Here is a 72089-nt window from a genome sequence, read left to right as displayed (position 1 = left end):
CATTGAAAATCCAGCTCTGGCAGTCCGTTCTGCATCTGGAAAGTGGGGATTTGAATTTTGGCCAGGCCGACCTCTCAGACTTGAGGCGAACTGGGACAGTGCTGGCTAAACTGCAAGCTCTGCCCATGTGGTGGTCACTGAGGCAGTGAATAGGGAGGGACCCTGGAGGGGACAGAACTGGACTTGTGCTCTGGTTTGCACCAGGACCACAGTGCCCCCAAGGCAGGGACCAGGGGTGCTGGCTTACGTTAGGGTCACATGCTCTGCACCCCAAAACACTGACACTTTCACCAAACTGGAGGTTGGCTTTTCTTCCAAAGACAACTTGCCGCAAGTGGCCAGCGATGGCCCGAGGACAGGCCACTCTGGTCAACAGGGACGTTCATTTCTGGAAAGTGCATAATGGCCCAGCCCAGCCCCTCTGCGGAGGCAGTGACAGGACGCCCATGAGCCGCACAGTCAGGGATCGAGGCCAGAAGACACACAGAGAGAATAACAGAAACAATAAAATCAGAAGAGAGAGGAAAAGTGGAGGAGGAGGAGGAGGAAGCATTTACAGAGCTTTTGCTGTGTTCAAGGCTGGTCCCAAATGATCTACTTGTTGTCATCTTTAATCCTTGTAACGCTCTGTTGTTTTTCTCATTTTATGGGAAACGTAACTGAAGCTCAGAGGAGGTCAGTTGGTTGTCCGGGGCCACCCAGCTAGGAAACAGGAGCGCCAAGGCTTGAACCCGGGAGGACTGATTCCAGATCTCATATTATAAAAAGAAAACACAGTAAGGAGAGGCCACCAGGTAGCAGAATCCTCAGGCCAGCAGAGGCCACCAAACAGTGGAGGCCCCGGAGCAGCAGAGGTCACAGAACAGCAGAGGCCATGGGACAGCAGAGGCCATGGGGCAGCAGAGGCCACGGGACAGCAATGGCTACAGGGCAGCGGAGGCCATGGGACAGCAGAGGCCACTGAAGAGCAGAAGCCATGGAACAGCAGAGGCCATGGGGCAGCCGAGGCCATGGGACAGCAGAGGCCACGGGGCAGCAGAGGCCACGGGGCAGCAGAGGCCATCCAGGTTGAGAGCCAGTGGCCAGGCCAGCGGGACAGCAGGAACAGAGTGAGATGCAGTGGCTGCCCTGCCAAAGCACAAGACCCTCTGCTGTTGGCAGAACTGCTGCCTGTCCTGAGCCATAGCCCGAGCCTGCGGCTCTCCCTGGCACTACTGCAGCCCTTCTCTGCCTCCTTGTCCTTCACCAGAGTGGGAAACTGAGCACTCTCTACCTCACACTTTGAAGATCACACCAAGGCTACCTAGAACCCTTCTCCAATAGTTCTCCCTGTCCCCAGCCCTCCACTCGCAGCAGCAAAAATCATTCCTTCCAGTTTTGCCCCAGCACCCCCACATCCCAGCCACGTGCTGCTTCAAGGCAGCACTTAGGGGATGACTCCCTGGGTCCTTGCAGAGAACAGCCCTTGCTGCACATCTTTGTCTCCCCATTTTGATGTGGTCCCCTGATGTTGGGTGCCTGCCTGCTCCCCCCTTGCCCCCACCACACACACACACACACACACACACACACATGCAAAGGCCAGGCACCCCCTCCTGCCCCGGTTACCAGGCCTCCCTGCAGGGGGCCATTCCCGGGGCCGGTGGCCTGGGCACTCACCTTGCAGAGTTACTGCTCATTGGAAGCCACACAGCCTGTAATGATCCTAAGCATTTCCCAGAATTAATGGCCAGCGGGATTAATAGTGCTCGGCGACACCCCGGCCCATTAGGCACCAGGAAGCCGCACACCTCGGTGGCTGCTGCTTAAGTGGAAGACATTAGCACGCTCACAACAACGTCTCGCCATGAGGGGCTTCTCAGAAGAGATCCTGGTCCACGATCATCACTGGGCAAGCCCAGCAAGGGCTGTGGCCACAGGCAGGGGTACAAGTCTCAGAATCCCTGCTCCAGCTTCCAGAGGCTTCTGTTTGGCCTGGGATCACTTTTCCTCTGGAACTCTCATGTGTATGTATGTGTCTATGTGTGTGTGTCTGTGTCTCTGTGCATGTCTGTGTGTATCTTTGTGTGTCTGTGTATCCACGTGTGTGTCTGTGTGTGTCTGTCTGTGTCTGTATGTGTGGGTGTGTGCCTGTTTGTATCTGTGTGTCTGTGTGTCTGTGTCTGTGTGTATGAAGGACCATCCTTCCGATTTGTGACCACCTGGTCCGGGCCACCATACCCTTCCCACTCAAGGCCTTTTGCACATCACCTAAGTATGTACGAGTGCCAGGCCCTGGGCAGGCACAGGGCTTCCACGGTGCACAGGAATGAGGAGCCCTGCCCTGGGTGGGGCTTGCAGGCTTGTAGTCCAGAGCGGGGATGTGACAGAATGATCCTTAGTGCCAGAATATTAGGCAAGAGGTGTCCCAAAATTGTCCTTTAGAAGACGGGGTGCTGCTGTGTGCAAAGTCTCTGTCCTGCCGCAGGGCTCTGCTCCCAATTCCGTTCAGCCTGAACTTAAAGGAAGACCTCATTAGTGCTAATGTTGGATGCTTATAGAGGTCACCTGATGGAATAGGTAAAAAAAAAAAAAAAAAATGGGGAAGAAAATAAACAGAACAAAAATACTTATTCCTGGGGAGGAGGTGTGGTCTCAAAACTGCAGCTGCTGGGTGTCACAGGAAAGCAGTCTTTTAAGGGTCACATAGGAAAATAAATCAAGTGGTTATTTTATGGAGAATATGGATCCCAAATGGAGCTCACAGCTTTGGATACATTTCTGTAGGCTGGAGTGCAGTGGTGTGATCTCAGCTCACTGCAACCTCTGTCTCCCGGGTTCAAGTGATTCTCCTGCCTTAGCCTCCCGAGTAGCCGGGATTACAGGTGCACATCACCACGCCCAGCTAATTTTTGTATTTTCAGTAGAGACAGGGTTTCACCATGTTAGCCAGGCTGATCTTGAACTCCTGGCCTCAGGCGATTTGCCCGCCTCAGCCTCCCAAAGTGCTCGGATTATAGGCTTGAGCCAAAGCATCTTTAGGGATTCGAATGAATCCATACCACTGAAGGCAGGAGCCTGAGAAAACAGCTCCCCCGAGAGCCAAGGCAGTGAAAGTGGAGGGGGCACTGTGAAAATTTTAGTGCAATTTATTCCTGGCATGGGAGAATAAAAAAGCATTCCCAGTGAGTGTACTTCCTTGCATAAAAAGTGATTTCAAATGGTAGTTCTACTTTTAGTTCTTTAAGGAATCTCCACACTGTTTTCCATAGTGATTGTACTAGTTTACATTCCCACCAGCACTGCAGAAGTGTTCCCTGATCACCACATCCACGCAGAGATCTATTTTTTTTTTTATTTTTAGACTATGGCCATTCTTGCAGGAGTAAGGTGGTATTGCGTTGTGGTTTTGATCTGCATTTCCCAGATCATTAGTGAGGCTGAACATTTTTTCATGTGTTTTGCTGGCCATCTGTACATCTTCTTTTGAGAGTTGTCTATTCATGTCATTAGCCCACTTTTTGATTGAATTGTTTTTTTTTCTTGCTAATTTGTTTGAGTTCATTGTAGATTGCGGATATTTGATCCAGCAATCCTACCACTGGGTATCTACTCAGAGGAAAAGAAGTCATTATACAAAAAAGATACTTGCACGCACATGTTTATAGCAGCGCAATTCGCAATTGCAAAAATGTGGAACCAGCCCAAATGCCCATCAATCCATGAGTAGATAAAGAAACTGTAGTATACATATATGATGGAATACTACACAGCCATAAAAAGGAATGAATTAATGGCATTCACAGCGACCTGGATGAGATTGGAGACTATTACTCTAAGTGAAGTAACTCAGGAACAGAAAACCAAACATCCTATGTTCTCACTCATAAGTGGAAACTAAGCTATGAGGATGCAAAGGCATAAGAATGATACAATGGACTTCGGGGACTCAGGGGAAAAGGATGGGAAGGGGGTGAGGGATAAAAGACTACAAATTGTGTGCAGTGTACACTGCGCTGGACACGGGTGCACCAAAATCTCACAAATCACCACTAAACAACTTACTCATGTAACCAAACACCACCTGCTCCCCAATAATCTATAGAAATAAAAATTTTTTTAAAAAAAGTGATTTCAGGGCAGGGCACGGTGGCTCATGCCTGTAATCCCAGGGCTTTGGGAGGCCAAGGCAGGAGGTTCACTTGAGCCCAGGCGTTCAAGGCTGCAGTCAGCTACCATTGCACCACTGCACTCCAGCCTGGGTGACAGAATGAAGCCCTAGCTCGAAAAAAGTGATTTCAAGTATGCATTGCAACATAGCTAATAACTATTATAAAGAAGCATTGGACTATTTTGACTTCATCCTTATGAGTTTCTTTATACAAACAAGACCCTCACCAAAAAAGTTCTCATCTTTTCATTGGGAAAATAGTTGATCTCCTTGTGTTCAGACATGAAGGCACAAACAATAATTACATCATAAACCACTTAATTAAAACAGTGGTATGAGCAGCAAGGGAGGAGTGGAAGGTGCTATGAGACCAGAGGAACAAATCCTTAAAGAAGCGCTGCCTGCATTGGTATTGAAAGAAGAAAAGAGATTGGCTGGGCTGACCCGGCTGGTGATCAAGGGGCTTCCAGGCAGAGAGCACAGCAGGGGCAAAGGCCCTGTGGTGGGGAGGAGCAGGGAAGGTCCCTCCTGTGGAAGCCCAGGGGGCAAGGGCCTCTCAGGGACTCTGGCCTCTCTTTCCGGGGCAAGTGGGAGCCACTAAAGGGTTTTATATAGCAGAGAAGTGTGATCTGTGTCCATTTTGTTGCTGTTGTTTTAAGAGATGGGCTGTTGATTTCTTTCTCTTTTTTTTTCAGAGATAGAGCCTTATTTATTTATTTATTTATTTATTTATTTATTTGAGACAAGATCTCATGTTTTCTTTTCTTTTCTTTTTTTTTTTTTTTTTTTGACAGAATCTCACTTTGTCATCCAGACTGGAGTGCAGAGGTGCCATCTTGGCTCACTGCAGCCTCAACCTCCTGGGCTCAAACAATCCTCCTGCCTCAGCCTCCCAAGTAGCTGGGACCACAGGTGCATGCCACCATGCCTGGATAATTTTTCTCTATTTTTTGTAGAGTTGGGGTTTCACCATGTTGCCTAGGCTGGTCTCAAACTCCTGAGCTCAAGTAATCTGCCTGCCTTCGGCCTCCCAAAGTGCTGGGATGACAGGCGTGAGCTGCCGTGCCCAGCCTTCAGGTTCTTATTTGTAAGAGGTCCCTCTTAATGCATCCCACAATTCTCATGCTCATTATCTGAGCTCTGAGGACCCAGCAACTTGCATTTCCCATTATCACATCCTTCACTGTTTCCGGTAAGTTTTTCCTGAAAACTGGACTCAACTCCCTGTGCTCAGGGCTCTCCCTTCCCTCTGCAACAGAGCTCAGCATGCAGGAGATGCTGAGAAGAGACTACATATGTTAGCATTTGGAGCAAAGGTGAATGCCATCAGTCTGCATCAGGCATTTATTTGTGCATAACCTCCTGATGGACAAAGATAAAGAACGAAGTATGAAGGCAGTTCCACAGGGAGCCCCGCGTTCCCCCAGCCTTAAAAGCTGACCAGAAGGGGTGGCATCTTCTCCTGGCAGGAAGGCCTAAGGTCGGCAGGGCAGACCTGGCCGCTGCAGCTCTCCACCCCCGAGCAGACCCAGGAGATGCACTCCCAGCAGCACGCTGGACATCCCCGCCTTGAGTCCCCAGTCACACAGGGCCACACAGCACAGGAGGGTACAGTGTGTACACGTTGGCACAAAGTCAGAAGTTCCCTTGAAAGTCTCTCAGGAAGGCATCACCCAGGAGGCTGACCTCCCTCCCCTCAGTGGATTCAACACAAGCCAGCATTTGGGGCAGACCGTGTTCCTTCCATTAAGCACTTGATGAAATTGATGGCTTGCATTTAGGGGCAAGTTGTATGAAAAATACATCCTTAAGCCCAGGCATGTCTCTGCACTGTGAGTTGATCAGCACGGAGATCTCAGAGGTACATAGAAAGTGGGACCCATCAGGCGAATATCAGATCCTTGACTACCAGCCCGCTCACCCAGGGGCGTGTGCCCAAGTGGAGTGGCCAGAGGAAGACGCACATGATCTAAACTGTGACCTCTAACCCCCCTGTCACTCAGAGGTGAATCCTAAAGTGACCTGCCTGAAGAGTTGCCTCCACCAATCCACCAACCCCTGAGCTGATGGGAGCTGCACCTGGGCACATGCCAGGATCCAGCGGGACCAAGGCTGGGATCTGCTGAGGCCCAGGGCCCCCAGCCTCAGTGCGAAAGAGGAAGGGGACCCAAGGTGCAGGGGTTGGAGCTGTCAGGGCTGAACCCCGGCCGTGGTCAGTCTTGCCGCAGGCCAGGCTGGCCTCGACACAGTGCACCCGCGGGGACGGTGAGCAGCAGGGGACCGTCCTGGGCGTGAGGACTTTCACGCTCAGGGTCAGATGCGCAGTGATAAAGGGAAGCTCCGCTCCGCCTCATTTCGGCGTGGTTCTGGGTAGACCCCGCTGAACAAGAGCTCTCCCTCCCCCGAGCCAGCCACCTAAGCCCATGAAGTTTCTGTGTTTTGTGTGCCTGTGTTCAAACCGGAAATATTACCTTGGCTTTTATTTACATTTTCTGATGATGAAACCGGCTTTAAAATGCCTCATGCTCTGGTGGAGGGGGCTCTGGTACAACTCGCGCGCAGTTGGGGTGGATGAAGGGCCCCACTTCACCTCATCTCTCCTTTCTGCTTAAATATTATGCCATATCCTGATTAATACCAGACCAATAAAATCATCTCCGCAATCTGGTTAGAGGCTTTTGTCTTCCCAGATGGCCTGCAATGTTAATGTGTGACAATTTCAACAATGAACTAGGACTGTTTTATGGAACCAACATTTGTTCCACTGCTTTTTTTTTTAGACTCAGAATTTTGACACAGATGGTACAAATTACTCAAAAAACAGAAATGTTCATTTAGAAGGCTTAAATATGTGGTTTTACTCAGGCCATCAGAATATTTTACATTTGCAATTCAGTAAATTTACTAACAACCCTGCTATAATTAAGGTCTGTAAAAAAAAAAAAATCCCCTTTCTCCAGCTTTTTATATCTATAGAGTTTCATTAAAGCCAGGGAAAAAAATATTATTATTTATTCTAGTGGTGCAGTGTTCTTATTTCCTCGTGACATATATTGTTCGCCTCTGCTTTCTGTTTCCTGGATCGTTTCTCACTGCTGTGGAGGACGGAGGAGGAAGTGGGTAGGTGAGTTAGGCTGCCCTGAGATCTCCCCTAGCGCCCCACAAGCCAGGTTTCAGCTCCAAGTCACTGATGCCAATTGTTGCAGCCACAACATCTGCCAGAACCTTCTCCTGCAAAAAAGGATGCTAGTGTCTCCTTGGGTCTCCCATCTACCATCTCTGCAAGGACAGACCCCGAAGCACAAACCCTTTCACAGCCAGGGTTAGTTCTTTGTTTCCGAACAGACCCAGTCCTGCCTGTCAATATCAGAAGATGTCATTATTCTTGTTACTGCCACCTAACATCTGAGTGTTTGTTCTGTATCGGGCACAGTGCAGGCCACTGTCCACAACTCATCTCGGTCTAATAACCCCAGTAGCCCTCTGAAGAATAAAATGCAGTGTTTTCTCGATTTTACAGTGAGGAAGTTGAGTCTCAGAGAGATTATGCAGTAGTCAAGTTCTCACAGAAGCCTAGAGCACTAACAATGAATAAGAAGCATACAAACAAAAACTGGTATTTTCTGAGCACTTACTCTGTGCTTAGGTACTGTCTAGTCCTTTCCACATATTGTCTCCTTTATCCTCTAACCTTCCTTTTTTAATTTTTAAAGACAGGATCTGGCTCTGTCCCCCAAGCTGGAGTGTAGTGGCACAATCACAGCTCACTGCAGCCTCAAACTCCTGGGCTCAAGTGAGGCCCCCACCTCAACCTCCCGAGTAGCTGAGACTACAGGCATGCACCATCAGGCCCAGCTAATTGTTTTATGTTTTGTAGAGATGGGGTCTCGTTATATTACCCAGGCTTGTCTTGAACTCCTGGGCTCATGTGACCCTCCCACCTTGACCTCCCAAAGCTCTGGGATTACAGGCGTGAACCTCCACACCGGGCCCTCCTTTAAACTTCCTTTGAAAAACGTGAGGACTGAGGTTTGGAGAAGTTAAGAGTAATGGTGATGAAGGCCACCCCGGGTAGAGGCAGCCAGTTAGACTGAGAATCCATCAGTTCAGCCAGAGGCCGAGGGGACTGGTGGGGAAATTATAGGGGGAGCTTAAGAACCAGGGGAAGCCCAGGCTGTCTGCAGTTCTGGTCTCTCAGCTCTGAGAGGATGCCCCTATAAAGGGGAAGTTGTTGGGCCCTGAGAACCACCACACGCTCAAGGTCATCCTCCTCTTCCCATCTGAACCTCTCAAAGCTGTTTTCTGAGCCTATACTGCCCCATACACAAATATGGACTCCTGGAAGCCCTCGTCATCAGCACACTAGAGGGCAGGAGCTTGGTCTCCCCATCTCTGCCCTCACTCCACCCACCCCTGGTGGGGATCCAGGCACCCAGTGGGCACCAAGGGCTAATAAGAACTACTGCAAAATGGAAGATACAAGTCATGGCTTCCTCCAAGTGCTTAGAGCCCCAGTGCAGGTCCAAGTAAGTGCCCTCTGAACCTGCAGGTTGCTTTTCAGGGGTCAAGGTCAGGGATGCCTGAGGAGAGGCATGAAAAGCTCTTACATGGGGTTTGGAACATGAGATGCTTAGTAAATATCTGCTGTTTATTTTACTTTCATGATTATGATTCTTTTGAAAATCTAATCAAATCTGTAACTTTCCTGTTCTGGGGCTGGGGGGCAGTTTCCAAGCCTTGTTTTGGGGGCTTCTGAGTGTGCTCCAGGCAATCCCTCAAGACCCTGCAGTTGAGCTCACCCCTCCTGGCTGCATTTGTCATTGTATTGATGTCAACTCAAGGAAAAATGTGCCCGCCACACAGAACTGCAACAGGACAGGGAGTCCTCACCATTTCCCTCTGCCCAACTACCTGAAGGATGATCTGTTTAAATATTGTTTCTGATATTATTTTTCCAATAATAATGGCAATGACAGAAAACAACACCAGGGTCCTGCTCGTGGCTTCACTTGACCAGAGTTGTGTTGGTGTGTGCTTTGTGTATCAGGTGATATCCAGTTCTGCTTCTGCCTTGGTTCCTGTGGTCCCATTATGTAAACAAGTAATTTATTTCAACTTTAGAGTTAAAAAAAAATTAATGCATCAACCATTGTTGTCCTTTGCTAATTGTTGCAGTAAGTACCATGCATTTATGTGTGAAGCTTCAATTCATTAGAGGATTCTATTAGCACTGCCAACAGAAAGTGCATTCTGAGTTTTTAAATGTTGTTTCCATTAAAATCAATCACTCCTCACAATTAAGCCAATAGTCTCACCATTTTTGCTGCTATGAGCTAAAGCATCCTAAATATATTGACAGCTGTCTTCAATAGGATGACACAAACGGGGGGAGGGGGGCAGACCTAAGACTAAATGTCACCAAAGGGAGCAAGTGAGCTCCTCTTGCTGAAATGCACCTCATTTTCATACCCCAGAAGGCATTTAGTACACTTTTTTTTTTGCAATGGCAACATACAGTAATCAATGTTTTGCATATTACAATCAATAACACACTTAAATGTTTAAGTTTTGCATTCTTTTGCAATAAATATTGATATATTACAAACTCTGGAAAAACTGTTCATTGGACTTTTTGTTTGCACTGTGTACTGTATCATTCAGCAAATAAGTGAGCTAAATATTGTTTGTTACAAAACAGATGTCAAATAAAATTATGCCATATGTGCTATTAAACACTTTTCTTATTTTTTTTTTTCAGCAAAACCCAAGACTTAGTTTCAGAAGTGAATGTATTTGGCTTTTCAAGGATTTGAAGCATAAAAGCAACATCTTTGAAATATTTTTAAACCTGCTGGCTTTGTGTAATCCAGTTTTGTGAGCTAATTCTGAATATTATTACAGATTTAAAATAAAATATAGATAGATAAATAGAGACATAGACACATACTCAAAAATCTAGGGGTTCAGATTAATCTGTAATTGCAAAGAAAGAAAATCAAGGAAAACCCTGTGCAAAAATAATTTTAAATGTAAATCAATATAAATATAGAAGGAGAGAAAGGAAATTTGGAGAGTTTTTCTCTAAGTGGTTGACTAGAGGCTTTGAGAAGGTTGAAGAGAATTTTTTTTAAAAAATTGCCCCTGTGGTGTAAAAGTCTGAGGGCTGTTTGGAGATGTGTGGTGATTCAGGTGATGTGTGAGGTAATTCAGATGGTGTCTGGGCTGTGAGGGAGAAGGTGCAAGGTCTGTATCTCCCCAGGTGATCAGAGACTAGAATGAAAAGAGGAGGAAGGTGTGTTCAGAGCAATTGCCAGCTCCGAGAGGGCGCTGCAAGACAGGGAAGGAGGCGGGGGGCGGGGGGGTGCAGGGACATCGACCCCAGGCTGTCCTGACCAGCGTGCGCCACCCACACGCACCCAGCAAGCCCCCTTCCTTCTCCTTGCTGGGGCCAGCAGGGTGTCCTCCACCCCAGCCCTGTCAGAAGCATTTGCACTAGATGGATGGATCGCTCAGCCTGGGGAAGTGTGAAATGTGAAACAGAATGAGCAGAATGCAAGAAACATGTTGCTAAGAGCCACTGAGTGAAACAAAATCTGGAAGCCCCAGCATCCTGGCGTTGGCACCCACGGCCCTGATAACTTCCACCCACGAATGGAGGCAAATGGAGGCAGGGACGCAGCAAGGTGAAAAGGCCAGCCCTGCTGCAGGGGGGACACTGAGCGGAGGCCACTCAGCCCCTGGCTGCGCCCTCCATGCTACAGATCTTCAAAGGTTGCCCCGGCTCCCAGGTGTCCGCCTCCACCTGGGACCTTGGAATGGGGCTGATCTCAGAGACGCTGACACAGCCACGACGTGTGGGCGTGACCTCTCTGCCTGGAATGTCTCATCTCCTCCAAAATCACCTGAGCCCCTGAGCAGGCAGAAGCAGCACTGCTTCTCACCCTCCATGGACTGTCACCCCACATCCCCCTGCAGTGGATACCCCTCGTGGACCAGGAGCAGCAAGAGACCCTCTCACCCACTCACCCAGCCCACACCCAGGTCTCTCACAGAGCACATGTGGGCAACCTGAGTATGGAGAGGAATCCATGCCCTCGGGGTCACCTCGACCTAGGGGGACAGCACCAATGAGTAAATTAGTCTCCGCTTTGTTTCTCCAGGTGGACACTTGAGAGCTGCATTTTTATATGACTCCTTAGACAATTCTGCCCACCTCCCTCGGCCCCCACCAACTGGGATGATGTGCCCAGTAAGCTATATGCCCTCAGGCCCGGCCTCAGGCTCTGCATTCCAAGGGAAACCCAGCTTGAGGCAATCTCCATGTCCAGTCTCCTTAACACTGTGCCTCTAGTGTTCCTGTAGGTCCCCGACATCGTGTTGACATTTGGCGAGGGTCCAGGCCCCAGGCAGGTGCTTTTGGCAGCTGACTGCTTAGCAGGGATTTTCTGGGACTGATCAATCTGTTGCAACCAAGAGGTGCATGTCTTTAACCGATGGCTACTGTGCTCTTTTTTTTTTTTTTTTTTTTTAGACAGAGTTTCACTCTTGTTGCCCAGACTGGAGTGCAGTGGTGCAACCCTGGCTCACTACAACCTCCACGTCCTGGGTTCAAGTGATTCTCCTGCCTCAGCCTCCCGAGTAGCTGGGATTACAGGCAAGCACCACCACACCCAGTTAATTTTGTATTTTTAGTAGAGGCGAGGTTTCTTCATGTTGGTCAGGCTGGTCTCAAACTCTCAACCTCATGTGATCTGCCCACCTCGGCCTCCCAAAGTGCTGGGATTACAGGCATGAGCCACCGCGCCCAGCCAGCTACTGTTCTCTTTAAGCATTCTTAATTCATTCAAGGAGATGTTCTTCAATGATATATCATTGACACACTGTGACAGCAGACCCAGGAACAATGATTCCTGAGCCTGCACATTCCACAGAGACCCAGACCGGCCCTGGAAGGGCCCCAGGAACAGTGCCTCTCAGCACGGGCCCTCTGGCTGGACTCTGGCCGTGGTGAAATGTTAACACGTCTGTGTACTTGTCAGTCACCTCATCAGTTTCAGCCTCAGTCATCCTGCGTGATGTCCTTCATGTTTCAAGCACAGGATCCCTTCTGAGCCCGCATTGTGTGCCCAGCCCAACTCTGGAAGATGGCAGGCAAGAAAACAGATCCTAAGTCACAGTGGGCCTGAGGAGGCAACAGAGCTCTGTCCACCAAACCTTACTCCAGAGTCAGAGTTTCAAGGAGGACCTGGAAGAACGAGGAACTGTGCATCACCCAGGGCAGTGGCAAAGCTGAAAATGTCCCCAGGTTCAAGAAAAGTGTGGCCAGGCACATGGCGGACAGGTCAGCCCTGAGGGGAGGGAGAACTGGGGCCTACCAGGGACCATGTCTGTGCATCCCAGTCCACCAGGCGTGGTGGGAGTGAGAGTTCTGCCCCCGTCTGCACTCCACATGCTTCTGTGGGTGAGTGTACTGCTTCCAGGGCCTGGGGTCTGCTCACCTGGGCATTGGGCTTGCTGTCCCACAGGACTGGAGATCCAGAGTCCACAAGACGCAGTGGCCACTGAGTCTCCCGGTACCACAGAGTGACCAGGACCCATGGCCATGGCCACAACACAGAGCTCCATGGACACAGGAGTGTCACGAGGACCCATCCCCACCACGCAGAGCTCCATGAACACAGGGGTGTCCCCAGGCCCCTTCCCCACCATACAGAGCTCCATGGACACAGGGGTGTCCCCAGGACCCGTCCCCACCATGCAGAGCTCCATGAACACAGGGGTGTCCACAGGACCCATCCCCATCACACAGAGCTCAATGAACACAGGGGTGTCCCCAGGACCCATCCCCACCATACAGAGCTCCATGGACACAGGGGTATCACCAGGACCCGTCCCCACCACACATAGCTGCATGAACACAGGGATGTCACCAGGACCCATTCCCACCATGCAGAGCTCCATGGACACAGGGGTGTCCCCAGGACCCATGCAGAGCTCTGTGGGGACGGGTCCTGGTGTCACCAGGATATGTCCCTGCCACACAGAGCTCTGTGGGGACCAGGATGTCACCAGGACCCATTCCCACCACACAGAGCTCAGTGGGCACAGAGGAGATGGAGGGAATCACTTACAGGCCCTGGGGTAGGGAGGGAAGGCTCCTCAGGAGAGGTGAAGAACTCGGTCAGGAAGGATGAGGGGGACCTGGGAGAAACAGAAGGTGAGAGGGATTCACCAGAACGAAGGCCGGGGGAGCCCAACACAGAGGCCGCCACCCTGCATGGCTTCCAGCCTTCGCTTCCGACACACGGACGCCTTATCCTGAGAATCACTCCCCCATTCATGAACTACCTCGGGTGGACTTCTCAACACTGCCTCCAGCACACCTACACTGTAAAGCAGTAAGGAGAATGGACCTGGTCCTGTGGAAGCGGGCTCATTGACTATTTTAAACTGGGGCCGGGGGTACCTCCTCAGATTCACAATTTAGAACCTCCTTCTTCAGCTGTGCTGTAAATGTTTTTTAAAGAAGTTAAGAGTCTGGAAAAAGCAGTGCAGCTGGGGCTGTGGAGAGGGTGTGTGGAGGGGATACAGGGTGGGACAGAGCTGGAATCTACAGGACTGAGGAAGGGGAGGCAGGGGGGCTGGGTGAGTTGGGGGTTGTCAGGTGAGGGAAAAGGAGGGAACTGCCAGAATGACCCCCATCTTTTGGTAGCGGACAGGTCATACCAAGAAAGAGGGCATTTTGGAGCCTGGGACACTGCTCTGGGAGCCTGGGAGAGGGGAGGGAAGGGGAGGGGCTGGCGTGGAGATGTCTGGCTCTCCAGAGGCAGCAGGAACACAAGGGAAGGTGGGAGGCTATTCAGGCTGGAGGTGGGTGGGATGGCAGCAACAAGCAGTTGGCAGCAGTTGGAAGGGAGCTGGCCTGGGGGTGACCTTGACCCTCTAACCATTACCCGTCTCATACTCAGTGTTCCCTCCTGTAAAATGTGCTGGGATTCTGGGCCTTTGTAAACTTTATCTTACATGCTTAGAGCATCAAATTCTTTTTCTCTTTTTTTTTTTTTTTGAGACGAGGTCTTGCTCTTTCTCCCAGGCTGGAGTGCAGTGGTGCAATCTGGGCTCACTGCAACCTCTGCCTCCTGGGTTTAAGTGATTCTCCCACCTCAGACTCCTAAGTAGCTAGAATTACAGATGTGTGCCACCACGCCCAGCTGATTTTTGTAGTTTTAGTAGAGACGAGGTTTCACCATGTTGGCCTGGCTGGTCTCAAACTCCTGACCTCAGGTGATCCACCAGCCTTGGCCTCCCAAAGTGCTGGGATTACAGGTGTGAGCCACCGAGTTGGGGGTCGGGGGGGGTCATCAAATTGTAACCACTAAATCAGGGATTGCAAAAGAGACCGGGGCCAAGGCCAGAAGAAGCGCATGTGGCCCTCTGAGACAATTGTTGGTGGCCTCAGCCACAGCAAGACACTGTGAGGAGTGGTGGGGACTGCAGCCACCTGGACCATACACCCTCCATTGAGACAGGGCAGCTGCTGCACAGAATGAGATGGGGGATCTGAGGGACTGTAAATCCAGCGTGGGATTTTTTTTTCCTCAAAAAAACCTGGACATCTAAACTTAAAGACAAAGCAAACAACATCCCCCAAAAACATAAAAATCAAACAAATGCCAACAGGCCAAACAAAAGACTGTGGAGGGTGTGCAGAGCCCACAAGCCTTGGGTTTGTCACCTGTGCTTTCAATCAAAAATTCCTATAAATCCTCTCTCTCCAGTGGAACCTGCAGATCCAGACCCTTGGAAGCCGGAGCCCAGTGGATTCGCCGTCTGTGAGGATGGGGAGAAGCTGGAGCCTGGGTGGAGCGTCTCTGGGAGCTAACAAAGAAAGATTTCTGAGGCCAGATCTCAAAATGTTAATCAGATTCAGAGACATAAAACATGACAATTTAATGGTGTTTGGTGGAAACTGAAAATTCTTTAAAGTTCTAACTATCCTACATTGAATTCTAATACTTTTTTAATTATTAGATATAAAATGCTTATAATTTTAGGGGGAAATTAGACTTGGTAATTTATATTTCTTGTTTATACAGTACAATTTGCTGATGAAAAAATGTGCTAAACTTATTGATTCATGACCATAATTGTTTAATTATTTATCATTGCAGAATGGTATTAGCATTGCTAATAATGCAGATGTGCACAAAGGCTGAGGAGTCAGAGGCAGCTTTTGTTTGGGGTGCGCAGGGCTCCAGGAAGGCTGTTTCAGGACAGAAGGTGGCCTGCCTGGGACACAATGTCCCCAGGCCACACCTGCCTCTACAAGAATGACTGCAGAAGAATTGATCACCTTGGTAGCAGTGGAACTGCAGGGCCACACATTGCCCAAAGTGTGTCCCCACAGATCCTACTTTCTGAGCTTAGAGCCTCCAAGTTCAGTCCTGTCTCTCTGAACTCAGAGCCTGAGCTAGGAGACAGATTCGTGGCCATCGTGAAGGTCCCTCATTCCATGAACAGCCTGAATGGTAAAGTCATCTGATACTGTTTCGGTGTTTGTCCCCGCCAAATCTCATGTTGAAATTTGATCCCAGTGTTGGAGATGGGGCCTGTTGGAAGGCTTTTGGGTCATGGGGTCAGATCCTTCATGAATAGCTTGGTGCTCTCCATCCTGGAGTAATGAGTGAGTTCTCACTCTGTGTTCTTCTGCAATCTGATTGTTTAAAAGAGCATGGCCCCTGTCTGCCTTCTCTCTCTTGCTCCATCTCTCATCATGTGACATGCCAGCTCCCCATTTGCCTTCTGCTATGAGTAAAAGCTCCCTGAGGTCTCACCAGAAGCCAAGCAGATGCTGGTGCCATGCTTGTACGGCCTGCAGAACCATGAGCCAAATCAGCCTCTTTTCTTTATAAATTACCCAGTCTCAGGTATTCCTTTATAGCAACACAAGTGAACTAGGACACCATCCTCATCCACTCACTCAGCATGGCCCAGCTAACCTTCTGCACAAGGAACCAGAGAGCTTGTGGAAAGCCAGGCTCAAAGACCTGGGAGGGGTCAACAGAAGCTTCTTCCATCTCCCCAAATGGGTCATTGGTTAAATGCTTATGTTCTTAACCATCAGGTAAATCCCAAGGGGGCATAAAGCCAAAAGAAAGTCTAGAGTGACGCAGGCGATGCAGAACCCTAAGTCCCATACTTGCCCTCAGAACTAGTAGCTCATCTAATCAACCTGCTCACTTGACAAACAGGGAAACTGAGTCTTCAAGGGGAGACCAGATGCACTGAGTAATCGTCCCCTGTAGCCTTCAGGAGAGTCAAGTGTAGAAGTCAAGGGAGGTGTGGAGTGAGTCTGAAGCTCACAGCCTGGCCTAGAAACACATTTGGGAGTCGCTGGCACAAATGTGCTGGGGAGACCGAATTATTTATCTCAGCCCCTCACTCTCCTGTAATGGAATCGTCCATCCACATCCTTGTCCCAGCTCTCAGTGGGCCAAGCGAACTTCCTCTCCCCTGACTCTGGGGTCAGCCCAAAGCAGACCAGTGAGGCAGTAGCAGACACAGCAGAAGCAGAAGCTTGGATCATCTTGTTCTTTTGAGCTCCAGCATTTTCTTTGTGATGGTTAATTTTATGTGTCACCTTGCCTGAGCTAAGGGATGCCCACGTAGCTGGTGGAACCTTCTTTCTGGGTGTGTCTGTGGATGCTTCTTGGAGAGTTGAGCATTTGAATCAGCAGACCCAGTGAAGATGACCACCATCTCCAAAGTGGATGGGCCTCATCTGATGCAAATTTGCTCTCCCTCTCTTCGAACTAGGACTCCATATTTTCCTGCGCTTGGACGCGAACATTCCTGGTTCTCAAGGTTTTCAGACTCAGACTGGGGGCTTCTCTGGTTCTCAGTCCTTCAGGCTTGGACTGGGACCACACCACCAGCTTTTGGGTCTCCAGCACAGAGAGCAGATCATAGGACCTCTCAGCCTCCAGAATCATGTGAGCCAATTCCTCATAACGAATTTCTTTCTGTGTCTCTATACAGTCATGTGCACTTAACAATGGGGATACAGCCTAAGAAATGCATCATCAGGCAATTTTGCCACTGTGCAACTGACACAGGGCAGGCGAGCTCCAAATTTGGGCCTCAGGGGGGTTCTTGGCTTTGCCCAAGAAAGAATTCAAGGGCAAGTCAGTGATAACAGTAAAAGAAAACAGCTTTATTGAAGAGGCAGTGTTGCAGCTCTGTGACCGCTTCTGCAGAGCAGGGTTACCCCACAGGCAGTGTGCTAAGGGCAGCAGTTCAAGGCAGGTCTGCAGTCAGATTTATATCTACTTTCAATCACGTGCAAATTTAGAGACAGTGTATGCAGAAATCCCTAGAAAAGGGGTGGTAACTTCCAGGTGTTGCCATGGCAATGGTAAACCAATATGGCACACGAATGGGCATGTCTTATGGAAAGGTGCTTCCGCTCCGTCCCTGTTTTAACTAGTTCTCAATTAGGTCCAATTTCCAAGCCCCACCTCCAGAGTTGAGTCCTACCTCCTATCTCACAACTATCAGAGTGAACTTACACAAACCTAGATGGTACAGCCTACTACACATCTAGGCTGTATGGTGTAGACTATTGCTCTGAGGCTACAAACCTGCACAACATGTTACTGTACTGAATACTGTAGGCAATTGTAGCACAATGGGAAGTACTTGTGTATCAAAACCATATCTAAACATACATGTGATACAGTAAAAATACAGTATGTAAGATAAAAAATGGCACATACCATGAATGGAGCCTGCAGGACTGGAAGCTGCTCTGAGTGAGTCAGTGAGTGAGTGGTGAGTGAATGTGAAGGCCTAGGGCATGACTGTAAACTTTATAAACACTGCACATTTTGGCTTCACTACATTACTTTAAAATATTTTTCTTTCTTCAGTAATAAGTTAACCTTAGCATGCTGGAACTTTTTTACTTTATGAACTTTTTTATTTTTTTAACTTTTTGACTCTTTTGTAATAACACTTTGCTTAAAACGCAAACACTAGTAGAGCTGTACAAAAATATTTCCTTTATATCCTTTTTATAAGCTTTCTTTCTTTTAACTTCTTAAACTTTTTTTAAAAAAACTGGAGACACAAACACATACATGAGGCTAGGCCTGCACACGGGCAGGGTCATCAATGTCCTCCACCTCCACATCTCATCCCACTGGAAGGTCTTCAGGGGCAGTGATACGCATGGAGCTGTCACCTCCTGTGATAACAATGCTGTCTTCTGGAATCCCTCCTGAAGAACCTGCCTGAGGCTGTTTTACAGCTCAGGTGTAAATAATGGTATACCTGTATAGGACACTTACTGTTTTTATATAAGTAGCCCCACCTCCAGAGTTGAGTCCCAAGTTTACTCCGTGATAGTTGTGAGGTAGGAGGTCAGACTCAACTCTGGAGATAAGGCTCTAAAATAATGATTAGAAGTATGTTAACACACAAACGAGTAACATAGTCATTTATTATCAGTATCAAGTATCATGTACTGTATGTAATTGTATGTGCTAGATTTTTGTATGCCTACAACACTAGGCAATTGGAATTCTCCAGCTCCATTATAATCTTATGGAATCACTATCGTATATGCAGAGCGTCATTAACCGAAACGTCATTATGTGGCACATGACTGTGTATGTACTATTGCTTCTGTTTCCCTGGAGAACCCTGACTAATACATGCTATGAGAAGATCAAGCCCCTGTAACTGGCCCCAGAAGGAAGTGCATGGAGCAGAGCTACTGCAGCCGACCCACAGAGGCACAGACGAGAGATGCATGCTCACTGCTGTCTGACAACGAGTGGCAGGGAAGTTTGTCTCACAGTAATATTGCAGCAATTGCCAACTGATAAGGTGTGTTTTAAAGCTGTAGGATTAGGTAGCATCATGCAGGGAGAAGGAGGGGCAGGAAAGAAGCCCAAGGAATATAAGTGATAAACTCTAGCATTTAGAGTAAGGAGGAAGAGCTACCCAAGAATGACTTCGCAGAAAGACAGAAGAAAGGACGTGGAGTGCGGAGGCCAAGAAAAGCACGTATTTCAAATAAGAAACATTCATGCTGCATGTGGCTAAGAAGTCAACTAAGATGAAGGCAGAAAAGCCTATTAGGTCCATGGATGTGAAGGTCATCAGTGCTCAGAGCATGAGGCGGGGTGAAATCCAGGGACAAAAGTGGAATCCTGGGCTACAGGAGTCAATGAGCCACTAGTGACAAGACAATAGATCCCGGGACCTCAGATACCCAAGAGCAGAGGATGGACAAGAAATTGGAAACACAAAGATGCCCATATCATGGGGTCCAGCAGTCAGTGGACGGGGGAGACATGATCATCTCCTTGCTACACATGGGTAATCTGAAGGACCCAGGACGCAAGGCCACGCTGCAGGCCTGACACTAGGATGAGGCCAGGCATCCCTGGAGAGTAACATCTGGGCAGCCCAAGGAGGTCCCTGGTTCAGTCCCGCCTTCCCTGGGGGTGCTGGCCCCTCCTCTGGCACACCCAGCTGCAGAGGGCAGGCTGCCCCTTGTCGGGGGAGGTTTTGCTCCTGCAGGTCTCTCATGCCTGCCCCTGAGACCATCTCGCCTCCCACCTAGCCACAGGGCAGAACTGACCACTGCTCCTCCAATGAGTTTGGCCACACACTGACACCCTGGTCACCATTAGCTGAAAACCTAAAATTCCTAAGCCATTTCAGAGCCCAGCTGTGGCGTCAGAATACACTGCCTTGGAGGATGGATTTGTCTGAGGCCCCCAACCTCTCCACCATTAATGAAAACACAGCTTGCTGCAACCTCTGCCTCCCAGATTGAAGTGATTCTCCTGCCTCAGGCTCTCAAGTCGCCTGAATTACAGGTGCGCGCCACCCAGCTAGTTTTTGTATTATTAGTAGAGATGGGATATCACTGTGTTGGCCAGACTGGTCTCGAACTCCTGACCTCATGTGTTCCTCCTGCCTCAGCTTCCCAAAGTGCCGGGATTACAGGCGTGAGCCACCGCACCCGGCCTATGTTTCTAGAATGTCGATGCACCACCACCCCCTTTCCCTCTGTATTCCCAGCGCCCCCGGCCTCCTACCACCAGCACCTGCCACTGTGCTGAGGACGGTCACTGGCCCTGGACTGTGCTCAGCAGGCACATGGGACTGGCCACGCATCCTGGGGTTTCACACCACAGGAGCAGCCCTTGCCAGTGAGGGAAACTGCTGGATAATCACCTGGAGTCCTTGTCCTCTGGGAAGATAACTCCCAGGGCTCTTGTGCTCTGCTGTTCCCTGGAGGTCCCCAGCAGACCCAAGCCCCCGTTACCAGCGGCCCTAAGCTGTTCTGAGCACGGTGCCTGGCCGACTTCTCTCTTCCCCTACTATCTCCCTGTACTTCCTCCCAAATACACTCAGATTCCTCTCAGAGTTTGCTTCTGCGGAAACCCAAATGAACACATCTCTTCTAATGCACGCCACGCTCCTGGGAAGCAGGTGCCAGGACGGTCACCACTCTGCAGACAGGAACCAGGCTCAGAGAAGTAAGTTCCCTTCACCCGGGGGCCTGCATTGAGGGAAGCCTCAGGGCATGTAGCTGGCGGCCCGAGCCCCGCTGCAGGCTCCAGCTCACTTCGCTGATGCTGGGGGATTTGCCCCAAGGCCTCACCCCATCAGAGTGGATGACCCAGTCTCCCAACCCCTCAAGATTCAGGACAGGCTTCTGTAGGGTCATCGGTACTGCACCTCCAGGGCCAGGGCCAGCCCTCCCTCAGCCCAGTGTGCAGTGCCCATTCTGTGGCCTGTGTGGCCAGAGCAAGGCCAATGGGTATGCACAGAGAAGGGCCTCGCTGGGGCTGGGCCTGCATCAGGATCTGCTGAGCAAAACCGGTAGGACAAAGCCCCTCCCCCACCCAGCTCAAGCACCCCAACTTTTCCTGCCTTGAGCTTTTGTCTTTGGACCTGGGTGGCTGTACCACCCTTTGTGAGTCTCAGGAACAACCCAATTTGGCATCAGAAGCCCAAGGCCCAGTGAGCCGTGTGACTTGGGGTCACTCACTTCTCTCTGAGCCTTAAATTCTTGTTCAGCCAAGTAGGGCTCCACCAGGCACCCTCCCTACCTTGTAGGAATCTGAGGAGGAGATGGGGTCACACCTGAAGACACAAGCACTTGCCCTCCAAAGACCAGAAACTGCACTGGAGAGGGGCATTGGCCACTGGTGGAAGCTTCTTAGCAGGCGGAGAGGCCCAGGCAGGCTGGGGGCAGTCTCTGCCCTCCCGGCTCAGAGGGGCTGGACCCTACAACCATCTGCCTTGCTATGCTGTGCCCAGCCGCCAGCCTAGGCTAGAGGCGCCTCTCTCAAGCTGGGCACCTGCTCCCGACTGTCTTGAGCCCAGCAGCCCAGCAGAGCCAGCCGACCCACTGACTTCACCCAAACTATCCCTTTACTTCCCCACCCTCCACCACATCGTGCTGGGACATGGATGGGTGCCTGATGACCAGGTGTGTGATGACCAGGTGTCTGAGGGCTGGCCCCACCCCTGAGACAGCCTTTCCAACTTCAGCAAGGAAATTGAGGGTCCAAGACTCTCAGGAGCCACAGACGACAGGATTGTGTGGACCACAATGGGCTCAGCCAGGATGGGAGTTAGGGAGGCTGTGGGAGTGAGCCCCAGCCACACGGCTCCAAACTTAGGTGCATCCCCACCTAGGCAGGGGAGCAGGGAGCTGCTGGCACCACGCGGAAGAGGGCTGCAGGATGAGGGCAATGCAGGGGACCTGAGAGATTGAGGAGGGTCCAGAGGAGGTAACATCTCAGTCAGGATCCATGCAGGAGTGGAAGTTGGCCCAGATAAGATGAAACAAGGGTGCTCCAGACCGGGAGAATGGCAGGGCAAAGGCTTGAACATCGCTGAAAGTATTTCGAGCAATGGCAGGAGATGGGAGCAGGCTGGAGGAGTCGGGAGGGACAGGCCATGTGCAGGCTGGGCTGGGAGCCAAGGCAGGAGGGTGACATGGGGAGATCAGAGAACAGAACTCAAGGGGCAGGAGATGAAGCCATCAGGAGGCCATGCTGGTGGGCACCCCAGGAAGGGTGTGGGCCTGGGTTGATCACACACAGAGATATGGGCAACCCCTCTAGACACAGATACGTGCACTGTGTGTGCACACACATCCACAGGGGTGAACATAGTGAGCACACACACACACTCACACAGGCTCTGCACACACAGATACACGCTCTACACACTGATGGATGTACCATATAATAATAGCCAATAACCTTTACCAAATGCTATTATACTATCACTAGGTGCTATTCCAAATGCTTGCCACACCTTCACTCTTTCAATCCTCACAACAAACACCACTGAGGTGAGAGCCATCATTACCCCCATCTCACTGCTGGGTAAACTGAGGCTGGCTGGGAGGCTCCTGATGGCTGAGGCGGAGGTGGAGGTGAGAGCTCAGTCCTGCTCCGTGGGGCCCTAGCTCACACCTGGGAGCAGCTGCTGGGTAGTTGGAGAGGAAAGATTTCAGATCAACAGAAGGCAAAAGGCTCTTCTGATTAGAGATATCCCAGTTGATTGCCACCTTGGGGTGCAAGAGAAGACCCTGAAGAATGCACACAGAAACTGGAAACAGATGGATGTTCTATCTGTGTGGTGCAGCCTCTTGTAAGCAGTCCTATGACTATAGAATCCACCTGCTCGCAAGGGCCTGGAGATGCCTGTTCCCGTGGTGGGAGGCCTGGAGGGTGTGTATGTGTGGTGTGGGGCGCACAAGAGACAGCCAGAGTCTCCAGCTGCCTTGGAAACCAGAGGCTCAGGTGCTGGTCACCCTGGGCCTCCTGCCCTAGTGTTGACCACAGAGAGCCCCCTGCCCCACCACCCAGCCCTGTGAGTCCCAGCATGCTCAGCCCCTGTAAGCCCCACTCTCCCAGGGATCAGGCTTGGCCAGGCCACCAGCTGTGTCATTCACACATGCCCTGAACATTTGTCGAACACCCACAGTGGGACAGGCACAGAGCCATCTGATTGCTGGGTGGGGCTTTTCACACCCTCTCTTGGGAGAGTCAGGCTGGGAGGCCAGTGCCTCCATCTTCCAGATGAGGACCCAAGAGAGGCCAAGGAAGAGCAGTGTCTTGGCTCCCAAGGGTTAGGCAGCTCTCCCTACACCCCAGGGCCTAGGACCCAGGCAGAGGTGGTGCATTCTCCATGGGTCTCCTGTTCCTCCGTGGCCCAGGGAGGAGCAGGGCAAAGCCCAGAAGCCATCAGCAGCTGGGCCCAGCCGGGCTGCATCGTCTCCCCCAGTAGGCACTGGAATTCAATGGCCGATGTGCTCAGCCCATCGGATCCCAGGACTCCGTGAACACCCCTCCCCTCCGAGGTTAACAGGATAAAGGCTGGGTAAAGAAACTGCTTATTTCCCCAGCTCGCAAAGAAGCAATTATGCGACTTTCTAACGTGGTTTCAAATATATTTTGCAAACTAGGACTCAGACAAATATTAATGGCAGCAAATTACAGTACTTAGCAGAATTATCACCTAGCAAAGAGGCGCTTTTAATCTATAAAAAATATCAACAAAAGATGTAAATATGAACCCCTCAATGGGTGGTGTATCTTGAAGAAAATATACATCTAATCTCACAGTGTGTTACCTCTAATACCTGGGGAGAAGGTTAACAATTCTGAGACGTTCCCTACAGCTAGAGAATATACTTTGATGTAGATTTGTGGATATCAGAGACTTTAAATCTATTGTATAATCGTAGGGTGGGAGGGAGGAGCCTGGCCACCTAATTCTCCACGATGGGAAGGCGGCCAGTGAGGGCTGTTCAAATGGCTGCACTTACCTTCCTGAAGCTCAGGGGGCTTCACCAGGAGCCTGAGACCTCCCACTGAGGAAGGAACCCACTGAGCCCTGGGCCCGACTACCCACTGTTGAAGATGGGGGACCTTGCAGCAGGAAGTGGGGGGCAGGGGAAGGAAGCATTGATAACGAAGTAATGAACCCTGTGAAAGGCAAACCTGCTCATCTCCCTGTGTCACCTGGGGCGGGGCGGGGGGCGGCCAAAATGAGTGAGCTTGGCAGTGCAGACCCCACTGTTGGAAGGACCTGCAGAGGCCCTAGATGACATTGTCACAGGACACTTGGGGCCCTCATAGCCCACCCAATGACTTCCTGGGGCCACACTCCAGCAGCGAGGCCCTGACAGCCCTCTGGAGACTTCCCTCTCACTCGCTGTGTCTGGGACAGGCCTGGCACAGATACCCAAAGGGCCTCATCCTTAGCAGCAGCCGCAGCCAAGGTGGACAATGGTCTTTGGGAGGCTGCGAGGGACGGACGATGTAATCATGCTGGCTGCACCTCTTCTGTGCCAATCCCCTGTGTCATTGTGTAATCCCTTGGCCTCTGAGCCTCCAGCCAGGACTCAGGCTCCAGGGACCCTCACTCTGCAGCTCCCCGGGTGGGGGCCCCACGGCCCCATGTGCTGTAATCCAGGCACAGCTTAGTAGCCAGGGGCCAGCCGGAAGGGCCATGCCATTTGGGTTTAACCCTCTCCTACACTTGCCCCCATTAAGCCTCTCCATGCTCTCCCTTGTACAGTCCCATAAAGAAAGTTTAGATGGACTTGAATTTCCATGATTTACATCAACCCAAAAAAGGTATATTGGACATAGGGTTCCTTTTCATGCAGCACCAAGACCCCTTACCCTTTATGCATTCTCTGGTTCCTTCCCACTAGGGAGCCTTACTATTACTTACTATTCCCTGTGTCTGGGACAGCTTCCTTCCGATCCTCTCTATGCACACACATGCACACCCATGCACACAGACAAATGCTGCTTCACAGGTGACACCCACCAGGTCCTCCTCAACCGCCCTTTCCTAGGGAGTCTCCTGCATCCCCAGCCCCTGCCAGTCCCCGCCCCCAGCTCCATTATCCACACATCTCCCGGGCCCCACTCCTCCTGGAATTCACCACATAAACAGTACATGTATCCGTGTGGCTCTTAAAAATGGATGTCTGCTTCTCCTGCGAGACAGCAAGCCCCAGGAGGGCAAGGACCTGGGGCTTTGTTTGGTTTTTGTTATTTCATTTTGGCTCCCTGGCACCTCTCCAGAGCCTGGCATTCCTATGTTGTGATGATTGTGTAAATGTTGATGCACCTTACGGGGCTTAGCCCGTCCCTTCTTCTGGTTGGGTACAACATTTGCTAAGGACACTCCTGCTCTGGGGCTCCGGCATGGAGGCCATCCCCAGAAGCATTCACAGATTCCCACATCTCCATCTTTCCAGTCATCATCCCAGCCATAGAGAAGACTTTCCAGCAAAGCTGCTGTCCATAGCAGCACACCCTGGGGCTCTCGCAGGCCACCAGCAGGGCCTCATTCTCTCCCACCCGTGTCCCAGCACACCCTGGGGCTCTCATGGGTCACCAACAGGGCCTCACCCTCTCCCACCGATTTCTCCAGCATGACCTGGGGTGTCCACAGTCCATTTCTGTCATGGAACTTGGGGTCAAAGCCACTTGTGGGGGTCCCACTGCCCATCTACCCCGTGGGTTGGGGTGTCTATATTTAAGTGGAGGCTAGCCATAAAACCACACCAGCAAGAGAGCTACTTAAACAATTAAGACTCTGTTATTTCTCAAAAACAGCTATTCCTCATAGTTAATTTGTTCTGCAACCCATAAAATGTATCTGGTTTAGTTAGTTCTCTTGGTCACCACCGCCTGTTATCTACAGGAACGTTTATTCAGGCTTGTCAGTACCTTCAAAGGTCTGCAGGAGCGGGGAGAAGGGCAGGAGGCCCAGTAGTCAGCTAAGGTGGGCAGGGTGGGGGCTATGCCGCTGGGTTTCGGAGCAAACTGCGACCTGGGAGCTGGATGGGGGATTTCTGCCACTCATGTGAAACTGGGTCTTCCTACCTGCCATGTGAGCTGCAGCTGTGGAGTAAATGCCTTTTGGATGCTAATCCACTGAGCGCTGAACAGGTCTCAGTTTCTGACTCTGGGACCTTGGGCAAGTCACTTAACCTCTCACGGCTGCCGTTTTTTGGCCAGAAACAGTGCATTGTCTGTCCCCACCTCTCTCACCCGGCTATTTCCAGATTTGATTGGATAATGCTCACAGAGTGCTTTGAGCTTCCAAGAAAGAGGGGTGCCTGCAACACAGGACAATTACTCTAATTACGATTGCCTGGGAACCCGCACACAATTTTACCTTTTAACATTAGCCCTGCACATCATGGGAGAAGAGCCAAGGCCGCTTGTCCCAAAGGGGATGATTTTAAGAAGCTCAATTTTCAAAGAAGGGCAGAGCTTAGAAAACAGAGGCACCTCCCTCTGCTGGCACTCAGAGAAAGTCCCTTCAGCTGGTCCCCACGGAGGGCCACTGGGGTCTTCACCCACGGTAGCTAGGAGCAGCCAGGCAGGGAAATCGGGGCTCCTTTCCAGGGATGCAGGCTGTGGAGACAGCTGCATGATGAAAGTGGCCACCTCCCTTCTTGGTCCCTAAAACGTGTAGGTGTAAGTCTCCTCTGGTCACACCACGGGGTGGGCAAGCTCATCCTAGGACCCAGCTCAGTTGTCCGCCCTGTCAAGCCAGCCATTGTCCCCTTCCAAATTCATGGCTAGGCCTGAGTGTAGCATGACACGTGGCTAATTCAGGGCTGGATGCAGGGCCCGGGAAGCCAGAAGACAGCCTGGTGGAACTGAGCTGGCCAAGCAGTGCAACAGTGGTGGGATCCGGCCCTGCATGGTCATGGGGCTTGGGCGAGCCACCGTGTTGGTGCAGACAGACAGGAGACAGAAGACATATGGAGGACTGGAAGCGTGAAGTGGTGCAGCCCTGGGTGAGAGTGAGTGACACGCTGTCGAGGGAGGATGGTTCCCTGGAGGCTGGGTGGCACTTCCAACCTCAGACTCCTCCAGTTCTCCAGGCTCCTCCGATAAACGCTCTATGCCTCACAACAGAACGCCCCTCCCCAGCTGCTTTCAGGTTCAGAGACCCTGCAAGAGTGGGACAGACTGGGCTGCAGGGTCTGGTCCTGGAGGAGCCTGGAGAACAGGAGTCAAAAGCTGGATGTGCCCCCAGCCTCGAGGGAACTGGGCCTCCGTCAACAGCACCTCACCTGCCCTCTCCCAGGGCATGTGGCTTCACCCTCCCAGGTAATTGATTGGACTCAGGGACTTCTCCAACATCTCTGGCCCAATGGTAGCAATAGTGGCCACCATTCACAGGGCGCTTCCTCTGTCCTGGCACTGGTATGCATTACTTCATCCAAACCCTCACACCAGCCAGGTGAGGGGAGTTAGCATCACCCTCAAGGAGAAAATGGAAACCCCCGAAGACAAAGAGATTGTCCACAGCCTCATTAGTCTCCATGCAACAGGGAGCACCAGGATTTAAACTCCTGTCCAACTCCTAAGCACAAGCTCTTGCCACCCTTTCTACTGCCTCCCAAGAACCTCCTCTCATCCTTGATGCTCTTCACCCAACAGGGCACACAGGGTAGACTTAGAGGCAGCAGGCTGCCCAGCCTGACCTGGTGACACCCCATCCCTGGGACCAGGTGGGTCCCTTTCAAGCCCTGTGAGTTCTTGGCCAAGTTACTTCGCTTGTCTGGGCTTCCTCTGCTGTACGATGGGAATAATACCACTCTTTAGCAGAGATTTTATGAAAATTAAATAAAAGAGCATAAAGTATTTTGTCAACTGTGAAGTTCTACGTCCACGTGAGCTCTTGGTCTTGACATTTCCTGGCTTTGCTGGCATGTTAGTCTTTCTTTGGGAAGCCAAGAGACAGATGTTGCCCCCATATTCTGAGTTCCCTGGAACTGAGGCAGGAATCCACCACCGGGAGTGTCGCTTCCCGTGGCTCCTTGTCTACGCCCCCTCCTAGTCTCATCTGGTCAGTCCCAGATCTCCAGGGATCTACACTTAGAACCAGGGCAGGGAGAAGGGTCTCAGGACAGGAATCAACAGCACGGTCGGCCCTTACTGAAGTGGAGATTGCTGTGTCATTCATGAAAACAGGTGCCATCACCTGGGGCTCCTCCCAGGAGGTGCCCAGACCAGCATTTCTGGCCGGGGTGACCAGCTCTGGCCACCACGCACAGACAAGGGCATCCAAGGGCATTTCTACACACCAAGACTCTCAGATTTGCCATGGCTGAGGCCCACCCATTCTGAAATCTGAAAGAAAGGCACTTCGTTCAAGCCGGAGAGTTTGTTTGACGAACCAAGAAACATTTGTCAAGCTCCCAGCCAAGCTTTGTGGAGGACCAAACCTTGTGCTACGTGCTGGGGACACCAAGCGGGGAGAAAGAGGGGAAAGTCGAAGGTCCAAACTTGGGGAACCTGGAGTGTGCAGAGGAGGCCAAGAGAACATCCTCTCCTCACTCGAGGCCAGGACGGGCTGAGATTGGTGGGGGCTGGTGGGCAGAGAAGGCTTCTAGGGAAGGGTAGGATGAGCCAGCGGAAGGAAGGCTGGTTAGAAGCAAAGAGGCCCCCTCTGCCAGGCCATCCAGCTCACAGGAGCACAGGCAACAGATCCCACTGTCCGTCTTACCTCAGTGTCGTGTGGTGAGATGGGCAGGCCAGCTTTGCTCTCCTGAGGCCATGGGCAAGCCACTGAACATTTCGTGTACCATCACTTCCTAAGCAATAAAGTGGCGTCACAGGGCTGTGGGGGAAAAGCATCTCATCATTATGCTGTTTTATGACTGGCAACTAATACTTAATGAATGCCAACCGCACAACGCTGAGTGCTTTACACGAGTTACCTAAGTGGAACTTCCCCAAATCTTACAAGACTGAGACCCGTCCTATTGCCACTTTAGAGAAGGGGGAATTGAAACATGAGGAGATGGTATCATTTAACTAAGACAAGTTAGCGCTGGGGTCTGCATCTAAACCCCAAGCCTTTGTCTTTAACCAGGTCTATCCCAGTGTCCTGCCCATGGCTGGAGTGACCGTGTGAATCAGCACTGAACACAAAAATAGAATGCAAGCCACAGACATAATGTTTTCTTTTCTAGTAATCACATCAAAGAACCAGGTGGAAATAATTTTAATAATGTATTAATTATTAATTCAATAGATCCAAAATATTATTGAACTTGTAATCAATATAAAAAATATTAATGAGGCCGGGTGCTGTGGCTCACACCTGTAATCCCAGCACTTTGGGGGACCAAGGCGGTTGGATCACTTGAGGTCAGGGGTTCCAGACCAGCCTGGCCAACATGGTAAAACCCCATCTCCACTGAAAATACAAAAATTAGCTGGGCATGGTAGTGGCAACTGTAATCCCATCTACTCGGGAGGGTGAAGCAGGAGAATCACTTGAACCTGGGAGTAGGAGGTTGCAGGGAGCTGAGATCGTGCCATTGCACTCCAGCCTGTGTGACAGAGTGAGACTCTGTCTCAAAAAAATAAAAATAAAAATATATACACACACACACACACACACACACACACGTATATATGAGGTGTTTTACTTTCTTGTTCTCATACTAAGTCTTCAAAATCTGATGTGAATTTGCACCAACCACACATCTCAGTAATGAGGCCACCCGGCCTCATTAATATTTTTTATATTTTGGATCTATTGAATTAATTAATTGAATTGAATTAATAATTAATACATTATTAAAATTATTTCCACCTGGTTCTTTGATGTGATTACTAGAAAAGAAAACATGGGTCTCGGTTCCTATTGGACAGCATTGGTGTCAGTTACCTTCCAAAGCAGGACCCTTTGAGGGGATGGGAGATGCCATGAGTGATAGCCAGGACAACAGGCAGAAACCAGGGCTGTCCCAGGCAAACCAGTCCTGTGAGATGCATGGAGAAACCTGGTTGCCTTTTCCCTACGCCTACAGCCCAAAGCATCCTGTGTCCTGCATGCCCTCCTGACAGCACCATCTCGTGGCTCTCCCTCTGCCATTATTAATCTCACCAAAGAACCTGTCTGCACCTTTGCTAATCTCTATTTGATTTGTGCCTGCCCTTGTCCTTATTCCTGTCATCTTTCTTGTTCCTTTAGGTTTGCTCTGTGGCTCTTTTTCCAGTTCATGGAGCGAACACCTAGCTGGTTTGTTTTCAGCCTTTCATGTTTCCTGATAAATAGATTTAAAGGCATAGATTTCCCTCTCTCTGTGTTCCACAAATTTGGGCATGTAGCATCCTCGAAATCATGCCATCCTTAATTTTTCTGATTTCTTTCATTGTTTCTATTTTAAATACGCTATTTAGCTTCCAAACAGAATTTCTGAGCTATTCTTTTGCTTTTAATCTCTAGTTATATTTCACTGCGGTCACAGACACGGTATAACCACACAGATTCTTTGCAGTGTAAGGAGACCTTCTCTATGGCCCACCGTGTGATTGGTTTTGGTAAACATTCTGATGTTGGGTGAGCCCTTCTCTGAAGAAGCCACTTGCTGCCAGGTTTAGCTTTCTGAAAGCGCCGGTTAACTCATGGCGCCCCCTGTTCAAAACCACTGGAGGCGCCCAGCCAAGCCTGGCTCATCTCCAAAGTCAGAGCTTGGTCTCAAGGCCTCCCCATGGCCTAGCCCTTCAGCTCTCGGTGATCCCAGGGTGAGGACTCCGGCACCTTTGTGAGTCACAGCCTGTCCTTCCCTCTCAGGCCCAGCTGTCACTCTCCTGGGCCTGTCTCAAAGAGACCCCAGACCAGGAAGAAGCCCCAGAGGTGCTCAGTTCAGCAGACAGAGCCATTTCCTGTGCATCTGCCAGTGGAAGAAAGCAACAATCATGGTAATAACATTGGCAACACGGGTGTCTGCAACCCACGTTACAGCTGAGAACACGTGGGGTGTCGGGTGTGGGGGCTCCGAGGCCAGGGTAACTTGCCCAGGGCTCTGTCTGGCTGCAAAGCTGGGGCTGTAAGCCACTTCATTCAGTGAACATGAGGCCAAGAATTGATGCATTTCCTAGAAACAAAAATCGAGACAGGAAGGCGATCAGGTTCTAAGAGGAGTCGGTGGAGCTTTGGGATCGTTGGTTCTCTAGACACTGCTCCTAACCTCAAAAAACAACTGGCATGGCTGGGCGCGGTAGCTCACGCCTGTAATCCCAGCACTTCGGGAGGCCGAGGCAGGTGGAATCACCTGAGGTCAGGAGTTCAAGACCAGCCTGGTCAACATGACGAAACCCTGTCTCTACTAAAAATACAAAAATTACCTGGGCGTGGTGGTGCATGCCTGTAATCCCAGCTACTCAGGAGGCTGAGGTAGGAGGATCACTTGAACCCAGGAGGTGCAGGTTGCAGTGAGCCGAGATCATGCCACTGCACTGCAGCCTGGGCAACAAGAGTGAAACTCCGTCTCAAAAAACAAACAAACAAACAAACAAAAACAAACAAAAAACTGGCACAACTTGGAAAGCCCTGACTGCTCAAGAAAGCCAGAACTCTATCCCCTGGCACAATGCCAGGGAAGCCCACAGCCCTGGGGAGAAGTCAGGTCCATTTCTACACATTGAGACAGGACCCAAATCACCTCTGCACATCTGAATCCAGGGTGGAGGGCACGGGGAAAAAAGATGGATGGTGAGGGGTGTGTGCAGCTTTCTCTGGGACTCTGTTTCCCTCCTTCGGGTGCCAGAGGGAGCCAGGGAATGTGGAAAGTTTAATGACAGGCGGGCAGACCCTGACTGGCAGCTTTGCCATTGCAACCCAGACAACAGCAAACGCAAACCTCGCCATGGTCCAGACACCTCGCTCCAACTTCCTCTCCGTGCCAGCGCAGAGTCCGCCAAAGGTCACGGACAAGATAGAATTTGACACAGTAAGACTCCGCTCCCATGTTAATGCCCCTCAGATCTGGGCCTGCAAAAGTGAAATAATAAATTTAGGAAAACAAGCAGAATGACCCGTCTGGTTGGTTGGTTTTTCTAGATACCATCTACATATTTTAGAAACGTACAACCTTCTAATGGAAATGAATAAACTACTCAACCATAAAGTTGCTATAGAAGATATGCTTGTTCTGATTCGAAAGGGCATCTGCTATCTGCAATATTGATAATACTTTTCAAATTTCATCTGCTTTTGTTTGCATTCTGCGTTGTCTGTTTAAACACACTGGGAATAATAATGAATCCCCACATTATCTCTACTTTTTCAAGGCCGAACATATAACTTTATCACAAAAATAATTAAAATTCTTTGGCACTCTTGTATCTTTTCCATTAAACGTTATCAACCAGTGACAATAAACTAACATGAGCCCAAGGCTGGCCATGGGCCGCCTTTACAAAGAATGCATTTGTCCCCAGGCGAGAGACATGAATTTTCAGTTTACAGGGTCAGGCGATCCTGAAGTTTTTTACAGTAGGAGACCACAAATCTATACCTCCTGTCCCCTAACGGGGGCTGGCGGCGGCCACAGGGTGCCCCATAAATTCTCAGGCAAGAATACACTTTAATAGGCAAAAAAACCTTGGCAGCTTAATAATTCTGCGTTGCAAATTTAAATATTTTACATATCATTAGACATTAAAAACAAAGATTTATGCTGCTCATCTCCACGGAGTGAGGACTCCGTTGACTTCACACCCGGCCATGAATCTGCTTGAGGTTCATTAGCTGAACGTCTTCGGCTAAGAAAGCCCGTCAAGTGGGGGCGGCCTCTAAATCACCACTTTTATTTTCTCGCCATCAGGAACCACTTGGGGAGACCCCTCCCCTGGGCAATGCCCTACGCCAGCTCCCTGACCCGCCAATGTCTGGGAACCATGGGGTGGTACCCCAAGCCTCCCCCAGCCAGCAGGAGCATTAACAGGGGAGCACAAACCCGTCTGTCTACAATACCCCATCACCCATGATACCCTAAGGCCTGGGGGGGACTCACCTGCCAGGTCACACTGGACAAGGGGAGAGGAGATTTGAGCAGGGGCTGCTGGGTACTTCTGAGAGGCCAACTGACACACAGAACTGGGCCACAGGTTGACAGCCCCAGATGAGGAGGAGGAGAGGACAGGGACAGGTGGGGGGCAGAGAAGTGGAAGAGGAAGAACTTCCCACAGTCACAGACCCCACCCCTCAGTGGCCGGGGCTGTCCTATGGCATAGCTTTTGGTGATCATCCCCTCTGTCTTTAGGGGTGTCTCCTTCATATAGCCACATTCATCTCAAAGTCCTACTTCTCCTGCAAGCCAGCTCACAGCCCTCACCCAGAAACCCCTTACCGCCCAATGCAGCCTGTTCCCTCTTGAGTCCTTACTTAGGATTTCCTAAGCCGAACTTGCTTTTCCCCTACACAGCCCAGAGGTTCCTGAACCCCCTCAGCCCAAGAGAAAGCCCCCAACCTACGGCCTCTGGCATGGCCAGGTCTGCACCTTCTCCAGCCCCCTGATGCGCAGCAGAGGTGCCTCACCTACAGCCAGGAGGGAGGAACGCATGAGTTATGTCTCTTATTTTCTGTATTCCTGTTGCTTGGACATGTGGAGCCTTGCTGGCCCAGAAGGGACCGCCCCTGCCAGAGCCAGCCAGTGCTTAGAGAAGGTAAATAGCTCACCACCAGCAAGGCACTTTCAAATGCAACCCAACTGATCCAGAGCCCACACTCCAACCACCTCCTCTGCTGGCTCTCGTCCTCCAGGCCACTTTCCACCTGCTCTCATCAACCCAGGGCCAAGTGCCAGAGAACCAGGGACAGTCCCTGTGCCCTAGAGCTGCTGAAATGACACAAACTAGCCCTCCTAGACTTGCTTACCCTCCCTTGCCCATTCCTGCCCATGGAAACCACAATGGAAGCCCTGGCCTGGCATTCCCCTCTCTCCCTCTGCCTCTAGACCCATCCTGGTGCTGCCCCACATGGCTCTGGGGTTGTGGCATGCCCCCTCCTGTGGGGACTGTGAGTAATAAACCACCCTGTCTGCAGCAGTTGTCTCTTGATCCATTAGCCCTAATGTACCTTAAATTTCCTGCTAATATACTATATTTTAAAACAGAGCATACAGCTAGCAGACATGGGTATTTACAAGACAGCTCAGTGTTACAAAAGCTTTGAAATGCATGTCTTTTGAGGGAACATGAGCTGCCTGGAGCCACAGTCTCTACCACTCCCTGTTTTGTCATACCCACATCTCTGCTGGGCCTGAAGCTTTAGGAGTCTAGGGTCCTAGCTGGGAGTCTCCTCCCCTGGTGGCTGGAGTGTGAGAGGAGGAATGCCCCAGCATCTGGGGAGGGGGCCAGTGGGCTCCTTGCATGGTCATTGCTGGGTGCTGGATGCTGGTGGAGTCAGCTGGGACTGGGAGGAAGAGAGGGCCGTCTCAATCTGCAGATGCCCTGGACCAAGCTGTGGTGCTTCATTCTGCAGAGTCTATGAAGGTTTCCGGAGACCTCAGCAGAGCCCAGAAACACCACCAGAGCCAGCTATACTTGAGAGGCCATCTGCCCAACACTTTCCTCTTCCTCACATGAGCAACCTGGGTCCAAAGGACAAGAAGGAACTGGCACAGAGCTATCCAGCAGTCGTGTTCCAGGTACAAGGGGAAGAGTCACCATGCAAGTACCTCTCTGTTTTCATGTCAAATCCCACAGCTGACAGTAAGAGAATAAAAAAGGCTCAAGTCCACAAAGCAGAGAGAATGGGAAGGGAGACAACGCAAAAAAGGGATTTTGACAAAAAGTTGGAGAGATGATGCAATGGGTTTGAATGTGTCTCCTCCAGAATTCCTATGTTGAAGCTTAATTTCATTGCGGTGGTATTGGGGGTGGGGCCTTTTGTGAAGTGATCAGGGCATTAGGGCTCTGCCCTTGGGGTGAGTCTGTGCCTTTTAGAAGGGCTGGAGGGCACTAGCTTGGGCCTTTTTGCTGTTTTGCTCTTCTGCCATGTGAGGACACAGTGTTCCTCCCTCCAAGCAGATGCAGCAACAAGGCACCATCCTGGAAGCAGGGACTGGGCCCTCCACAGCCAGTGCCTTGGTCTTGGACTTCTCAGCCTCTAGAACTGTGAGAAAATAGATCTCTGCTGTTTATAAATTACCCAGTCTTGGGGATTTTGTTAAAGCAGAAAAAAACAGACTGAGGCAGATGGAAAGCAGATGAGCAGCAGCAACCGAGTGAGTGGGAGCAGCCATGCAGCTGCAGCAGGGGACACTCAGGGACTGGAGGAACCAGGTACATTTGAGCATGGGGTGTAGACAGAGCTAAAACCAGAGGGCTGGCTGAGAGCCAGAGTCACCCCAGTAATCTCCCAGCCCTCTGTGGCCAAAAGAGGGGGCCACCAGCCTAGCAGACCTTCTCTGGAGAAGCTGAGCAGAGGCAGTACCCCCTGATAAAAACAAGAGATGTAGAAATGCTTCTTAGGGAACAATGAGCCCCAGCTTCCCCCAGGACCCCAGAAGTGACCTCCGTGCCCACAGGACATCGGCAGACTTCTCACTGACAAAAAAATGACTGGCCCAAAAGAAAGACGAGTGGATGCCACATGCGACAGTTCCCAGGGAAAGAGGCATTCATTCCCCATCACCCACCACAAGGCCCCAGCCAGCCAGCCTTGCCTGCAAACCTTCCGGTTAGTTCCTCTAGCCCTTCATTCCAAGATGGCCACCATGTCTGAGGAAAGCCTCCAATGCAAGAGGCAGAGGCCAAAAGAGCAACTTGTCAGAGTTGCAGGCAATGCAGGGGCAAGAGGAAACACCCACAAAGTCATCATGAACACCCCAGAGAGGGAAGAAAGGACATGACTCCATGACACAGGAATGGGAGATTGACAAAAAGAACATTTGCTAAAATAAACAAGAAAGAAAGAAAAAGACTGGGCGACAGTGGCTCACACCTATAATCCCAGCACTTTGCGAGGCCAAGGTGGGCAGATCACCTGAGGTCAGGAGTTCAAGACCAGCCTGGCCAACATGGTGAAACCCCATCTCCATTAAAAATATAAAAATTAGCTTGGTGTGTTGGTGTACACCTGTAGTCCCCACTACTCAGGAGGCTGAGGCAGGAGAAACGCTTGTACCCGGGAGGCGGAGATTGCGGTGAGCCAAGATCACGTCACTGCACTCCAGCCTGGGCAACAGAAAAAAAAAGAAAGAAAGAAAGGAAAGAAAGAAAGAAAGAAAGAAGAAGAAGGAAGGAAGGAAGGAAGGAAGGAAGGAAGAGAGAGAGAGAGAGAAAGAAAGAAAGAAAGAAAGAAAGAAAGAAAGAAAGAAAGGTTTTAAAAAGTAGAAATAGGAGGACAGAATTTAAAAATAAATCAGTAGAGTGGTTGGAAATTAAACTTAAGGAAATCCACTGGAAAGCAAAACAGAAAGAAAAGGGATAAAAAATAGGAGAGGAAAGATAAGATTCAAGGAGAGAGTGAATAGCAGAGTTAGAAGTTCAAATAGAGGACTCATAAGAGTCCCAGAAAGATGTGACTGAGAAAAGTCTGGGTAGAGCACTTTGAAGGAAATCACTAAAGGAGGCATCTGAGGATTACAGGACTTGAGTCTCCAGCTAGAAAGAGCCCATCCTTGCAGGATTTCAGAATGACAGGAATGAGGAGAGGGTCTTAAAGCTTCAGAGGACAAAACAGGCCACAGTCAAAAGACTGGGACTAGAAAAGACATTGGGCTTCTCAAAAGCTATCCAGGAATTAAGACAGCCATGGGGTAATGACTTCAACATTGACAAAATATAATCTCAACCTAGAATTCTAGATCCAACTGAATGGGTTGATCAAGAGGGATGGTGGACAAATGGCATTTCAAATATGAAAAGTCTTTAAAAAGCCATTTTCCACACTCCTTTTTTCCAAAAGCCACTGGAGGATGTGCACCACCAAAACAAAGGTGTAAACCAAGAAAGAGGAAGAGGTAGCTTATGGAACACAGAGATGGCAAAGGTGATTTGCAAGCTGAGATTGAAGGAAGACACCGGGAGAGCAGCTGAACCCCAATGCTTGGGAGCAATTAGCAGATCCAAACACTGTCAGAAGGACATCTTCAAGAGAAAAAAATAGAAACAGAATACAGCCTAATATGTCAACAATCATGATAAGAGTTTACCGTTCTGGTGAGAAATCTGGCATAAATTACCAACGGTACATTACAAAAATAAAAAGCAAAAACAATAACAAAAAAACCCAAGGCAATTAGAACAGCTCAAAGAGTGGAAAGTGGCCCCCAGGGGAGTCAGAATCAGGGCGAGAAGGGATAAAACAGAAACTGCTTTTTTTTCACTCCGCGTGTGACATGCTGTTTAAAATTCTGCACCTATATTAGTTGTATACAAATTAAATATATATAATAAAAGGATGTATTGCAGTCGAACTGTCGTTAAAATAGTTCCAGGATAAATTCCCTTTGGAGAATGTGCTTCACTGTTGGTGGGGAGAGGGTCCCAGGCTTTAGTCTCTGCAGTGCCTGGCATCAGGTGAGGCAGACACGTGTTGTCACGTGACACCCATTAACTGTCCACATCAGCATGGGATGCCTTGTCTCATGTGCTGCTGGGTCAGGGCCATGGGAGATGGCACCTGGCTGGGGAGGAGAGAGCTCCCAAATTTCCCAGGGATGGACACGGCCCCAGACCTGAACTTGGCCCCAGACATTCTTTCAAACCCTCTCTGGGAAAGGCTCACTGGGTCCTGACCACCTTACCTTGGTGAGCCCTTCCCAGAGACGCTGGCCTCTGCAGCCCCAGGGTCTCTGAAGGAGCCGTGAAAGGTAGGGGAGCCTGCCCTTCCCTCTTGGGAAGGAGGACTTCTGGCCTAGCTGAAGCCAGAAATCTATACTTCTAATATGATGAGGTTGTCCTCCCCGAGAGATGGATTTCTTTCCAATATCCCAGCCAGAAAGCAGGCTGCCTTCCCGTATCAGCACATTCCCACCCTCCTCCTGGCCAAGGGAATGCTGGCCGAGCACTCCGGGGAGCCAGGACCTCCCGCTCTGTCCTGGCAGCTCCCTTCAAGCACAGCCCATGGCCAGTCCCCAGTGAGCCAATTCTTACCCATTCTCTCTTCTCCCGAGAGGTGGAAATCACCGTTCCCACCTTGTGGGTGAGAAAGGCCAGGTTCAGAGAAAGGAAGGTGTTAACGCAGGTGGGCATTGAGACAGGATCAGAATGGGCCCGGGCTCACCCTCTGTGGTGCCCCTCCAGGATCAGTGGCCTCAGCAGCCCCATGGTGCAACAGAGACGTGCGAGGCAAAGCGGGCTCTCTGGTTCCCCATCAGCCTCAGCGCAGCTAGGAGCCCAGGCTGGGGCTGGGTGCCCATAGTGGTGGGCAATCAGAGAGCTATCTGCTGCTGTCCAGGAGCTCCTGACACACAGTGTCTCAAGACAGGCACCAGGAGAGCCAGGTGTCCCGGCCCCAGACAGGAGGCCTGGCCCCAACCCTCTTTACTCCCCCTTCATGCCTCTCCTGAGTGGAAATTCAGCTTCTTGATTTCTCTGCTGCTTTCCTCCCTCTCTATTTTTTGCAATCCTTGGAATTGAAAGAAAAGAGATATTTCTAATTACAAACCACGTTCTCCTGTGGCCCTGGGTGGCAGAGAGGCCATGGGAGGGGCAGAGGCTGGAGAAGTGGGGCAAGGTTTTAAGCAGGGACCAGGGCATCCCGGGGCTGGCCAGCACACACCCCCAGCCCACAGATCCCATCCAGATGCTGGGGGAAGCCCTCCTTGTCCGCCTCAGCCCCTGGCCTGGCACCTGTGGCCAAAAGGCCTGTGAACATTGCCTACATGCACGGTGGCCCAGGCTCCTCTGGCCTGGAGGTTCTAGGGGGACTGCCAGGGAGGGATGGCCCAGCTTCGGGGGAGCCCCATTCCGATGGGGAGAGCACAGGCCAAGTTGGGCACAGGTGGGCAGGCTGGCCCTCAGGGCCTCCAGAGGTTGTGAGAGGGTGGTGAGCATGGATGAGTGTGTGTGCATGTGGGTGGGTAGGAGTGTGCGTGTGTGAGAGTGTGACTTGTGAGTGTATGTCAGAGTGTGTATGAGCATGCGTAAATGTGTATGAGCATGTGGCAGCAGCCCCATCCCTGCCTGTGATGTCCCATGACTGAGGATAGTGTGATGTTACCTTCTGGTTGAGAACCCTGGTGCAGAACCAGAGCTACTCCACTGCACAATTCCTGGGGGAGCCCTTCTCATGTTCATCCATGTGAAAGACACTCCTACTATGGTTCAGTGCACAGCCTGTGCAACTGTACACCTCAGCCACACTGAGATCCGCATGCTCACCACCGCCCTCTGCATACATAAAGTAGAGGCTCTCAGGTGCCCTGGGGAGCCCTCCCCAACAAAGAGGCCACTGGGATCTTCCCGACAGGCTGAGCCTACAGGTGAAAGCCTCCCACTCGGTTTCGTGGGTCCCGGGGGCTGGCAGGCCAAGGGCTACTTCCTTATTCTGTGGGGGCCCAGGGTAGGCTGGGTGTGGATTAGCAGGGTACAGGAAAGAGCTTTCAGATAAGGGAAGAGGAGCAGAGTCATGGTAGCCAGTGTAGACGGATTGGCCACAGACCCACTGTGCAACGTCATCCCCTGGGGCTCAGTTTCCTCCTCTGATTTTGAGAAGCTGGTCCACAGTGGTCTATTCCTAGGGCCCCTTCCCTAGAGCTCACCTAGAGTCAGCACTCCTTGTTCCCACTGTGCTGAAGAGAGGCAGGGGACTGCCTAGGGTGGGGACAGTGAGGGGTGGGAGGGGCGGGCCTGGTCCAGTGGGTTGGGGGTCCTGCCCGGTGCCCTGTGTCAGTGACTGACGTGGACATCTCAGCCACTTCTTCCATTGTTGACATAACCACTGTCAGCCCCACACATCTCCTTTAAATAAGGTTGAGATGCACTTGCCCCCAGCATACACGGCCCGCTCCTGGCCTGGAGGGGGCTCCCCTGTGGGCTGGGAGGGGGAGCAAGGTTCTAGTGGGTCCTGAGCCCTGAGTTCCTACATTCCTCTAACTCCAGAGCCCCCATCATGGGCGTGGGCTAAGAGAGACTCACGTTCCTCACTTCCTGGGTCCCCAAACAGCCCAGCAGCCCCAGGTGGGGACAAGAGGGGCTGGGGAGGGGTTGGCAGAGGAACAGCAGAGCCAGGAGCGGCTCAGGAGCCTGCCAGCCCTGCTCACCCCTCCCAGCCCCCCAGATCACAAAGGCCCCGCTTCCCATTTCCTTCCTATTCAACCATGTCTCTCCATTGTCAATAAAAGCCATTTTTAAGGTCAACTATCTTCTTCCATCAACAGCCAACCCCACGCAGTTCCAACGGCACCAGCCCCAGCACCACATCATGAAATAAAAATTAAATTGTAGTTGGGCTTTTAAATCAACTCAATTAAAATAAAGAGATTCTTGGCTTGATATAGGGAAATATTTGTATTTCCAATTCTATTTGTTAATACATTGACATATGTGCTATTTTTTAAATGTAGCACTAAGTGCACTTTCTGTCAATGCCATAGATTTTTTAATAGACTGAGAAAATGCATTTCATTTCTTCTTATTTTCCTTCAATACATCATTTGGTTCTGCTTTTTTGCCTGCATGAAATTCATTTTCTAATGGAAATATTTGTTTTGTAAATCAAATATGTATTATGCACAAAATGCAAAGCACAAATTAAATTATGTTAATGAAATGAAAGAGATATGAAATGCATATTTCATGGACAAAACATAACCTCAGCAAACAACCATTTCTTGATAAAATCTTTAAACACAATCTCATTCTGTGACAGACATATTGTTAAAGTAGATAGCACCTCATTTAAATGGTTTCCTTTAATATTAGTGCTTAGTATATAATTGTAAATAACTTTTGGGATGAAAAACCAATAATGAAATACTGTCTTTAATAGTTTGCTATTGATGTCAGCATAAAATTTGTCGTAGTTGAATATTGGAAATTGGGAGTACGCAGAAATATTCTCAAAAGCTGTAAATGATTGCATATTTAAATAGAGCTGACTAAGGCAAAGATGTTATAGATATTAGTAATAGGCAGAAAATTATGCTGACCTCACATTATTTGACAAAACCCACTGTTTTAAATTATATATTGGTTACACTTAATGAATAATAGATTTTGTAGGTGTTGTTTCTCCGATCATAATGCTGATGATATGATACGTCGGGGATTTCTTAGTCATCTATCTGACTATAAACTCAGCCTTGGCTCACGAAGGTCGGGCGAGGGGCCACTGGCTCGCCATTCAGTGCTCTCCTGCTGGAGAAGGGCTCCAGGGAGGAACCGCCCTAGGATAGATGGAGCCACAGTGACTGTTCTCAGGGCAGGGCAGGACCTGCTCCCAGCCCGTTAGCCAGCCGGCGGGCTTGGATCCAGGCAGATTCGGGGCCAGCTCTCTGGGGTAGAACCTGTTGGAAGTTCCTGCTGAGAGCCCAGTTTTCCAGGAATGCCAGAGGCTAGGAGTGGAGGAGGCCTGGCTTGCAGTTTGTAGAAGTTGCAGAGGGACAGCTGTCTTCCCCCTGTCATCTTGATCATGAGCCATGCAGGGGATGGGAAGGGATGGGAGGGGATGGCGTGTCCACAGGCCAGGCATCCACATGACCAGGAGAGACTGGAGGAGGAAGGAGACCACAGCGCTTCGTTTTCCCAGCCTCCAAGCCTTAGTCCTCAGGCTGTGCTTGAAATGTGGGTTTGTGGGTCTGGCTCATGTCATGATTTTGAAAAGCTGGTCTGCAGTGGTCTATTCCTAGGGACCCCCTTCCCTAGAGCTCATCTAGAGTCAGCATCCCTTGTGCCCACTGTGCTGCGGAGAGGCAGGGGACTGCCTGGGGTGGGAATGGTGAGGGATGAAAGGGAGGGCTGTGTGTGTGTGTGTGTGTGTGTGTGTGTGTAGGGTTGTGTGTGCTCACACTATGCCTGAGGTGCCTGTGTGTGGGGTGTGTCCTGTGTGTGGTCCTGTAGACACACAAGCATAGCACATAGATGCACTTTGTGTATGGCCTGGTTGTGTGTGGGCGCCCCAAGAATCACTGCGTGTGGCTGCGAGGGCTTGAATATGGGTTAGTGTGAGGACCAGGGTGGCCAGACAGAGGAGGAAGCGAGAAGGAGCAGCATGGGGAAGCAGAAGAGCCGCCAGCTCCTGGGGTCCCATCGAATGCTGAAGACTCAGGTTTTCATGGAGGGGAAATGAGGGGAAAAGAAAGGAAAAATCTTGAGTTGCCTATCAATGCCAGTGCTTCCTCAATCCCTGCTTCCTGGGAAAGCATCTGACCCCTAAGTCTAGGGCCGGGGCAGGGCCCTCCCCATGCTCTGAACCTGAGCTGCTATGTGGCCTCGGAGAAGTCGCTCCCCATCTCTGGGCCTCTGTTTCCTCACTGGACAACTTGGCCGCGGGGTGAACTCCATGATCACTGAAGTCCTCCCCAGTCTGGCAGCTGGTGATCTAAGAGTACCAAGTCTATTCCACCATGAAGCCACCTCCAGCAGGGAGTGCCAAGTGCACCTGTGTTTCGGGAGAGACAGGAACCATCCTTTGTGATACCCTGCGGTGTCCCCGGAGCTGCGACTCCATGCCCTGATCAGCCAGACAGTGCAAGGATCCTGTGTGATGATGACGACCGCCAGTGAGTGCTGCTAGGGGCCATAAGGCCCCGGCTGCCCCCAGCAGCAACCGCAGCTTTCCATTGTCCCAGGTCTTCCACAACCACCCCTCTTGCCAAGCTGAGGGCTACCTTCCGGTTTCCATCCTGAAATTCCCAACCCCTGACAAAGCCCCCACCTCACCCAACTCCTAGCACCCATGGTCTGCAAGAAATAATAATATTCCATAAGACGTGCTGAGGCAGGTTGTTTGGGTGTGCCCCACATACACAGCCAGCCCTTGGCACAGTCCAGGGCATACAAGAGGGATCCAGTGAGTGCTTACGGATGTATTTCTGGCTGGAGATAGCAAGGTACTCAGCCATGGATCCAGCAGCCACTCTTTGGGCATCTAGGATACACCAGGCACTGTGCCTGGTGCTGGGATATGGCAGAGTGCACAGGCGACTGCAGACATTGTCCCTTCCCTGGTGGAGTTTACAAAACTCATTCAGCTCAGTGCATAATTGCTGTGGTGTCAAGCGCTGTGAAGGAGACGTGTGTATTGGCCTGCTTGGGCGCTTGTGTACCAAAGTACCACAGACTGGGAGGTTTAAACAACAAAATTGTGCTGTCCCCAGTCCTGGAATGCAAGGGCATATTCATAGCTCACTTCAAGCCTCCAACTCCTGGGATCAAGTAATCCTCCCATCTCAGCCTCCCGAATAGCTGGGACTGCAGGTGTGCCACCACGCCCAGCTAATTTTTTTATTTTTTGTAGATATGGGGTCTCCCTGTGTTGCCCAGGCTGGTCTTAAACTCCTGGGCTTAAGTGATTTTCCTGCCTCAGCCTCCAAAATGCTGGGATTACAGGTGTGAGTCACCATGCTCAGCTCAAATTTCCCCTTTCTATAAGAACACCATCTTACCCGATTAGGAACCTACTCCAGGGTGACCTCATCTTAACAAATTCCCTCTGCAATGATCCTATTTCCAAATGAGGTCACGATCAGAGGCACTGGGCATTAAGATTTCAATATCTAAGTTTGGGGGACATGATTCAACCTGTGGCAGTATGGCAGCCTACAACAGATGCCTGACCCAGAAGCCGGATGAGGTGGAGGAGGCAAAAAAGAGCAGACAGGACCATGGAAAGTCAAAAAAAAAAAAAAAAAGTGTAAGACGTCCTTGGCTGAGCTCTGAACAAAACAAGGGGCACAGGCCTGTCCAGAGGCAGCTCCTAAAGGTGCGAACGGTGAGGGTCGCAGGGATGGAGGGCTCCAACCTCAGTTCCCTCTCGGGCACCTGGGCCTGTGCCCCAAGTCGCAGACCTTCGGATGGGGGTCACCTCCCAGACCTCCACCCTGTCCTCCGGGAATCCCGCCCGCCCAGAGCTTTTGGCGCTGCTCACCTCTCAGCGGGCAAACATTTTTATCCATTCCCTGAAATTAAACTTCCCCGTTTTTCATTATCAAATTCCGAGCTGGTGTCATCTCCCCCATGCCGGCGTGCGGGACTCGTTTACAGCGCCTGAGATTAATATTAGGTGTTTGTAAAAGGCGAATATTAGCTTCTCCCTTATATCTGTCAGAATTAATAACTTCCCCATCACAGATAACTCCGGGTCAATATTAGATTCGCAGATGAGGCTGGAAATAAAATGTATGGAAATATAACGTCTCATTTGTACATATTCAAAAAAAGGCCCTTTCATTATTGAAATTCGGCGGCAACTGTTCAAAGGTCAGAGGACTTTGTGGCCTGGAAATACCCACCATCTGGCCCGAGCAGGCACAGGCGAGGACAAATTGGTGCCCCTCCACGGGGAGCCCGGGAGGACGCGGAGGCGGCGCGGGCACGGACTGGAGACTCTGCCAGGGATTTTTATAGGGCAGAGAGGGATAGAGAGCTTACCCACCGCCGGCCCAAGCTCATGCTGGGCCCGAAGCCAGGGCCTGGTGTGGGCACCTCGCCAATGGCTGCCGTCCATATGCCCTCCCCACCCCGGTGCCAGATCGGGGGCACGAGATCCCCTCCCTCCCCTCTAGCAGCCGGGCACTGACCTTGCAGGCAACAAGGGGTTAACAGTCAGAGCTGCAGGAGGACCCACCTTCTCCCAGCACAGCCTCACCCACCAAGCTGGGGGGAGGCAGAGAGTGGCCTCCAAGGCGGGCAGGCCCCATTCCCCGCTTGGCAATCGCTCATAAATCATAATTGACAAGCATAATTTTTCCCTTGAGCGGCAAGGGTGCTTTATTTAGTTGTTTCTATTTTATCTGGTTGCAGGAGATGATGGACCCCCCTCCAACCCACTTCTGCTGTTTCCCATAATAATAAAACCCGCTGCTAGGCCAGGATGGGACCCGATTCTGTGAACTCTACCCGCGCTGGTGAAAGGTCATCTTGGGACTCAGCCCCTTGTGTGGCGCGATGGAGAAGCTACCAACAGGGCCGCTGACAATGACCAAGAAGGTGGACCGCGGGGCATGCCGAACACGCCTCTCCTCCCTCGGTGAGGAGTGGCAGCACCCCAGGACCCCACACAGAGGAGGTTCAGCCAGAGAAACGGACCCAGCCTCAGTCACAGAGGGAGTGGCGGGGGCCGGGGTGTGGCGCGGCATCTCCAGGGCCCTGAACAGCAGGCCCCAGGCCGGGCCATGGGTCATTTTCCCATCCCCTGGGCAGGGTTCCCCGGGAGCAAAGACCCAGGGGTGTCTCTGCAGTCCCCTGGGCCTTGAGGCCGCGTTCCTGGGGTTCATTTGGGGTGGTGGGTGGATCTTGAGTGTGCCTCAGAGCCCCGAGCTGTCTCCAGGTTTCAGAGAGCAGAAGGCAAGCCCTCCCTCGAAGGGCCAGTGAAAGATGCCGCCAGGAGATCCTCCCGTCCAGCCCCTCGGTCCTCTGGCTCTGGGAGGCCTTTCTTTCTTGCCTCTGAGAAACCCTTCCGGTTCCCAAAGTGACTTAAGCTTTCCCCATTAACGCTCCCTCCAGCTGGGCTGGCACTGAGGTCTCCACTCCGGCCGGGCCTTTGTGAGGAAGGGGCCCCTGCTCCGGGGAAGATGAAGGGAAAAGCCCTTTCTTTCTTTCCTCCTAAGCCCCTCAAACTCGCGGTGACCCACAGTTAAATCCCTTTTAACAAGGCTCGCTTCCTCGCCCAACCAGTTAAAACTCTCCAAAAATAAACGAGGCCCGGGCAGGCTTTTCCTGCAGCTCTGAGGCCAAGCTGGGAGGAGGGGGCGGCGAGGGCCCCTTAGCTGAGGAGGGGCCCTGTGCTGGCCTCAAAATTGGGGTGCTGGGCCTAGCCCTGCCCTCAAAGATAGGGTGCTGGGCCCATCCCTGCCCTCAAAAGTGGGGAACATCCCCTGCCCTCAAAGATAAGGTGGTCCACCGCTACCCTGAAAGTTGGGGTGCTGGGTCCATCCCTGCCCTCAAAGTTGGGGTGCTGGGTCCATTCCCTGTCCTCAAAGGTGGGGTGCTGAGCCTATTCCCTGTCCTTAAAGGTGGGGTGCTAGGCCTGCCCCTGCCCTCAAAGATGAGGTGCATGTGTCTCGGATGCCACCTGTCTCTAGGATGACTTCACCTTAACTAATTACATCTGCACGATCCTATTTCCAAGTAAGGTCACATCTGAGGTACCGGGCTTTGGGACTTCAGCATATGAGTTTGAAGAGGACATAATTCAACCCATAATACACAGAGTGGATAACACATGGAGACGCTGCCACATGCCACTGATCCTCCTGGGCAGGCATCATTCCTTCCTTCATTCCTTCCCTGAGTGTCTGCCCATGAGCAGGCCTCGTGCAGGGCAGAACTAGAGGTGGGTGATTATTGACTGCTGTTTATCTCCCGCTCTGAGCTACAAGCTCCCAGGGACAGGGCCAGTCTTATTTGCCTACCACTGTATTACCAGGGTCTGGCACAGGGGAGTTGTCTAATAACTCTCAAAGGGAGGGAGAGGAGAAGTGATCCTCTGTCCTCCAACTGTCCACACTCTCAGGACACTCACTCCATCTGGGCACAGCCATGAGAATATGTCGTCTTCTGTGGTCAGGGTGAACTGACAGGGAACACAGGCCCCCCCACCCTGCCCACCCAGCCTGGTGAGGATTAGGGTCCTGTTTCCAGCTTTTCCTCTCGCATCATCCAGCTGAGGTACCAGTGCCACCCTCGCCTGGCAGCTGGTGAGGGGAGGGGTTTGTCTGCCACACAGCACAGCCCTTGGCTTTCCACATGCCCAGTCTCCTGGCTGGAGGGTGGTAACAAAAGTGAGAACCATGCTCAGAGGCCAAAGTCTGCTGTCCTTAGGCCCCCAGCCCACATTGACTAAGACCTTCAAAAGGTCACATCCCAGTGAGTGAACCCTTGGGATGGGTGGATGGATTGAGGAATGAATGGGTAGATCAGTGGTAGAAGGGTGGATGGATAAATGGAGGAAGGGAAGCAGGAATGAAGGGATGGATGAATAGATTAATGGATGGGTGGATGGATGAATGGACAAATGGATGGATGGCTGGATGGATGGATGGATGGATGGATGGATGGATGGATGGATGGATGGAAGCAGGGATGAAAGGATAGATGGGTAGGTAGACGGATGAATGGGTGTGTGAGTGGATGGATGAATGTGTGGATGGGTGATAAATGGATGGGGGATTAATGGATAGATAGATGGGTAGATGGATGAATGGATAGATGGATAAATGGGTGGATAGATAAATGGATGGAGTAATAGATGAACGGATGGATGGATGGAGAGAGGGAGGGATGGGTAGATGGATGAATAGATAGGTGAATAAAGGGAGAGAGGTGAGGGAGAGAATAGGGAAAGATGGATGGAGGAAGATATGCAGAGATAAAGGGATGGCTGGATAGATGGGTGAATGGATAAATAGTTAAATGGGTGGATAGATGGATGGGTGAATGGAGGGATGGATGGATGGATGGATGGATGGATGGATGGATGGATAATGGATGGATGGATGAGTAGATGGATGGGTGAATGGAGGGATAGATGGGTGGATGGATGGATAGATAGGTAGATGGATGGGTGGGTGGATAGATGAAAGGTAGATGGATGGGTGAATGGAGGGATGGAGGGGATGGATGGACAGATGGGTGGATAGATGGATTAATGGATGGATAGATGGGTGGATGGATGGATGAATGGATAGATAGATGGGTGGATGGATGGATGAATAGGTAGATGGATAGGTGAATGGAGGGATGGATGGATGGATGGATGGATGGATAGCTGGATGGATGGATAGATAGATAGGTAAGTAGATCAATGGGTTAATGGAGAGATAGATAAGTGAATGCATCACAGGGGTCAGTGAACTTGGCCAGATTCCTTTTCTGGAGACTTGCTTTATCTTTTCATTCTCCTGCTGTGCGAGCTACAGAATGAAGTTGGTAGCTTCGTCTGGCATTCCAGGCCTTCCCAGTCAAGCCCTGCCTCTGTGGCTTGCCTTTCCCTGCCTGCCCTCCAGGATCCTTCTGCCCAGCCTGGCTGAGTCTGTTGCCACTGCCCACAACACACTTTCATAACCTGTTCCCCACCCTCCCACACACTGGGATCACTATCACTGTATGTGTGTCCCTTCTCGGAAAGCTTCCTGGGCCTCTCCCTGCCCGGAGCTCTGCATGCTCTCAGATGGTGGTGGGTTTGCTGCCATCTTCTCTCCTTGCCAAAGGTGAGGCCAGGGGCAGGAACCACTGCTCCATGGGATCCCTGTGCCTTGAGCCAGGGGTGCTCAAGAAATGGGAAGCCTAAGAGTGCAGATTTGAAATTTCATTTCCAGGAATAGACTCTCTGGCAGAGCGCAGGGGTTGTGGTGAAAAGGCATAGTCTCCAGAGACCTTTCTCCCTTCCCCAGCTCCAGGCCCCACACCCTGCAAGGCTAGTCCATGTGTGATTCCCATCCCCTTTTGCTTCACACAGCTCCTGATCTCATGCACATGACTGGAAGCTCCCAGGTGGCCAGGGTGGTAAGGGAGATGGAAGGTGGCCAGGGTTGGGGGAGGTTTCCTAGAAGGTCTCTCTTCTCCCAGGGCCTGGCAGGAGGTAGTTACTCAGTCTCATCAGGCCTGACTATTTAAGCCACCTGAGGTCCCTCAGCTGCTGTGTCGCAGGAAGTGGGGGTTTGGTCGCCATACAAAAATCACAAGGCAGTACCATGAGCTTCTCCAAGCAGCAGGTGGGCAAGGCAAAGTATGGCCTCATGGCTTGTCCTGTGGAGTGAGCTCTGAGGGTGCCATGCAGGGCCCACCACCCCATGGGTACACAGAGCCCTGTGAGCAGCACCCACAATCGCCCTTGGAGGGACAGCTGGCCAGGACTCCACTCCAAGCTCCAGGGCCTCTGCACTTGCTTCTCACTGTCTCACCTCAGCCCCGTGGCTGCACCTGGGTTCCAGGTGAAGGTCTGAGCCCAATCACTTTCCAGGTTGTGCAAGAGACTCTACTGCGGAAGGTTGAAAATGGGACTGTCTGCCATATTCTGTCCACCTCTCATGTTCTGTCTCCAGCTTCCACCTCCACCAGGAAGCCTATCCTGGTTACTGCAGGCATTAGCCAGCATGGCTGCGTAGCCTTACGTCAGTTTCTTCCTTGTGCTGGGCTCACCAGCTCCTGCACCGGGGTGAGGAGCTGATGCCCGGGCTCCACCTGCCCTTTCATCCAGATTCCCCAGGCTCAGCCTGGCTTGGGGACAGGGTATGTGATGCTTATGGCTTCACTGGGATTGGCTGCATGAGGCTAGAAGACCCTAGAAGGAGCAAGGTTTCTAGGACAAATGTGGAAGCTCAAGGGCATGATGAATGTGTGACCTGCTTTGGGGAAGCCACAGTGACTTCTATTGTCTCTGCCCCTCTCCCCATCACCCAGTCCCACATCATGCCTGAAGCTCCCTCTCTGTGGGATGGTTACATGACCCAGGATTAACCAATCAGAGCACCACATCACCCTGGCCAGCGATTGGCTCAGAGAAAGGCACATGCCCGGAGCCCAGCCAACAAAGCCTTACCTGTGACTTTTATAGAAGCAATTGTCCTTGGGTTGCTAAGATGATAGGAGCTGCTGCTGGTAGTTGCTGGTGAGAATAAAGCCAACACAGAGGAAGGCAGAGCTAAGACTGTTCAAGAGAAGCAGAACCTTAATTGCACTCTTAGGAGCCTGGATCCAGCCATGCCTGAAGGCAACCTGGTACATGAACCAATACATTCTGCTTTTTGGTGGAGGCCGAAATCTGGATTTATGTCACTTGCACTCAGACTCCTGGAACCATACAGGCCCCAGAGCCAGTCTCACTCATGTCCTGTGGGCATTCCTGAATGACCACAGGTTTTTTCAATCCAAAGTGTTACGGCCAGTCCCATAGCAATGCTGGACTGGCCTCCTCAGCCCCTGCATGGCCCTCCTCCCTCCACATACCTCCTGCTACCCCATGCTTTTCTGGGGACGGCCATGCACTTCCCTACAGAGGCGTGGTTTGTCCTCCACTGCCCCGTGGTACCTGGTTGCAGAGCTAAGATGTGACCACATCACCTAACTCTACAATGTGGTCCTTCCCTCCCTTCCCGAGGCTTGCCCCAACCTTCCTGGAGAGGCTGCATTTCCATAGCACACATTCTATGATCTCTGTGACCTTTCAGGCACATTTACTCCTGGCATGCTGGCCAAATGACAGGTCCTCCCTCTGAGACGCCCGGGTCAATGGTCAATATCCACAAAGCCCCTGATCCAACAGAGCCTGCCTGCCTCCTCCTCCCACACCTGGACTTTTCTCTCACCCATTTCCTGCTCCACATCCACCTCCCTTCCTAGACGTGAGGCCCCAGGGCCCAGAAACCAGGCCTTGGTTCCCCGGGGCACACACAGCACTGGCACACAGAAGGGTTCCATGCAAGCTTGAGGGATGCCACAGCTCCTGATTGGTTTTGCAGGAGCTTTTGTGGACACAGATGCCCTTGTGGAATGTGAGTGAGGAGAAGTTGCCCATGGACCCCTGGAGGGCATGAACCCAAAGCCCACAGCCCCCCAGGTTGGGCTCTCTGTCAGCTGCCCCTGGGGCAGGCTGCCCTCTGCCCCTGCCGGGGCCTGCATGTCCTGCCATCCCGCCTCCTGGGGGGCACTTCAGCACAATGTGCTTGGCGGCCCCGTGGCTTCCCAGGCGGATGTGATGGCAAATAGCAGGCACTTGGCATGTCTTCGGGATTTCTGAGCATAACAGAAATGTCAGGCGGATCTTAATGAAAGGCTGTGGGCTTCTGGGGATTGACAGGCGACGCAGAATCCTAATTTTCAGATGGCTTGTTCTCAGGGCTTTCGGTACCCAGGGCCAGAACTGGGGAGCCCCCTAAGTCCCCGTGGAGGACTGGACTATCTCCTCCATTGCAGGAGTGGCTGCCCCGCAGCCGACAGATGCCCCTTCCGGGGCCTGGCCACCGGTACTGAGTCCTGATTTAGAAACTAAATTATTTCTCTTCCTCATCCGCAGCAATTGGATGCCTGCCTTTTGCCTACACTTTGTGAGCAACGCATGGCAGGGGAGGCAGCGTCCCTGCGGCTGCCGTTGACGTCAGGAGAGCTGCCGGGAGCACAGTGGGCCGCCCCGGGCAGGTGCCGCGTGGGCAGGTGCCACGGGGCGGAGGCTGGGCCAGGCGGGCCACAGTGGCTGCTGCAGGCATCACCCTTAAAGGGAAACCCTACTTTCCTATCCAGCTCCCCGGGGACTGGGGAAGGGTGACTATCCTCAGCAGGGCAGGCCTTACCCTTGCGGGTGAAGTAGGAAGACCCTCACCTGGGGTGGCTTGATGTGTGCCCCAAAAAGTGCCTGGACCTTCAGTGAGTGCTACTGTGTGCTTGGTGGCTGATCCTGGGCCGGTGTGTCTCTAGGTGCTGCAAGACACTGCCAAGCTGGACAGACAGGATGGGGGGTGGGAAGTGGAGCAGGTTGGAGGGACCCCCTCCTCTGGAGCTCTTTTGATTTCCATGCAGGTGCCACTGCAAGTCCCCTCTCTCCTGATGAGACTGTCCGTTGTGCCCAAGTCCTTCCAGGAGGACATAACTGCTCCTGCTGCTCCCAGGAGCTCAAGGTCTGGTTGGAGGAGACAGACCTACAACAAGTAAACCACCAAGCTAGACAGTGATAACTCCCAGAAAAAGCGGACCCGGCCTCATGGAGCATCGTGACGGGGCAGGCAAGTGGGTGACTTGCACAGGCACTGCGCAGGGATTCACGGCTGGCTGGCCAGCGACTCCACAGCCTGCTGCACTCTGGAGGGACCCCGGGTCTGCGGGGACACCAAGCTCTACCCTGCCCTTGCTGGCCCCTCGCTTGGACCCCCAGGCCTGGGTCAGGGTCTGTTTCCCTCACTAAACTGGGGACATGAACTGGCAGCCCCCAGACATCGTTAGTGTGGCAAGCCCAGTCCCTAAAAACAACAGAGAAGGAGGGAGGGAGGGAGGTGGATCTGATGGCCTCTGGCAGGTTGGGGACCACACCACTGGTGACAGGCCCTCTCTCCCTCCCTAGGGTCTTTACTTTCCTGGCCCTGCCCTGAAGGCAGCACAATCCAGGAAGGCTTCCTGGAGGAGGATGGTTCTGTTGGGCCTCCACAGAGGGTAGGATTTGGATGGGGGCTGTAAGCAAGAAGCAACCCCAGTGCAGGGACAGAGTGATGGGGGGACAGTCCCCTGTGCTTCCCGCCTGTGGGCAGGTGAGTGTGGACAGGCTCCCCTGCGAGGCCCTGGGGGGAGAGTGGGGAGCAGATGTGTGCCCTGGAGGGTGTGCAGGCCTGGTCTCCCACCTGGAGGGTGGCAGGGAGGGCAACCCAGGGCTGGGTCTGGGCAGGGATGGTCTGAAGGGATCCTGGAGAGGATAGGCCCATGGTGGCGGCAGGGGGGTGGCTAGGTGGGGACAGCAGAGGGATGGAGCCCTGTCACAGTGGCTCCTGCTGCCCGGAAAAACTCAGGGCCCCAGGCCCTCTAGAAACCATCCCAGCCTCACCCCCCACCCTCTTGACCACAGTTGGCTTCCTGTTCCTCACCCGCCCTCACCCGCTCCAGCCACAGAGGCCCCCCTCGCAGCTCCTCGAAGGCACTGGGCTTGTTCCAGGTGCTATGCCTGCCAGGAGCACTCCAGGCTCCTGTGAGCCTGGTACAGACACCACATCTAGGAGCCTTCCCACCCCCGACCAGGGCAGATCCCCCGCTGTCTACTAAGAGCACCCTGGGGCATCCCCTAGATGCCTCACCACTCTGGGGAGCAACAGGCTTTTATGGGTGATTATATTTTTAACATCGCCTGCCCTCCACCCCCTGCTCTGACAGCAGGGACCGCAGTCACAGCCAGACTCCAGCCCAAGTCTGGTGTGCAAGAGGCACTCGGTCAACGGTGGGGGTGAGTGCCTGAGCAGCCCCCTTCAGGAGGGGCCGCTGTCCACAGGTCTGTGCCTCCACCAGATGGGAGCACTCTGCAAGCTGGCCAGGGCTGACCCCTACTGCCCCAGGACACAGCACCCATCAGAAGGGGCCACTGTCAGCAGGTCTGTGCCTCCTCCAGATGGGAACACCCTGAGAGCTGGCCAGGGCTGACCCCTATACCCCTGGGACACAGTGCCCATCAGGAGGACCCATTGTCTGCAGGTCTGTGCCTCCTCCGGATGGGAACACCCTGAGAGCTGGCCAGGGCTGACCCCTATACCCCCTGGGACACAGTGCCCATCAGGAGGACCCATTGTCTGCAGGTCTATGCCTCCTCCGGATGGGAGTACCCTGAGAGCTGGCCAGGGCTGATCCCCAGGCCCCCAGGACACAGCTCCTGATGCGCCAGGCAATGGACTGGCTGCTTTGGTTGATAAAGGAGGGAAGGAAAGGAGGAGGAAGGGAGAGGTGAGGAAAGAGGGAGGGAAGGGAGGGAAGGAGGGAAGGAAGGAAGATAGGTGAGCACACTCTCTCCCAGCTCCCTGTCTTCTTCCCTTTGCCCCGCAAGGCTGAGATTTCTCTGCGGCTGTGCCATCTTCAGGGAGGCGGCGTCCAGGGGAGTATGGCAGGAAACGCCAGGCCCAGGGCTGCTCCTCCTGAGCACTGTAGCTCCTAAACCCACCCGCTCAAGCTCCACAAATAACCCCAAAGAGGAACGGAGATCAATGCACTGCCCTATTGACAAAACCTCAGCCGTAAATGCAGATAGCTCTCACATTTTTATTGTGTTCCTGTATGTTGATTCATAGCGGTTTTGTCAATAAAAAAACACCGCACAAAGTCTCACAGTAAAAACGTCACCAAAAATTATTTATTACTATGATAACAGCAAATTATATATTGAAGGAGATTTGTGGCATTGGGTGGGACAGAGGCTGGTGGCATCGTGGGCGGAAAGAGGGCCCCTCTAAGCCTGCACTGTGGCCCCACCATCACCTGAGTACACCCTGTGCCCAGCCCCGATGCAGGGCCAGCTTGGGCTCAGGGCACCGGCCCCCAGGTGACAGGGAAGTCATGGGTAGAGTCCACACCCACAAACACGAGGGAGAATGTGATCGGCAAAGTAACACAGGGGCCCGCAGGCAGGACGGAACAGCTTTTCACCAGGGAAGCCAGGAAGAAGTCCTCACACAGTAATAACTGGGCCACCATGGGAAGACCAGGTAGGTTTCAAATATTCACTTCTACAAGGAAGAAACGGCAGGAGCAAAAGCCGGAGGGTAAGGAAATGCTTAGCATGTTCAGAAGACATAGAAATAACATGCTTAGTGCCTGGGCGTGTGGTCCTGAGTGAGGGACCCTTGGGCAGCCCTGGATCAACCCGCACCTGCAGGAGCCTTTGCTTCCTTGCAGATGGCGACCATCTCCGCAGATCTCTTCCATCAATAAAAGTGTTTTTATAAAATTTCTTCCTTGGAAAATTGACTCCCTGGTTTTGGTATTTCACGGGCAAAGTATAAATTGTGGAGGTGGCACCAACTATAAAAATGAGCTTTTCTTTTCAACTCTAAATGCGCTTGGAGGTGGTGCGGAGTGCCCGGGTGGGTGGGGGGAGAACCTTAGCGGCTGGTGCCTGGTGTTACTGACAATATCAGTGGGCAGGGGCTGGGTGCGGGCTGGAGTGGTGGGCGGGTCTGCTGAGGGTGTAGACACCAGGGCCAGGGCCAACCTTGGGTGGAGAAACTGGGGTGGGGGACATGATGGGGAGGGTACGACTTGTTTAGAGCTGTGCATGCTATTTTGGGCAATTGACAAGGGGGTGGGGATAATTTTTCTTTTCCTGGAATGTCTGCCTGGGGGTCAAAAATTTATACTTACACCAAGTGGTTGGGTAAATAGGAAAGAACGCTTTTTTTTTTTTTTTAAATCAGTGGAAGATTTCTGCTTCATACTGGCAGCCCTTTTCCTGCACATCTTTCTCTTTATGCGGTTTTGTCTCAGTGATTTGAGCATGTTCTAATTTTGTCATTCAAGCCATCTGACTTTCACTGCTCTATACAAACAAAACCTAATTTAGTCTGAGATGTTTTAAGTCATAACAATGACGGATGGCCAGGGTTCAGGTGTGGTGGAATATTTAAATACCTAGTCTATATTTTTCTGATATAAAGACAGGCAGCTTTTTGTACTCTGATTAATTATGATTTTGCATTTCAGAAAAAAAATAGCTTTTTCTATTCTACATTATTAATTGGTTATTTAATTAGGAATTCTCCAAGCTTCAGATGTTGGGAAGCTAAATCTGTGAGTGGGTTTAAAAAAAAGCCAAGCTCTATCCTGTTGCCTTTTTGTATCTTATGAAGGTCACAATAAGACGTGATTGTTTGGCATAGCGGCAGTGAATTATGCCACCAGACAAGCTTTTAACCTATGCGCCTTCACTCTGAGTGAGACGCACGGGGCCTGTGCTCTCTTTAAACCGTTCTCTATTGAAGAGGATTCAATCACCATAATGAATCTGAGGCCAGGCAGCAATCTTCCGCACTGAAAGAATTTCTAAAAGATTGTAGAATTTGTAAAACGAACAGCTCGCAGACTAAATGGCTGTGTGGGTGAATCAATTATTGCAAGGCCCCGAGTAGTCATAATATTTAGTACATATCATAGAGTGTTTCAGGTACAATAAGATATGCTCGTTTTTCCCCGTTCCTGCTGGAAGTGGTACCGAAAGCCTCCACGCAACCCCGGCTCATCTGCCACATCCCGGGAGAGCTGGGTCAGGTCGAGCGCACCCACCGTGCATCCATGCATGGATGTGGGCACGTGCGCAGGCGAGGGGCTGCCTTCTGGAGAGGCAGGCGGTGGGGGAGTTAGAATACCTTCCCCCAACCTCCCCACTATTCTGTCAAGTCTGCCTCAGAAACCCATAGAGATGCTAAGTTGCCACTTCTCTTTTTTTAGATCCTGGTTTTGAACCGTTTCCTTATTAATACAATAATTATTTTTCTCTGACAGCACCATTTATAACCATCTACTCTGTGTCCAACTAGCCCTGTTTTCATTAATCAATGGTCATGGAGACGACTGTCATCACCTCTCTAGATGATGACTTATTGGCCTAATGCAGGCTCCTTTCTGGGGACCACAAATCAGGTGAGGATGGAGCCTTTTTGGCTGCTTGGTGTGAAAGCTTCAAACACAAAACCAGGTACCATCTAAAGACCTTTATCTCAGAGAAAGGCATCAGGGAGTTTCCGGGAACTTGTGGAAGGTTGTTTTCATTGTGCTTTAAAGATTGCAAGATGGGCAGCCCCTCTCAAGCATCACAGAGAAGCCTCGATGCAATCCAAGGGGAACTTAAAAAATATCCCGATGTCATCATGGCAAAGGCCCCAATTGGAGTATTGGAGGAAGCTACCATGAGGCCAAGAAGGGGTTAGAGATGAATGTTACATAGATTGGGACTGAGGCAGGGTTATATGTTGGCTGTCCCCAGAATGAAGCTGGGAGATCCTTGAAGTCCCTTTAATGCAATTCCCAGTTGCCTCTATTCGCATTGCAATGACAGCTCCTCTCCTTAGCATTCTGCCATAGAAGGGAACAAGTAGTGCCCAGTTTCTCAAAGCCCCAGAAGTGGCATTGCTCAGTGTCCCCTTAGTTTATGCTTCCCAGATGAATCTTTCCATCTTGAGGCCTGTGAAACTACAACTCTGTCTTCAGAGGGTGGGAACATCTGTTCTGTTTTGTGACGATTTTTAGCCTGGCTTTGCCTCTGTGGCTGTTCATTTGTCATGAGCATTCTGACAATGTGAATGGCTCACCAATCTCAGCTGGTAAGGAGATAAAAAGAAAATCCCTCATATTGTTCTAAACTCTATGCAGAAATCTCCTCCTGTGAACCTCACCTTTGAGCTCCTTTGCTAATAGAGGACAAAGAGATTAAGTCTTTTTTTGAAGTCTTCAGCTGGTAGACTGCAGGGCCAGTACTCAGGCATGAATCTTGGGAGCCCCTACCTGCTCCCTACAAAGTGTCTCCTAGCTGGGTGTTTCTCCCTTCACCAGTTCCTCCCTGCTTCACCCAGGGCACCCATGACACTTCCCCAGAGAAAAGGAGAGGCTGTCCTCCCAAATGAGCCCAGAGCAGAGATCCTCACCAGCTTGCTCAGGCAACAGCAAATGGGCCAGACCATCCGTTCCCAAAACATTCCTTCAGCCCAGCTCTCAACAGCTTCATTCCAATACTCTGCTAAGAGAAAAGGGGAATAAACAGAAGCAGCTAGAAGAGCTACCTGGCAATGAGATCCACATCAACAGATAATATCAAGTACTTACAAAAGAATCTAACAAACCTCATGCCTGTAATCCCAGCACTTTGGGAGGCTGAGGTGGGCAGATCACGAGGTCAGGAGTTTGAGGCCAGCCTGGCCCATATGGTGAAACCCCGCAAAAATACAAAAATTAGCCAGGTGTGGTGGTGCGTGCCTGTAGTCCCAGCTACTTGGGAGGCTGATGCAGGAGAATCGCTTGAACCTGGGAGGTGGCCTTGCAGTGAGCCGAGATGACACCACTGACTCCAGCCTCGGCAACAGAGCAAGACTCCATCTCAAAAAAAAAAAAAAAAAGAATCTAACATAACAAACCGTGTTCATAATCTCTACAGAGAAAATTATATAATTTTATCTGAGAGTTCTCAGAGAAATCCTAAATGGAAAAATTTACCATATTCATGGATAGGAAAGTTGAACTTATACAGATATCCATTCTCCCCAGATGGATCTATTGATTCAATATTATTTCAAAGTCCCAACAGAGATTTTTAAAGAAACTTGTTAAATGATATGGAGCAAGCAGGCAAGAATAAGCAGTAAGCTTCTGAAGATGAAAAGGAGGGAGAAAAGACTTTCCTCACCTTATTTAGGACTTAGCATGAATCTATAGTAACTAAGACAGTGTCATATTAGTACAGGGAAAAAGAAATCAATCAGAGAGATAGTCTAGAAAGGGAACCTCACATTAAGGTTTATGGCATTTGGTATGTGACAAAAGTTATATGTCAGATCAGTAGGGGAAAAACAAAAAAAAATTTACTATTGAAGAAGTGAAGTTGAAAAATGATTAGCCATCTGGGAAAAGAAGAAATTGTATCTTCTCTTCACACGATGTTGACAAATCTAGTCCAGATGGATTAAAGACTTAAATGTTAAAAATACAACTTTAAACTTCATAGTAGAAAATATAGCTAAATATCATTTAGACCTTGGGGTAAGAATAGATTTCCTTAAACAAACATCAGTGACTATAAAGAAAAAGATTAACACATTTGACTATATTAAAATTAAGAACTTTATATTTATCAAAAGACAACTCGGAAAGTAGAGACAAGTCACAAGATATTTGCAACACATGCAACTGACAAGGATTAATATCAAAAATACATTGGGACTGGCTGTGGTGGCTCGCACCTATAATCCCAGTCTGTAATCCCAGCACTTTGGGACGCCAAGGCAGGTGGATCACCTGAGGTCAGGAGTTCGAGACCAGCCTGGCCAACATGGTGAAACCTCGTTTCTACTAAAAACACAAAAATTAGCCAGGTGTGGTGGCACACGCCTGTAGTCCCAGCTACTTGGGAGGCTGAGGCAGGAGAATCACTTGAGGCACAGGTTGTGTGAGCCGAGATTGTGCCATTGCACACCAGCCTGTGTGACAGAGCAAGACTCCATCTAAAAAAAATTGGACTGCATATCAATAAGAACATAAGCAATACAATGAAAAAATAGGCAAGGGACATAAATAGGCATTTCACAGAAGAGTAAATAAATATGGCCATATTAAAAGAAGATTAACATCAATGGTGATCAAGGAAATACAATCAAGACCATAATGAGAGACTACTTTGTACCTATTTGATTAATAAATACTAATAGTCTAATAACACTAAGTGTTGGAGAGGATATGGATCCGCAGAATTTCTTAAGTGTTGCTGGAGAGGCTCACCACATTAGAAAAACAGCTTGAAATTATCTCCTAAAGTTGAATATTCACAGCAACTCCACTCCTATATGTATATACCCAAGATGAAATCTTGCACATGTGCAAAAGGAGAGACATGTAGGAATGCTGTGCCAGCACCATTCATGATATCAAGATCCTAGAAACACCAAAACACCCTTGAACAGGGGCTACAAGATACAAGATAGCTAGCTTGTATTTTCACCCAGTGGAATACTACATTGAGCGAACAATGTTGAGATGTAGCAATATGAAAGAATCTCAGCATTGTCATATTAATTCCAAAAGTAAGTCACAAAATTTATATACAAGATGGTACCTTTTAAAGTTAAAAACAACTAAATGAAAATACATGCTTTGAGAAATACAATGTAGAAACAAGAGAAATATGTAAAAAGAAAAGCAAAAGAATGAACAGAGAATTGAGAAGATGGTTACCTTGGGTAAGAGAGGTGGGGACATAGAGAAGTGGGGGAGCCATAGATTATCGTCAAGTTCTTAGTTTGTGTTTTGGGTGGTGGGCTCATATTATTAAAAGTATTGTTTAGGGCCAGGCACGGTGGTTCATGCCTGTAATCCCAGCACTTTGCGAGGTGAAGGCAGGCGGATCACCTGAGGTCAGGAGTTTGAGATCAGCCTGGCCAACATGGTGGAACCCCATCTCTACTAAAAATACAAAAATTAGACGGTGTGGTGGCGCTGTGGTGGAGGCTGTGGCAGGAGAATCGGGTGAATCCAGGAGGCGGAGGCTGCAGTGAGCCAAGATCACGCCATTGCACTCCAGCCTGGGCAACAGACCAAGACTCTTTCTCAAAAAAAAAAAAAAAAAAATGTATCATTTAGGCTGGGCATGGTGGCTGTAATCCCAGGACTTTGAGAGGCTGAGGCAGGCAGACTGATAGAGTGCAGGAGTTTGAGACCATTTCTACCAAAACAAAAAGACAAAAACAAAAAAAAATCCCAAAAAACAAAAATTAGCCAGGTGTAGTGGCACACACCTGTAGTCCCAGCTACTTGAGAGGCTGAGGTGGGAAGATCGATTGAACCCAGGGGTTCGAGGCTGCAGTGAGCTATGATTGCTCCAATGCACTCCAGCTTGGAGGACAGAGCAAGACTCTGTCCCAAAAACAAAAAGAAAGTATCATTTAAATAATTACACTGTGTATGGGCCATGCATAGAGCAAGGAGGACTGTATGTGAACCAAGTATTGCGATAAAGCCATTCTATGTACTCAGGTCCAATTTTTCAAAAGTACAGTTGGCCCAGCAATTATTCTTCTAGGAATGCATCCTGAGGAAAATAACCAGAGATGTGTGCAAAGAGCTGTGTACAAAGCTGTTTAGGACCAAATTGTTTCTAACAACAGAAAACTGGAAAGAACATTAGTGTCCAACAATAGGAGATTGGCTGAGTAAACATGTGGTACCCTCATGCGATGGAATATTAAAGAAGTTTCCAAAAGTAGGGTGGTGTTTTGTACATATACACACTGTGAAAAAGAATCTAAAAGGAAATGGCAATAAAACTATAATGCCGATCATTTGGCGGGAGTACAGGTGATTTTTGCTTTTTTCATCCTTCCTGTCATATGATATGATTCTGTAATTTTAAAAGGTAAATCTGAGAGATAATAAAAGAAACGATAACATGGCTGGGTATGGAGAGCAGCAATTGATACAAACAAGGATGGCCCTTTTGCAGATATTGAAAGGACAGGTTCCTCAGATGGGCAAGGAGAACACTTTTGTTATTGTAATGTTTTATATTTTATATACTAAAATTAAAGTATGTTTATCAGATAGTTGGGAAGATAGACAGAAATGTAAATAAGTGCCCTGAGAATCCCATCAGTGAATTATGACAGTCTTCTTTCTAGCCTTCTCCTCCAAAGTAGAAGCAAAAGTAGAAGCTGGGATTGATCAGTGATGGATAATCGCATGTGTCAACTAGGGTAGGCCATGATAGCAGTTATTGGTCAAACATCAGTCTGCATGTTGTCTTAAAGGTATTTGTTAGAAGTGACAAACACTGAAGTCACTAGACTTTGAATAAAGCAGACTGCTCTCCATTACATGATGGGCCTCATCCAGTTGTTGGAGATCTTAACAGAATTAAGGAAGAGGGAATTCCACCTCCAGCCAACCTTTGGACTGGAAATGCAACATCAACTCCTCCCTGAGTCTCCAGGATGCCGGCTTGCCCTGTAAATTTCAACTTGCCAGCTGTTCCAATTGCGTGAGCTAATTCTTTAAAATCAACCTCGAGATGAATAGATTAGATAGATAGATAGATAGATAGATAGATAGATAGATAGATAGAGATTACATAGATAGTAGATTAGATAGATGATAGATAGATGATAGATAGATAGATAGATAGATAGATAGATAGATAGATAGATAGATAGATAGATAGATAGATAGATAGATAGATAGATAGATAGATAGATAGATAGATAGATACATAGATAGATACATAGATAGATACATAGATAGATACATAGATACATAGATAATTAGAGAGGTAAATAGAGAAAGAGATCTCCATCCTATTTGTTCTGCTTCTCTGGAGGATCCACTCTAAAACATACTGGTACAATTACATATTTTTGCATTTAGGTCTTTTTCACAAAATAGAGTAGTCATATCCTGTTTTCACAAAACATTCAATAAATCATGAGCAGTAGCCAGTGTTATTTTTAAAGTCCTTAAAAAACCTTAATGGTCACATATTTTCATAATCATTTATTCTTAACCAGTTCCTTACTGTCAGACACTTGGATTGTCCCTAATTTTTCACTGTCGTAAGTCACATTGCAACTAACAGACCGGGAACATCATCTCTCCATCTCTGATACAACTTATTTTTGAAAAATATAGTCATCAGAGGCCTGGATTCTAGAGTAGGGCTGTCTGCCGTCTGTGGGGCTTCGCCTCCCGTGGCCTCACTGGGCTGACCTATGTGACTTCCATGAGTGTTTCCTGCCACTGCATTCCCTGTTCCTCAGAAGCAGCCAGCCCAGCCCCTCTGCACCTGTCCCCGGGCCTCACTCGTGTGACACTGCTGTGCTCTTCCTAGCCCGCCACTCCGCCCTCTGCAGCCTGCCCACCACCTCCTCCCTCTCAGCGAAATCCTTTGACCACTTCAGTCCAAAGGGACCTGCTTCCCTCTGCCCATCCTCTGCCCACCCCTGGCCTCCATGACTCCAGTGACCACCTACTCTGTGGACACACACGGCCTCCCAAACACAGTAGAGGGGCCACGGTGCCGTGTTTCATCAATGTCCTCTATGTGTTGAGTATCACCACGCAGCACACCCACTCCACAGGCTGAAACATCTCACATGGGCTCCACTTCATCCAGGAAGCAGATCCAAGCAGGCCAGGGAGCTCTGAAGGGGCAGGGCCAAAAACAGGGATGTAAAATTTTTTAAAAAGTGGGTCAAGCACGGTGGTTCACGCCTGTAATCCCAGCACTTTGGGAGGCCAAGGCAGGTGGATCATCTGAGGACAGGAGTTCAGGACCAGCCTGGCCAACTTGGTGAAACCCCATCTCTACTAATAATACAAAAATTAGCTGGGCATCGTGGCTGGCCCCTGTAATCCCAGCTACTCTGGAGGCTGAGGCAAGAGAATCACTTGAACCCAGGAGGCACAGGTTGCAGTGAGTCGAGATCATACCATTGTACTCCAGCTTGGGCGAAAGAGTGAGACTCCATCTCAAAAAAAAAAAAAAAAATTAAAAAGTAACAAAACAAAACAAAACAAAACAGGGTTGAGCTTGGGTCTTTTGTTTTACACACACACACACTCACACACTCACACTCACACACACTGTCACACACACTCACACTGTCATACACACACACTCGCACACCCTCACACACACCCTCACACACACACACACACTCTCTCACACACACACTCATAGATATAAATTTTTAATTTTTTTGTAGAAATGGGAACTTGCTATGTTGCCCAGGCTGGTCTCAAACTCCTGGGCTCAAACGATCCTCCCACCTCAGCCTCCCGAAGCGCTGAGATGACAGGTGCATGCCACCGTGCCAGGCCTGGGTGTGAGTTGTGAGGTAGAAGCAGGAGTGTGAGTCCCCTGTGGATCTCTCCTCAGGTAGGGATGAGGCTGCAGAATGTCTTGTGGGGCCCTTTCTTTTCTGAGTGTCCAGGTGTCACCGAGTCCTTGCAGCCTCTCCCCAGGATCTTCCATCTCAGGGCTTAGCGATGGTCCTCGCCTGCCCCGCTCCCCCGTGCCCATCAGTCCTGAATCCGTGCGGTATTTGACATGTATGCTTTCCCTCTGTCTCCACTGTCCCCACCATCCTCTCACCGAGTGATTGTAATAACTGGTCTCCCTGCTTCCATGCCAGGCCGCCTGCAATCAATTCTGAAGAAAGCAGACCTAGTGATTTTCGTTTAGTGCGAGCCAGTTCGTCCTGCCCAGGACCCGCCAGGGGCTTCCCACTGCATGAGAATAAATCCCATCCTTGGCCAGCAAGGCCCCAGAGGCTCTCCCACGGTCCCGCCATCTCTGCCTTGTGCGCTAAACCCTAGCCTCACCAAGCACTCCCCAGGGGCTCCTGCCTTGAGCCTTGGTCCCCGCTGTCTCCCCCTCACAGCTCGCTCCTATCCTCTTTCAGTTCAGGGTAACTGTTGCCTCCTCCAGAGGACTTCCCAACCCCCCCGCCGCACCCCATTACCCTCTGGGCCCATTTTGTATTATGCTATTTTTCTCAGTAGACTCTTAGGTTCCATGCAGACAGTGACCAAACCTGTCTTGTTTATTATTCTGTCCCCAGCGTCTACTGCATAATCGGGGCTCAGTAAACCTTTAGAATAAATAAGTGTTCCTCCCTTAAATGAATTGTTAGGAATCCAAGGCTGAAGAAACAGTGGTTCCTCTTGGGGCAGGAAAGACACAAATGAGGATGTGCCTCTCACCAACCCGACCTCTCTCTGCTGAACATTTGAACATCTGCCTGCAGGAGCCTTCTCTGAGGCAGGGAAGACCATCTAGGGGCATCTGAGCACTGCCCAGCAACTCAAAGAAAGTGGCCAAGGCAAAACGCATGTCCTGGCTGCAGACGATAAATGGCACACAGCTCTCTCTAAAAACGCCTTGTTTCCCCTGGGTCTGCCCCCTTGCCTCTGTCTTCCAGGACCCGATGAGCTGTGCACAGCGAGTGTGCTGGGCCTTCCTCACCATGCAGGACAGGGAGAGTGGGAGAGTTGCGCCAGCCAGCTTTGGAGTCCCTGGGACCTTGGACGGAGGCTGCCCTGCCCTAGTTGACTCGGGTGGTCAATCAACAGCCGAAAGAAGACAATGAAAAAGAAGCAGTGAGAAGGAGAAAGGGGAGAAGTAGAAAAAGAGGAGGAAGAGAAAACAGAAAAGGAGGAGGGGGGATGAAAGGAGGAGGAGGAGGAGGCTGACAGGCACTAGACAGGCCTTCTGAGGTTGAGATGAGCTGGGAGGAAAGGAGGGCTGTGGCCAGCACAGACACAGGGTCCTCAGTTCTGAGCCTCTCCATCCCTCGAATCCATCCACCTAAGCAGGCAGTCCTTAGCTTCCCTCTCTGCCCCACTCACACTGCCATAAAGGAGTGAAGACCCTGGGGTCTCGGGGCAGCTTTTGGATCCGAGCCTCCATTCACTTGCAGGTCTTCTGGGTCTTCAGCGCACCATCTATAGTGATGGGAAAGGAAATAGGGATGGGATAGGAAAGGCAGGATCTCTCCATGGAGAACACAGGACCCAAGCCAATCTTCCTTAGAGACAAGGGAAACTCATTCTCGCCCCGCAGTGAAGGCAGGCACGTCTCATCTTCCATTTACTCGCTTCCAAATGCAGCATTGCATGGCAGCCACACTGCCTTCTGTGTGGTTCTGCGCTGATTTCTGCAAACAAGGAAACAGCTCAGCAAAGCAGGAGATGGCTGTGGATGAACACCCAGATCAGGGTTCTGAGGAAAAACTTTCAAGTTCAGTGCAATGGCTGGTTCATGGCTCCAAAACGTGAAACTCCCCAAAATTGTTCTTTAGCTTTCTCTTGGACCACACCAAAAGCATAGGAAGTTAAAGAAACTTCCCCCATGATACCAGCACTTTGGGAGGCTGAGGCAGGAGAATTGGTTAAGCCCAGGAGTTTGAGGCCAGCAACACAGTGTGATCCCATCTCTACCAAAAGATTAAAAAAAAAAAAAGTTAGCCTGATCTGGTGGCATGCACCTGTGGTCCCAGCTGCTCGGGAGTCTGAGGCCAGAGGATCACTTGAGCCCAGGAGTTTGAGGCTGCAGTGAGCCGTGATCGTGCCACTGCACTCCAGCCTGGGTGACATAAGGAGACTCTGTCTCCAAAAAAGAAAAAAAGGAAGTAAGGGAGGGAGGGAGGGAGGGAGGAAGGGAAGGGAAAGGAAGGGAAGGGAGGGAGGGAGGGAGGGAGGGAGGGAGAGAAATTCCCCATGGGCATGGGATTGAGAGTCCTCCCAGGGAGCATAGGCAAGATAACCTTTTGCAAGGCAGCTGCCAGTCACATCTGAGTCCACGCTCCCTGAGACTCTCTGGGTAATATACACAGCACTGATTCCTTAACATTTAAAGGCTGTCGAAGGGACTGTTTTAAGCCTGTGCTGTGTGTCCCCACAGCACTGAGATCCCCAGTTTCCCTACCCCCACCCCCACACAGGCACATTATATACATTTGTTTATATGGAGCTATGGCGCTGTCTTGATTGCACGGCAGTGCGGCCTGCTGATGAGGTTTGCTGTTGACATTTCAACATTAGCTGGCTTTTGTCAATTGTGGCAGCCTAAGAAATTCTATCTTAAGGGCGGCTCTTTATTAAATTTGCAAGATACAAAACTGTGACTGACAAATAGTCTCCTTTCCCTTTGCAGATGCATAAATAACGGCCGGCAACTCTACCGTCATTAAAATGTGCTCCACATTTAAACAAAAAGGTAATCGCCAAAGAGTTTTTTTACAAAGGATCAGGGTCCCTGACGTTTGGCTTGATGAAACATTTTCTTGATATTTTTCAAGTTATCAGCGTGCAAATCTTTGGGGGACTTGAACGAGGGGGAGAAGACACAGCAGGGGAGGAAGACAGAGAAAAGAACATTTCCATGAGCTTCCTTGTTCTGGGTTTTACCAAACTTTGTCACAGAATCTTCTGTGCAACTCTTTTATGTGCTATCGGTGACATAATTCCTATTTTTTTCACCAGCCATTATATATGATAAATAAAACAATGCTCTGAAAACACTGCGATCTCTCATCAATGTCATTGTGAAAAGGGCCCAGATAGATGAGTTCTGGAATCACAGGCAGATGACATGGCTGGCCATGTATCATCTTCTATGTATTGAACGTAGTCTTTGTAAAGATAGAACGGTAATAAAGAGCGGTATTGTGTGCTCTGAAAGGCTGTGTGGGTCTGTGCATGACTAATCTGTCTTTCTGCATTATTTTATTCAATCTTCTCTGACTTTATGCCTTTGACATTTTTGCTACACTCAGTAAATTTGAGTGAATAGGCAATTTTAAAGAATTTTTATAGGGCTTCAGAGAAGTCATATGCAGACTGTATCTTTGTTCAAATTTAACAGTTTAAATATTTCCTTTGTCTAGGGTGCAGAGTAATCTTTAGACAAAAAAAATGAAAGAATGCTCTAACCTTAAGATTTTAACAATGTTTCCTGTAACAGTTCAATTATTTAAAGGAAAAAAAAAAACAGAAGAGCAAGTTTATGATGGAGGAGCTGCCCAACTTTCTTTATTTTATCATTTTATAAACAGGAGACTGGTCCTTCTGATGATGAAGACATTCCTTCTTTCTCCAGAATTTAGAGATGCAGAGAATGAAATTAAAGGGGATTATTTTGAAGCTAGAGTTCAAATGGCCTCATTTGAATATCACCTACTTTTTCTGACTTTGTATTGCAAGGGTAGTTGTCTATAAGTAAATAACGACTTCATTGCATGTCTTTAACTTACTGTATATGATGTTATCAGTTCATTATCTAATCTGTAACATTAGTTTGGCTAAGCACTGCATTTAAATAATTTATGCCACAGAGTAGTATGCAATAGGAACATTTTTAAAAATTATTTTCCTTGCTAAATTGTGTGGAAGTCCCCACCTGAAGTATAGCAGACTGGTACATTTCAAGAGACACTCTCCTACTTAGGCTGTTAAATGATTCAGGAAAAAAAAAAAACAAAAAACCTGGGATTCCCTGATAAAACTGTTTGGGCTGGCAGGTGCTAGCCTCATAGTTCTGGCTTATAAATACTTTTAAAAAGATTATTAAGCAATTTAAAGTAAACCTAAACTACAGATGAACCCAGCCTGATGGATTCATGTAGCCAATTACATTTTACAGTATCTATATCAAAAACATAGTCCATATATTTCATTTTTATGAATCACTCCATAAGCCCACATCTAACAGGGTGACTGAGCACTTATGTTTAGTACCTTTGAGATGTTTTCAAGAAACTGGAACTCAAGATTTCCTTTTTTGTTTTGTTTTGTTTTTTGAGACAGAGTCTCCCTCTGTCACCCAGGCTGGAGTGCAGTGGCCTGATGTCAGCTCACTACACTTCTGCCTCCCAGGCTCAAGCAATTCTCCTGCCTCAGCCTCCCTAGTAGCTGGGATTACAGGCACCCGCCACCACACCCGGCTAAATTTTTGTATTTTTAGTAGAGACAGGGTTTCACCATATTGGCCAGGCTGGTCTTGAACTCCTGACCTCAAGTAACCCACACACCTTGGCCTCCCAAAGAGCTGGGATTACAGGCATGAGCCACCGTGTCTGGCCTAGACCTCAAGATTTTCTCAAGTGGGAAGCTGATTCTCAGTGAGACATTTTGGACAAATGGTGACTGGCAGGTCTCACTGCCCAGCACAGCTGGAACCTAGGGCCACTTCTGGAGCAGGATGGTCCAGGGCAGAAGGCAGCTTTCCTCCAGAAACCCAGGGAAGGCTAAGGGCATAGAGCTGTTAGCGGTGGCCTCTTGCAGGACCAAGCCGGCCTGCATGCAGCCTGGCTGCTCCTGGAACTTGACTGCAGGTTCCCCACCACACCCTTGAATACACAGCAGGCGCCTGCAGGAAGTATAAGCAGCTCCAGAAATCCAAGAGCCCAGTCGTGGTTCACAGACAAGGAACTCATCGGTCACGCCTAGCGCTGGTGGTGTCCCCACCACGAACACTGACGAAGACAACTTACATCCTGCTGAGAACTTGCGGTGATAAATACACAGGTCCAGTGTGAGGCACTGAACATGTCTGTAATCATCTAGCAGAGGACGAGATCGGATGCCTTGTGTCTGGGTTTGTGACTTCTGCCTTGTAAATGGATAAACATTTCACATCTCCACATAAGACTGAAACACGAACCCCTATCTTTTTTCATAGCAGACACAAACAAATACTACTTTTTTATCACTGCAAAGCACTTGATGTAAGTTCATTAAAATGAAAGATTGGAGAGCCCCCAAATATAGGATATGATTCATGTACAGATCCCGGATAATAGATGTGGTTTCTATTATTTTCCTACTACATAAAGGACTAATCCTGCTGCTGCAGGAAGAGTGCTGCCTTTCTCTTCATGAGCCATTTTCATAAAACTGAATAAACAACAAACACAACCATGATTAGCTGTGACAGGTCCCGATTGATTTATTGGACTCAAATCCTAAGGAGAAGTCTAGTTTTAGGTCTGTCTCTGCACGTTTTTATCAAATAATAAAACTATAAAAATGAAATGATCCACTATCTTCAAAATAATAGAAAATAAAAGGTTCTGCAACTTAAAGAGATCTTCCTAAGGTTACCAAGCAAGATGCAGGATTTGCATTTTTGGAACCCTGTCCCTTAAAAGTGAAGCAGCAGCGGAGAGGCCCTGCTGCCGGCATGCTTTTTAAGCCCAGCCTGAGTTCTCTATGCTTGAGAGCATCTTATGATGCTGTAACTAACCTCAAACCTGGAGCAGCAGGGGGGCAACAAACCTCAGAATACAGCAATGTCATGCTTTACAGGCACTCTCTCAGCAACAGCATGAATGAGGGGGGAAATTGGTTGCCTAGGAAACCCTCTAGTCCTGGTAATTATTACTGTAACTGACTGCACACCCCACCTATAACAGAAATGAATAATAATTTATAATCGCTGACTGGCAGCTTTCTGTCTGTGCCTCTGCTCACCACTGCTACCTACTGGCATGCAAAATTAGTTACAAGCAAACAGTGGGGTATGCAGAGAGAAAAACCACTAGCAAAAAGAACATTTCAAGAAATCTTCTTCCATCTTCCCCCACCAGGTTCTGAATATAGTTCAAGTCAATTGCTGCTCGATCAATAGAGCAAAAATGAAAAGTGCTTTGTACAGGGGTTGAACAATGTAATGGAAGTTGGTCATCTCAATTAAAAGCAATTTCATATTGTGACATGAACTAGACCAAAAAGAAGGTGCTTAATAAGGTTAACAGATGCTAAATAACAGCATATATCTTAATGACCCCAAATATATGACTCACAAGCTATTTAACAGTATAGAATTTGATACTAAGCAAAATCGCTATAAATAAAATCCTATCTGGTAGTTTTGATCAATTAAACTACATAATTAACAAAGATGGTCCATTTATCTTAGGTTGTCTAATTTGCAGTACAGTGTTAAAGCACCTCTACTGGAAGACTAGTTTGTTTAGAAATTAGAACATTCATAGTGATTTACCGGATTTGATTTAAAAGACACAGCAGGAGTTGGCAAAATTCACATATCATGGGGTTAATGTAGGTTAGAATGTAGCTATTTGTAATACAAAAATATTGCATACCAAATACACACATCTGATTTCTTTTAATCTTGGTTCATCTTTTTGCAGAAGTCATTAGTTTGCTAAAATGAACAACAAAAACAGCTGCATTTGCCACTATTAGGACACAGAAATCTGCCAATTTTTTTATTTCCAAAACAAGAGAATGCCACGTGGGTAATGAACCACGCCTAGGTTACCGGAAAGGTGTCGACTGACTGATGGCTTCCGTGGCTCCCATCGTAAGGAAGGCTAGGCCTACCATCATCATCGTATTCATCGGTTGCCATATATTCAGGCTCCACAACTTACTAGTGTGGCCTGGTCAGTACATTTCAAAGTTGAGAGAGCCTTTACAGTTCAAGAGGAAACAGCTGAAAATGGACAAATAGCCCCCAAAGGGTGCTGATGCCAAGTTAACGATCACCAAGATGAAGAGTATGAAGAATAATTATAGGGAAACCCTCAGCTCTTCCATGGGCAGTCCACACTTAACCCTGTGGAGCCCTCACGTCTTCCGGTGTTCCCAAGATTGGCTGGCATGGAATAATGTCCTTAGTCAATCTGATATTAACCATCAGGGAATCCCCCATCCCAAGACCTCATCAGTTGATTCCATTGCAACATAAAATGTCATGTTCCAAAAATATTTCCATTTTAAACACCGACTGTGGTAGTAATCATAGATTCATTGGTTGGGCTTTCTTCCCTTTCATCATTATTGGAAACTGACCTCCTTACTTTTCAAAAAAATCAATAGATTTCCAGAAAATTTTCCAATTCTCAGAGATTTTTGCATAGTTCCAAGGTGGACAGCTTTTCCTATAGCGACTTTCTTATTAAGTAACCCACAGAGACCAGTTTTGGAGTGTGCAACAACCGCACAGAAGACACACACAGGTCTGAGTCCTGGCCGTGTGGAAAACCTGCACAGGTCACATTCGGCTCTGTGCTCTTAAGCACATTCAAGCTTCAAGTAAGTATTTGCAAACTTCACTTTTCTGAAGAGGTTCTGAGTGCTGCTCTTTGGTTGCACCTCAATTAGCTCCTAACAAGTGCTCCTTGAAAGATTTCCAGTAACTGTAAAAAAATTAAACTTACGTCTTTGTGACTAGAGGTGGATCTAGCCTAGACACCGCTCTATACCTCAGAATAGCCAAGTCCACCCTAAGGCACGACATTTTGTCTTTATTGTAATTCTTATCAGACTTACCATTCCCTCTTTGCAAATACGATTCACCAACAAATCATCACTGATAGTCCATTCTTACCCTCAGTTTAGCTTCCAAGATCCCAAATGCACATTACCAAGAAAATCTTGGAACCCAAGAAAATACCTGTAATCTCCAAAAATACATTTTACTGATAATAGACTCTGAGTTCTTATTACTCGAACACAGCATAAATAAAACCCGTGTAGGTTTTAATTTCATCATCTCTGTCCCCAACACTCAAATTTTTTCCATCCTAGAAATCCACTTGATCCTTAACCCTACCTAGAGTACCTCCTCTGATGTGAAGCAGTTGCCAGTTTTCTTACCTCAAAGAAGACACTATGACTCCCAAGTTTGAACTCTCAGTGTACAGCTCCTGAAACACTTCTGGTATTCTCCTTCGACCTATACACTTAACCTACCTTCCCAATGAAGATCAGTTACTTGAAGGCCTTCTTAGCACAGTACCTTACACAGTTTTCAATTGTAACTTAAGGCCAGGCACAGTGGCTCATGCCTGTAATCTCAGCACTCTGGGAGGCCAAGGTGAGTGGATCACCTAAGGTCAGGAGTTCAAGACCAGCCTGACCAACATGGTGAAACCCCGTCTCTACTAAAAATACATTAATTAGCCAAGCATGGTGGCGTGCACCTGTAATCCCAGCTACTACTCGGGAGGCTGAGGCAGGAGAATCACTTGAACCCGGAGGCAGAGGTCGGCAGTGAGCTGAGATCACGCCATTACATTCCAGCATAGGCAACAGAGTGAGACTTCGTCTCCAAAACAATAAAAATAAAAATAAATTATAACTTAAAATTACAGCTTTTGTATATGAAAGTTTCAATGGGACAAACTGAAGCTGACCTTAAGTGTTCTGTTTCAAGCCATTACAAAGCAGAACAGCAGACCAAGGAATTGCTTAGGAACACTACA

The sequence above is a fragment of the Hylobates moloch genome, unplaced genomic scaffold, assembly GCF_009828535.3.
Source record: "Hylobates moloch isolate HMO894 unplaced genomic scaffold, HMol_V3 SCAFFOLD_12, whole genome shotgun sequence".
Lineage (NCBI taxonomy): Eukaryota > Metazoa > Chordata > Mammalia > Primates > Hylobatidae > Hylobates > Hylobates moloch.
The sequence above is the reverse complement of the archived record's forward strand: the minus strand, read 5'-3'. Positions refer to the sequence as shown.